Source organism: Rutidosis leptorrhynchoides, chromosome 6 (assembly GCF_046630445.1).
Source record: "Rutidosis leptorrhynchoides isolate AG116_Rl617_1_P2 chromosome 6, CSIRO_AGI_Rlap_v1, whole genome shotgun sequence".
Classification (NCBI taxonomy): domain Eukaryota; kingdom Viridiplantae; phylum Streptophyta; class Magnoliopsida; order Asterales; family Asteraceae; genus Rutidosis; species Rutidosis leptorrhynchoides.
Genome location: NC_092338.1, coordinates 16085883 through 16157971, shown reverse-complemented (window position 1 = coordinate 16157971; position 72089 = coordinate 16085883). Strand labels below are relative to the sequence as shown.

The 72089-nt window shown below is 35.0% G+C and overlaps 6 protein-coding genes across 7 annotated transcripts; 4 read left to right on the top strand and 2 right to left on the bottom strand.

The window, feature by feature from the left end:
• The first annotated feature begins 22326 nt into the window (after positions 1 to 22326).
• LOC139851457 (NAC domain-containing protein JA2L-like) lies at positions 22327 to 23740 on the top strand. Its single transcript, XM_071840501.1, has 3 exons — positions 22327 to 22567; positions 22663 to 22931; positions 23029 to 23740. The coding sequence occupies exons 1-3, from the start codon at positions 22387 to 22389 to the stop codon at positions 23593 to 23595; spliced, it is 1017 nt and encodes a 338-aa protein (XP_071696602.1). The 5' UTR covers positions 22327 to 22386; the 3' UTR covers positions 23596 to 23740.
• A 22986-nt stretch (positions 23741 to 46726) lies between these two features.
• Positions 46727 to 46933, top strand: LOC139853430 (uncharacterized). Its single transcript, XM_071842822.1, has one exon. The coding sequence runs from the start codon at positions 46727 to 46729 to the stop codon at positions 46931 to 46933; it is 207 nt and encodes a 68-aa protein (XP_071698923.1).
• Positions 46934 to 48315: 1382 nt separating this feature from the next.
• On the bottom strand, positions 48316 to 49637 carry LOC139853428 (uncharacterized). Its single transcript, XM_071842821.1, has 2 exons — positions 49403 to 49637; positions 48316 to 49025 (listed from the first exon to the last, which is right to left on the bottom strand). The coding sequence occupies exons 1-2, from the start codon at positions 49635 to 49637 to the stop codon at positions 48316 to 48318; spliced, it is 945 nt and encodes a 314-aa protein (XP_071698922.1).
• A 2047-nt stretch (positions 49638 to 51684) lies between these two features.
• LOC139855367 (uncharacterized) lies at positions 51685 to 59784 on the top strand. Of its 2 annotated transcripts, XM_071844587.1 has the most exons (6): positions 51685 to 52186; positions 58127 to 58204; positions 58518 to 58552; positions 58930 to 58985; positions 59248 to 59346; positions 59460 to 59769. In XM_071844587.1, the coding sequence occupies exons 1-6, from the start codon at positions 51806 to 51808 to the stop codon at positions 59516 to 59518; spliced, it is 708 nt and encodes a 235-aa protein (XP_071700688.1). In that variant the 5' UTR covers positions 51685 to 51805; the 3' UTR covers positions 59519 to 59769. The 2 variants fall into 2 exon arrangements, with proteins under 2 accessions (XP_071700688.1, XP_071700689.1); XM_071844588.1 differs by lacking the exon at positions 58127 to 58204 and having other exon boundaries at positions 59460 to 59784.
• Positions 59785 to 60827: 1043 nt separating this feature from the next.
• On the bottom strand, positions 60828 to 62052 carry LOC139855441 (chlorophyll a-b binding protein 13, chloroplastic). Its single transcript, XM_071844663.1, has 3 exons — positions 61830 to 62052; positions 61556 to 61717; positions 60828 to 61437 (listed from the first exon to the last, which is right to left on the bottom strand). The coding sequence occupies exons 1-3, from the start codon at positions 61950 to 61952 to the stop codon at positions 60928 to 60930; spliced, it is 795 nt and encodes a 264-aa protein (XP_071700764.1). The 5' UTR covers positions 61953 to 62052; the 3' UTR covers positions 60828 to 60927.
• Positions 62053 to 65095: 3043 nt separating this feature from the next.
• Positions 65096 to 66676, top strand: LOC139855726 (uncharacterized). Its single transcript, XM_071844978.1, has 2 exons — positions 65096 to 65737; positions 66158 to 66676. The coding sequence occupies exons 1-2, from the start codon at positions 65276 to 65278 to the stop codon at positions 66521 to 66523; spliced, it is 828 nt and encodes a 275-aa protein (XP_071701079.1). The 5' UTR covers positions 65096 to 65275; the 3' UTR covers positions 66524 to 66676.
• The last annotated feature ends 5413 nt before the right edge of the window (positions 66677 to 72089 follow it).

Below are 72089 nucleotides of genomic sequence, written 5' to 3'. Positions count from 1 at the left end.
GTGAATATTAAAAAAGATGAAGTTTTAAAATGTTTTTCTCGTTTTCGTCCTTCTTAAAAGAGTCAACCAGACTGATAAATTTGTTTATATGAAAGTTTGGATCATCAGTCGGTAATCCTTGAAATTTACAGATCATACTGACTAGTTTAATCATGTGTGAACTAATTTCAGGAATTCCTTCGGTTCCTAAGGTGATTGGTCCTCCTCTTTCCTCTAAGCATGACTTATGCATAGAAGCAAGGGTGTCTTGTTGTTCCATTTTTTTTAGATTTTCTGTTTAAAAGACTTAAAAGTAACTTTTAGAAAATATTAATTTACTAAAAGGATCGATAATTTAATAAAAATAATTATTCTTGAAATTCGGTCGTTAACCCAGATTGGATATCTTAACTGATAGGACTTCTCACAGATTACTTTTATCGAGGTGGCCAGACCAACTACGGAGAGGCAGGATTCTTTTGGTTCCAATATAATTGGAGACTGTTCAGAAAATCCAACAACCAAGTCGTGTATAATTGTCTTTCTTAGACACCACCAAACAATACTTTGTGTGTTTAAAATCTTTCTCGATCAAAATATTCTATCCCCGGCAGCAGCGCCAAAAAAAATTGCTACTGATATGATACTAACAGACGGTTTTATTTGTGCGGTGTCGTTAGGTCGTAGGATGTCCTATTCGGTAGCACACAGTGTCTTCGTTTATTTATATTTTTGCGGGGCCTAAATTTACTTTTACTTTCTAAGGTGTAGAAGGTGTAAGTTAACTTATTGTAATATTTTTATGCTAATTAACGAATTGAAGATCAAGTGGATAATTGTCTTTTAGTTAAATTACCTAGATAAAAGATAGTAGTTGATTTTAGCTGAAGGTCCTAAATACAGAAAAGTAAATAAAGTGAAAGGATATTCGGAGTATGCAGATCAGGGAAATGTTGATTAAGATATCAGCATTGGGTTAGGGAAAGGTAATTATGCTTATGTTAAGACTATGATTTGAATGATGTAGATCTGGTTGGATGATCCAATTACACGGACCTACTTGTCTCTGAAATCTCGGAGTTCTCTTTGAGCAGCGAGAAGTATGTCACTTGGTCGTATAATTGAAAGGTAACAATACCTTGGAGGTTATCCTCAGTAAAGTACTAGGTTGTTTAGTGAGTTAAGCTCTAATCCTAACCCTCGTTATCAGTTTAGGTAACTGAATAACAACGTGCCGTGTTGATTAAACACTGATCACAAACGGAAGGAATCCGTCGGTTTAAGTTGGCAAAACCTTAAATGAAAACTAACAACCACTCTATCATACTAATGAGATCACAACAATTCAAACATTATACAGCATCACAGTTAATATACTGACAGTAAAGCAGATATAAACCTAATGAATACCTAAACAGTTGATATGACTAAGACCTAGGGCAACAATCAGACAAGAACATGCAATAGGCTTGGGTCATACAGTAAAGGTACTAACTAGATCTTAACAGCTCCTAAGAGGTCTCTTCGGAATAGTCAATAGGCATACTAGGTCATTCATGTCTCAATTCCTAAGTTCCGTGTCCTAAAAGTGCATTAGATGCCTCTCGGGAACTCCGGCCATACCGAATTCATAGAATCTTCAAATACAGTATAACTACGGGTCTTAATCCTATGAAGTAGCTAATTTCATATAGGTGGACAAGTCCTGATCACAACTAAGGTTGGCCAATCCTTAAGATGCTAGCATACAAATCTATCAGACTTCCTAGTTCAGCATTATAACAGTAATCGTACTAAATTAACATAATTACGCTAACACAAACTTTTATCATGGCAACATACAGATTAATTAAGCTATCATGGCAATATCGGAACGCATTATTAAACATAAAAAGTAAGAACACATGTTTAATACAAAAGACAAGCGTTTCGGATAAAAACCTGAAAAGGCCGAAGAAATCTGCCCGAGATCGCAGGGACTCGCCGGGATATCCTCTGAAAAATAAAAGCTAAGCTAACTACTACTAAAAACTAACTAAAAGCTTGAAAATATGAAATGAATTACAAATTTAGTGTGTGTTGGAATGGATGGAGAGAGCCCTTTAAATTGACTAAATTTTTGCCTGCAAACGGCTGGCAAGACAGTTTGGCAAGCCGTTTGGCAGGCCGTATTTGGCAGGCCGTTTGCAAGGCAAGATGTTTATCGAGCCCGTTTGTCTGAACATTTGGCAGGCCGTTTTCCATACTGGAAAGCCGTATGGCAGGCCATTTTTGGGCCTGGTCAGCCTTGATTCACTGGATCGTAACTTGATTTCTTGTCTTTCACCGTTTTCGCTCTAGAATCTTCGTTTTAGCTCCGTTTTACTTGATTCTTTTTGCGTCGCCTTGGTAATTACTTAATCTACAAAATCAATCGAAAAGGTGATAATTTTGCCGAGAAAGTTTAAAACTTTATTGTTCTAGGGCTTAATTTAGGGATAAAAATGTGACTTTTTGCCCGATATCATTGGTCTTCTAAGTGGAAACTCACGCCCTCTCGCTCCAGTTTAGATGCGGAATACCGTGGGGTTGCTAATGTTGTTTCCAAAACCTGCTGGGTTTGTAATCTCCTTCGTAAGTTATAGTGTCCTCTCACATCTGCCACTCTTGTTTACTGTGATAATGTTAACTCGGTATATCTCTCCACCAATCCAGTTCAACACCAACGGATAATTATACGCATAATGATCCGTCTCAAAACAAATAAGCATCCCCGACTAATATCTTACCAGACACTGTATGTCCCGGAAGAAGGGCCCTTTCCCAACAATCTTCCGGCATCATCTCAGCAACTTTACCACACCGGACGAACGGCTAGTCGGGAACGTCATACAAAAAACCCAGCCTGGATGACTGCACGTAACCGGCATCATGTAGCCAGTCATGATGTTTGTAACCGTGAAGAAACACTTGAGTAAATAGAAAGCGGAACCTTCCCAGCTAGACTGAGAGCTCCGTGATACCTTAGCCGGAACCGACATACTGCTGGTACCGTCACTACTTCCCGGCTCAGTATCCCAACCCGACATAAAGACACCTTCCCGGGGCAAGCACGCCATCTCGGAGAAAGTGGGCTGTCCCGGAACAAACACTTTATCCCGGGACGAATACTAGATCCCGGAGCAAGCATGCAAACTGAAATGTCCCGTTCTTATTGATTAAAAACGTTCCATATTAATTGATTTCGTTGCGAGGTTTTGACCTCTATATGAGACGTTTTTTTTTCAAAGACTGCATTCATTTTTAAAACAAACCATAACCTTTATTTCATAAATAAAGGTTTAAAAAGCTTTACGTAGATTATCAAATAATGATAATTTAAAATATCCTGTTTACACACGACCATTACATAATGGTTTACAATACAAATATGTTACATCGAAATCAGTTTCTTGAATGCAGTTTTTACACAATATCATACAAACATGGACTCCAAATCTTGTCCTTATTTTAGTATGCAACAGCGGAAGCTCTTAGTATTCACCTGAGAATAAACATGCTTTAAACGTCAACAAAAATGTTGGTGAGTTATAGTTTAACCTATATATATCAAATCGTAACAATAGACCACAAGATTTCATATTTCAATACACATCCCATACATAGAGATAAAAATCATTCATATGGTGAACACCTGGTAAACAACATTAACAAGATGCATATATAAGAATATCCCCATCATTCCGGGACACCCTTCGGATATGATATAAATTTCGAAGTACTAAAGCATCCGGTACTTTGGATGGGGTTTGTTAGGCCCAATAGATCTATCTTTAGGATTCGAGTCAATTAGGGTGTCTGTTCCCTAATTCTTAGATTACCAGACTTAATAAAAAGGGGCATATTCGATTTCGATAATTCAACCATAGAATGTAGTTTCACGTACTTGTGTCTATTTTGTAAATCATTTATAAAACCTGCATGTATTCTCATCCCAAAAATATTAGATTTTAAAAGTGGGACTATAACTCACTTTCACAGATTTTTACTTCGTCGGGAAGTAAGACTTTTCCACTGGTTGATTCACGAACCTATAACAATATATACATATATATCAAAGTATGTTCAAAATATATTTACAATACTTTTAATACATTTTGATGTTTTAAGTTTATTAAGTCAGCTGTCCTCGTTAGTAACCTACAACTAGTTGTCAACAGTTAGATGTACAGAAATAAATCGATAAATATTATCTTGAATCAATCCACGACCCAGTGTATACGTATCTCAGTATTGATCACAACTCAAACTATATATATATTTTGGAATCAACCTCAACCCTGTATAGCTAACTCCAACATTCACATATAGAGTGTCTATGGTTGTTCCGCAATATATATATATATATATAGATGGGTCGACATGATAGGTCGAAACATTGTATACGTGTCTATGGTATCTCAAGATTACATAATATACAATATAAGTTGATTAGGTTATGGTTGGAATAGATTTATTACTAACTTTCACGTAGGTAAAATGAGTAGTTTTTATCAATCTTGTTTTACTCGCCATTTCTTCGTTTCTAATCCTTTTTGAGTGATTCCAGTGGCCACGGTTTCGTATTGAAATTAACTTTATGAATGTAAATAGAAAAAGTATAAGTTTATAGTCGGAAATACAAGTTACAAGTCGTTTTTGAAAGAGGTAGTCATTTCCGTCGAAAGAACGACATCTTGATGACCATTTTGAAAAACATACTTTCACTTTGAGTTTAACCATGATTTTTGGATATAGTTTTATGTTCATAAGAAAAATCATTTTTCCAGAAGTATAGCTTTTAAATCAAAGTTCTTCTTAGCTTTTAATTATCCCAACCAAAACAGCCCCCGGTTTTACTACGACGGCGTATATCCAGTTTTATGGTGTTTATCGTGTTTTCGGGTTTTAAATCATTAAGTTTGCATATCATATAGATATATAACATGTGTTTAGTTGATTTTAAAAGTCTAGTTAGAAGGATTAACTTTATTTGCGAACAAGTTTAGAATTAACTAAACTATGTTCTAGTGATTACAAGTTTATAACGTTGAATAAGATAGCTTTTTATGTATGAATCGAATGATGTTATGAACATCATTACTACCTCAAGTTTCTTGGATAAACCTACTGGAAATGAGAAAAATGGATCTAGCTTCAAAGGATCCTTGGATGGCTTGAAAGTTCTTGAAGCAGAATCATGACACGAAAATAATTTCAAGTAAGATTTTCACACGAAATAAGATTGTTATGGTTATAGAAATTGAATTAAAGTTTGAATATGATTATTACCTTGTATTAGAAAGATAACCTACTGTAAGTAACAAAGGTTTCTTGATCTTGGATGATTACTTGGAATGGATTTAGAAAACTTGGAAGTAAACTTGCAATCTTGGAAGTATTCTTGATTTTATGAAACTAGAACTTTTGGAATTTATGAAGAACACTTAGAACTTGAAGATAGAACTTGAGAGAGATCAATTAGATGAAGAAAATTGAAGAATGAAAGTGTTTGTAGGTGTTTTTGGTCATTGGTGTATGGATTAGATATAAAGGATATGTAATTTTGTTTTCATGTAATTAAGTCATGAATGATTACTCATATTTTTTGTAATTTTATGAGATATTTCATGCTAGTTGCCAAATGATGGTTCCCACATGTGTTAGGTGACTCACATGGGCTGCTAAGAGCTGATCATTGGAGTGTATATACCAATAGTACATACATCTAAAAGCTGTGTATTGTACGAGTACGAATACGGGTGCATACGAGTAGATTTGTTGATGAAACTGAACGAGGATGTAATTGTAAGCATTTTTGTTAAGTAGAAGTATTTTGATAAGTGTCTTGAAGTCTTTCAAAAGTGTATGAATACATATTAAAACACTACATGTATATACATTTTAACTGAGTCGTTAAGTCATCGTTAGTCGTTACATGTAAATGTTGTTTTAAAACCTTTAGGTTAACGATCTTGTTAAATGTTGTTAACCCAATGTTTATAAAATCAAATGAGATTTTAAATTATTATATTATCATGATATTATGTTGTACGAATATCTCTTAATATGATCTATATACATTAAATGTCGTTACAACGATAATCGTTACATATATGTCTCGTTTCAAAATCATTAAGTTAGTAGTCTTATTTTTACATATGTAGTTCATTGTTAATACACTTAATGATATATTTACTTATCATTTAACATAATTAACCAAGTGTATCAATATCTTAATATGATTCATATGTACCTAGTAAGACGTTATAACGATAATCGTTATATATATCGTTTTCGAGTTTCTTAATTTAATAGTCTCATTTTTATGTATATAACTCATTGTTAAAATACCTAATGAGATACATACTTATAATAAAATCATGTTAACTATATATATAACCATATATATGTCATCGTATAGTTTTTACAAGTTTTAACGTTCGTGAATCACCGGTCAACTTGGGTGGTCATTTGTCTATATGAAACCTATTCCAATTAATCAAGTCTTAATAAGTTTGATTGCTTAACATGTTGGAAACATTTAATCATGTAAATATCAATTTCATTTAATATATATAAACATGGAAAAATTCGGGTCACTACAGTACCTACCCGTTAAATAAATTTCGTCCCGAAATTTTAAGCTGTTGAAAGTGTTGACGAATCTTCTAGAAATAGATGCGGGTATTTCTTCTTCATCTGATCTTCATGCTCCCAGGTAAACTCGGGTCCTCTACGACATCGAACCTTAACAATCGGTATCTTATTTTGTTTAAGTCTGTTAACCTCATGATCCATTATTTCGACGGGTTCTTCAATGAATTGAAGTTTTTCATTGATTTGGATTTCGTCCAACTGAATAGTGAGATCTTCTTTAGCAAAACATTTCTTCAAATTTGAGACGTGGAAAGTTTTATGTACAGCCGCGAGTTGTTGAGGTAGCTCCAGTTGGTAAGCTACTGGTCCGACACGATCTATAATCTTGAATGGTCCAATGTACCTTGGATTTAGTTTCCCCCGTTTACCAAATCGAACAACGCCTTTCCAAGGTGAAACCTTAAGCATGACCATTTCTCCAATTTCAAACTCTATATCTTTTCTTTTACTGTCCGCGTAGCTCTTTTGTCGACTCTGGGCGGTTTTCAATCTTTGTTGAATTTGGATGATTTTCTCGGTAGTTTCTTGTATTATCTCCGGACCCGTAATCTGTCTATCCCCCACTTCATTCCAACAAATCGGAGACCTGCACTTTCTACCATAAAGTGCCTCAAACGGCGCCATCTCAATACTAGAATGATAACTGTTGTTGTAGAAAAATTCTGCTAACGGTAGGTGTCGATCCCAACTGTTTCCGAAATCAATAACACATGCTCGTAGCATGTCTTCAAGCGTTTGTATCGTCCTTTTGCTCTGCCCATCAGTTTGTGGATGATAGGCAGTACTCATGTCTAGACGAGTTCCTAATGCTTGCTGTAATGTCTGCCAGAATCTTGAAATAAATCTGCCATCCCTATCAGAGATAATAGAGATTGGTATTCCATGTCTGGAGACGACTTCCTTCAAATACAGTCGTGCTAACTTATCCATATTGTCATCTTCTCTTATTGGCAGGAAGTGTGCTGATTTGGTGAGACGATCAACTATTACCCAAATAGTATCAAAACCACTTACAGTCCTTGGCAATTTAGTGATGAAATCCATGGTAATGTTTTCCTATTTCCATTCCGGGATTTCGGGTTGTTGAAGTAGACCTGATGGTTTCTGATGCTCAGCTTTGACCTTAGAACACGTCAAACATTCTCTTACGTATTTAGCAACATCGGCTTTTATACCCGGCCACCAAAAATGTTTCTTGAGATCCTTGTACATCTTCCCCGTTCCAGGATGTATTGAGTATCTGGTTTTATGAGCTTCTCTAAGTACCATTTCTCTCATATCTCCAAATTTTGGTACCAAAATCCTTTCAGCCCTATACCGGGTTTCGTCTTCCCGAATATTAAGATGCTTCTCCGATCCTTTGGGTATTTCATCCTTTAAATTTCCCTCTTTTAAAACTCCTTGTTGAGCCTCCTTTATTTGAGTAGTAAGGTTATTGTGAATCATTATATTCATATATTTTACTCGAATGGGTTCTCTGTCCTTCCTGCTCAAGGCATCGGCTACCACATTTGCCTTCCCCGGGTGGTAACGAATCTCAAAGTCGTAATCATTCAACAATTTAATCCACCTACGCTGCCTCATATTTAGTTGTTTCTGATTAAATATGTGTTGAAGACTTTTGTGGTCGGTATATATAATACTTTTGACCCCATATAAGTAGTGCCTCCAAGTCTTTAATGCAAAAATAGCCGCGCCTAATTCCAAATCATGCGTCGTATAATTTTGTTCGTGAATCTTCAATTGTCTAGACGCATAAGCAATCATCTTCATTCGTTGCATTAATACGCAACCGAGACCTTGCTTTGATGCGTCACAATAAATCACAAAATCATCATTCCCTTCAGGCAATGACAATATAGGTGTTGTAGTTAGCTTTTTCTTCAATAACTGAAACGCTTTCTCTTATTCATCCTTCCATTCAAATTTCTTCCCTTTATGCGTTAATGCAGTCAAGGGTTTTGCTATTCTGGAAAAGTCTTGGATGAACCTTCTGTAGTAACCAGCTAGTCCTAAAAACTGGCGTATGTGTTTCGGAGTTTTCGGGGTTTCCCACTTTTCAACAGTTTCTATCTTTGCCGGATCCACCTTAATACCTTCTTTGTTCACTATGTGACCGAGGAATTGAACTTCTTCCAACCAAAATGCACACTTTGAAAATTTAGCGTACAATTCTTCCTTCCCCAATACTTCTAACATCTTTCTCAAATGTTCACCGTGTTCTTGGTCATTCTTTGAGTAAATAAGTATGTCATCAATGAAAACAATGACAAACTTGTCAAGGTATTGTCCACACACTCGGTTCATAAGGTCCATGAACACAGCTGGTGCATTAGTTAAACCAAACGGCATGACCATAAACTCGTAATGACCGTAACGTGTTCTGAAAGCAGTCTTTGGAATATCATCTTCTTTCATCCGCATTTGAGGATACTCGGAATGTAAGTCAATCTTTGAATAAACAGACGAGCCTTGTAGTTGATCAAATAAGTCGTAGATTCTTGGTAGTGGGTAGCAGTTCTTGATGGTAAGTTTGTTCAACTCTCGGTAGTCGATACACAACCTGAATGTACCATCTTTCTTCTTGACAAACAAAACAAGAGCTCCCCACGGTGATGTGCTTGGTCGAATGAAACCACGCTCTAAAAGTTCTTGTAATTGGCTTTGTAGTTCTTTCATCTCGCTGGGTGCGAGTCTGTAAGGAGTACGAGCTATTGGTGCAGCTCCTGGTACAAGATCTATTTGAAATTCAATGAATCGATGTGGGGGTAATCCCGGTAATTCTTTCGGAAATACATCGGGAAATTCTTTTGCGACGGGAACATCATTGATGCTCTTTTCTTCAGTTTGTACTTTCTCGACGTGTGCTAGAACAGCATAGCAACCTTTTCTTTTTAGTTTTTGTGCCTTCAAATTACTAATAAGATGTAGCTTCGTGTTGCCCTTTTCTCCGTACACCATTAAGGGTTTTCCTTTTTCTCGTATAATGCGAATTGCATTTTTGTAACAAACGATCTCTGCTTTCACTTCTTTCAACCAATCCATACCGATTATCACATCAAAACTCCCTAACTCTACTGGTATCAAGTCAATCTTAAATGTTTCGCTAACCAGTTTAATTTCTCGATTCCGACATATATTATCTGCTGAAATTAATTTACCATTTGCTAATTCGAGTAAAAATTTACTATCCAAAGGCGTCAATGGACAACTTAATTTAGCACAAAAATCTCTACTCATATAGCTTCTATCCGCACCCGAATCAAATAAAACGTAAGCAGATTTATTATCAATAAGAAATGTACCCGTAACAAGCTCCGGGTCTTCCTGTGCCTCTGCCGCATTAATATTGAAAACTCTTCCGCGGCCTTGTCCATTTGTGTTCTCCTGGTTCGGGCAATTTCTAATAATGTGGCCCGGTTTTCCACATTTATAACAAACTACATTGGCATAACTTGCTCCGACACTACTTGCTCCGCCATTACTCATTCCGACACCATTTGTTCCTTTCGTTCTGTTAACCCCTGGTCCGTAGACCTCACACTTTGCCGCGCTATGACCATTTCTTTTACACTTGTTGCAAAATTTGGTGCAGAACCCCGAGTGATACTTTTCACACCTTTGGCATAGCTGCTTCTGATTGTTGTTGTTGTTGCGGTTATTATTGTTGTTAAGATGATTGTTGTAGTTGCTGTTGTTGTTATTGTTGTTGTTGTTGTTGTTGTTGTTGTTGTTGTTGTTGTTGTTGTTGTTGTTGTTGTTGTTGTTGTTGGGCCGTTTGTTGTAGTTGCGATTGATGTTGCGATTGTTAGGATAGTTTTTGCGATTATTGTTGTAATTGCTGTTGTTGTTGTATTGGTGATTCTTATCACCGTTTTCCTCCCACTTTCTTTTGACTTGCTTCACATTGGCCTCTTCAGCAGTCTATTCTTTAATTCTTTCTTCAATCTGGTTCACTAGTTTGTGAGCCATTCTACATGCCTGTTGTATGGAGGCGGGCTCGTGTGAACTTATATCTTCTTGGATTCTTTCCGGTAATCCTTTCATAAATTCGTCGATCTTCTTTTCCTCATCTTCGAACGCTCCCGGACACACTAGGCATAATTCTGTGAATCGTCTTTCGTACGTGGTAATATCAAATCCTTGGGTTCGTAACCCTCTAAGTTCTGTCTTGAGCTTATTGACCTCGGTTCTGGGATGGTACTTCTCGTTCATCAAGTGCTTGAATGCTGACCACGGTAGTGCGTAAGCATCATCTTGTCCCACTTGCTCTAGATAGGTATTCCACCATGTTAACGCAGAACCTGTGAAGGTATGCGTAGCGTACTTCACTTTGTCCTCTTCAGTACACTTACTTATGGCAAACACCGATTCGACCTTCTCGGTCCACCGTTTCAATCCGATCGGTCCTTCGGTTCCATCAAATTCCAAAGGTTTGCAGGCAGTGAATTCTTTGTAGGTGCATCCTACACGATTTCATGTACTGCTAGATCCAAGGTTATTGTTGGTATGTAGCGCGGCCTGTACTGCGGCTATGTTTGAAGCAAGAAATGCACGAAATTCCTCTTCACTCATATTCAAGGTGTGTCGAGTAGTCGGTGCCATTTCCTTCAAAATAGTCAAATGAAACGAGTTAATCATATAGAATATCAAGAGTAGTCAATAGTATTTCGTAGCGTAATATGAACTTATTTATAAAAGCTCTTTCTTCATATTAGCGTTTTATACTCTTTAATTCGGGTAGTACCTACCCGTTAAGTTCATACTTAGTAGCTAACATACCATTTCAACTACTACAATTCTATATGAAAAACTAATCACAAAAAAATATGTATATCATATTCAAACTTTTATACAATAACTTGCAAACTTACAATACCGCTATTTTACATATAGCATGAAATATAGCACATAAAACTTTGATATAAAGTATTTGCGAAGATAATTCTAGTTAATAAATAAGGCGTTCAGCAAAGGCAACAAAGACACGTAATTCATACGTCCAGAAACAAGTCATGCATTCTGGTTTTACTAATACCACTTCCCATCCTTGGTCTTGTGGAACGTAACCGTTGTGACTGATAGTATGACAACGTGATATAACGTCGTCAAAAGGACGAAGGTTACGTAATGACCAACAATCTCGTAATAACCTAAAAACCTCATTTCTTACCCCAATTACCGACTCCGTCACTTGTGAGAACATTTTGTTTAATAGTTGTAGCCCGATGTTCTTTTTCTCACTTTGGTGAGAAGCGAACATTACTAACCCGTAAGCATAACATGCTTCTTTATGTTGCATGTTAGCCGCTTTTTCTAAATCATGAAGTCCTATATTCGGATTCATTGAGTCAAAATAATTTCTTAACCCGTTGCGTAAAATAGCATTTGGGTTCCCCGCAATATATGCGTCAAAGTAAACACATCGTAACTTATGGGTTTCCCAATGTGATATCCCCCATCTTTCAAACGAAAGCCTTTTATAAACCAAGGCATTCTTGGAACGTTCTTCGAATGTCTTACAAACTAATTTTGCCATAAATAGTTGTGCCGAGGAATTCTGACCGACTCTAGACAAGATTTCATCAATCATGTCTCCGGGTAAGTCTTCTAAAATATTGGGTTGTCTATCCATTTTGTGTTTTTATACTGTAAAATAGACAAGAGTTAGATTCATAAAAGATACTTATTAATACAAGCAATTTTTACATATATCGTAAAGCATAAGCACACTATATTACATATATTACACCGCACAAATACAACTATCTTATTTCGACTCACTCATTTCTTCTTTTTCGAACTTGGTTCTTTTTGCTAAGTTTTTAGGGATATATGATGTTCCCCTAATACGAGCCGTCGTTTTCCACATTGGTCTAGAAAAACCTGGTGGTTTAGAGGTTCCCGGGTTATTGTTACAACTTAAGAAATACGGGTGTTGACGATACATATAAAGTTCATCGGGGTTGGAATCAGATTTCTCTATTTTTATGCCCTTTCCCTTATTGTTCTCTTTTGCCTTTTTAAATTCAGTTGGGGTAATTTCTATAACATCATCGGAATCCTCGTCGGGATCCGATTCATCGGAGAATTGGTAGTCCTCCCAATATTTTACTTCCTTGGCGGAAACACCGTTGACCATAATTAACCTTGGTCGGTTGGTTGAGGATTTTCTTTTACTTAACCGTTTTATTATTTCCCCTACCGGTTCTATTTCTTCTTCCGGTTCCTCCTCCTCCGGTTCCGATTCTTCTTCCGGTTCCTCTTCGGGAACTTGTGAATCAGTCCACGAATCATTCCAAATTACATTTGACTCTTCATTATTATTAGGTGAGTCAATGGGACTTGTATTAAAGGTAGACATCTATCACATAATATCAAACACGTTAAGAGATTAATATATCACATAATATTCACATGTTAAAAATATATAGTTTCCAACAAAATTTGTTAAGCAATCATTTTTCAAGTAAACACGGTCGAAGTCCAGACTCACTAATGCATCCTAACAAACTCGATAAGACACACTAATGCAAAATTCTGGTTCTCTAAGACCAACGCTCGGATACCAACTTAAATGTCCCATTCTTATTGATTAAAAACGTTCCATATTAATTGATTTCGTTGCGAGGTTTTGACCTCTATATGAGACGTTTTTTTTCAAAGACTGCATTCATTTTTAAAACAAACCATAACCTTTATTTCATAAATAAAGATTTAAAAAGCTTTACGTAGATTATCAAATAATGATAATCTAAAATATCCTGTTTACACACGACCATTACATAATGGTTTACAATACAAATATGTTACATCGAAATCAGTTTCTTGAATGCAGTTTTTACACAATATCATACAAACATGGACTCCAAATCTTGTCCTTATTTTAGTATGCAATAGCGGAAGCTCTTAGTATTCACCAGAGAATAAACATGCTTTAAACATCAACAAAAATGTTGGTGAGTTATAAGTTTAACCTATATATATCAAATCGTAACAATAGACCACAAGATTTCATATTTCAATACACATCACATACATAGAGATAAAAATCATTCATATGGTGAACACCTGGTAACCGACATTAACAAGATGCATATATAAGAATATCCCCATCATTCCGGGACACCCTTCGGATATGATATAAATTTCGAAGTACTAAAGCATCCGGTACTTTGGATGGAGTTTGTTAGGCCCAATAGATCTATCTTTAGGATTCGAGTCAATTAGGGTGTCTGTTCCCTAATTCTTAGATTACCAGACTTAATAAAAAGGGGCATATTCAATTTCGATAATTCAACCATAGAATGTAGTTTCACGTACTTGTGTCTATTTTGTAAATCATTTATAAAACCTGCATGTATTCTCATCCTAAAAATATTAGATTTTAAAAGTGGGACTATAATTCACTTTCACAGATTTTTACTTCGTCGGGAAGTAAGACTTGTCCACTGGTTGATTCACGAACCTATAACAATATATACATATATATCAAAGTATGTTCAAAATATATTTACAATACTTTTAATACATTTTGATGTTTTAAGTTTATTAAGTCAGCTGTCCTCGTTAGTAACCTACAACTAGTTGTCCACAGTTAGATGTACAGAAATAAATCGATAAATATTATCTTGAATCAATCTACGACACAGTGTATACGTATCTTAGTATTGATCACAACTCAAACTATATATATATTTTGGAATCAACCTCAACCCTGTATAGCTAACTCCAACATTCACATATAGAGTGTGTATGGTTGTTCCGCAATATATATATAGATGGGTCAACATGATAGGTCAAAACATTGTATACGTGTCTATGGTATCTCAAGATTACATAATATATAATATAAGTTGATTAGGTTATGGTTGGAATAGATTTATTACTAACTTTCACGTAGGTAAAATGAGTAGTTTTTATCAATCTTGTTTTACTCGCCATTTCTTCGTTTCTAATCCGTTTTGAGTGATTCCAGTGGCCACGGTTTCGTATTGAAATTAACTTTATGAATTTAAATAGAAAAAGTATAAGTTTATAGTCAGAAATACAAGTTACAAGTCGTTTTTGAAAGAGGTAGTCATTTCCCTCGAAAGAACGACATCTTGATGACCATTTTGAAAAACATACTTTCACTTTGAGTTTAACCATGATTTTTGGATATAGTTTCATGTTCATAAGAAAAATCATTTTTCCAGAAGTATAGCTTTTAAATCAAAGTTCTTCTTAGCTTTTAATTATCCCAACCAAAACAGCCCCCGATTTTACTACGACGGCGTATATCCAGTTTTATGGTGTTTATCGTGTTTCCGGGTTTTAAATCATTAAGTTAGCATATCATATAGATATAGAAGATGTGTTTAGTTGATTTTATAAGTCTAGTTAGAAGGATTAACTTTATTTGCGAACAAGTTTAGAATTAACTAAACTATGCTCTAGTGATTACAAGTTTATAACGTTGAATAAGACAGCTTTTTATGTATGAATCGAATGATGTTATGAACATCATTACAACCTCAAGTTTCTTGGATAAACCTATTGGAAATGAAAAAAATGGATCTAGCTTCAAAGGATCCTTGGATGGCTTGAAAGTTCTTGAAGCAGAATCATGACACGAAAACAATTTCAAGTAAGATTTTCACTCGAAATAAGATTGTTATAGTTATAGAAATTTAATTAAAGTTTGAATATGATTATTACCTTGTATTAGAAAGATAACCTACTGTAAGTAATAAAGATTTCTTAATCTTGGATGATTACTTGGAATGGATTTAGAAAACTTGGAAGTAAACTTGCAATCTTGGAAGTATTCTTGATTTTATGAAACTAGAACTTTTGGAATTTATGAAGAACACTTAGAACTTAAAGATAGAACTTGAGAGAGATCAATTAGATGAAGAAAATTGAAGAATGAAAGTGTTTGTAGGTGTTTTTGGTCGTTGGTGTATGGATTAGATATAAAGGATATGTAATTTTGTTTTCATGTAAATAAGTCATGAATGATTACTCATATTTTTTGTAATTTTATGAGATATTTCATGCTAGTTGCCAAATGATGGTTCCCACATGTGTTAGGTGACTCACATGGGCTGCTAAGAGCTGATCATTGGAGTGTATATACCAATAGTACATACATCTAAAAGCTGTGTATTGTACGAGTACGAATACGGGTGCATACGAGTAGATTTGTTGATGAAACTGAACGAGGATGTAATTGTAAGCATTTTTGTTAAGTAGAAGTATTTTGATAAGTGTCTTGAAGTCTTTCAAAAGTGTATGAATACATATTAAAACACTACATGTATATACATTTTAACTGAGTCGTTAAGTCATCGTTAGTCGTTACATGTAAATGTTGTTTTGAAACCTTTAGGTTAACGATCTTGTTAAATGTTGTTAACCCAATGTTTATAATATCAAATGAGATTTTAAATTATTATATTATCATGATATTATGTTGTACGAATATCTCTTAATATGATCTATATACATTAAATGTCGTTACAACGATAATCGTTACATATATGTCTCGTTTCAAAATCATTAAGTTAGTAGTCTTATTTTTACATATGTAGTTCATTGTTAATACACTTAATGATATATTTACTTATCATTTAACATAATTAACCAAGTGTATCAATATCTTAATATGATTCATATGTACCTAGTAAGACTTTATAACGATAATCGTTATATATATCGTTTTCGAGTTTCTTAATTTAATAGTCTCATTTTTATGTATATAACTCATTGTTAAAATACCTAATGAGATACATACTTATAATAAAATCATGTTAACTATATATATAACCATATATATGTCATCGTATAGTTTTTACAAGTTTTAACGTTCGTGAATCACCGGTCAACTTGGGTGGTCATTTGTCTATATGAAACCTATTCCAATTAATCAAGTCTTAATAAGTTTGATTGCTTAACATGTTGAAAACACTTAATCATATAAATATCAATTTTATTTAATATATATAAATATGAAAAAATTCGGGTCACTACACAAACAAGTTGCATGCCACGTCAACCCACGAATCAAGGAAATTTGTTAGGATCTGCTCGATTATTCTCATGAAAAGGACAGGTGCCACGTCACCCCTCGGGATTGGCAAAGTTTGTTACAACCATGAAAGGGACACGTGTCACGTTATCATTCCCTCACAACATCTATAAATACGCTAACAAGATCATTTATTCAAAAAAAAAAAAAACACACTGGATGCATTAATGTTACTATGCCCAAATTAACTACGGTAGCATTACTCCAGTCATTAACTCTATTCCGATCGATGCTCCGACCATCACAGGAATTAATCCTCACTTTTAGATATTAACTTGTTCTATTCTGATCGAATAAGGTTAATCTAATCGATTGTTTTACGCCCTTGGAATCCAGATTCTAAATCGGGGTTTGCACAGTTATTGGAGTTAAAACAATCGACTCACTCTTTTTCCCAAATCGAGCACTAAAATCCAAAATCTATTCATACCAATCGATTTTGGTTTGATCAAATGGCACTATCCGTGGGACTCGAACCCACGGAGAAAGTGCGCTGTCCTGGAACAAATCACATGCAACTTAACGCAATATAAACTAGTTTATACATAATACGCAACAAAATATAAACACATCACATTAATAAAACAAAACACAACCGAGTGCACATCTCTACAGTTGGTAGTTTACAATATCCTCTACGGATGAGTTCTCGTCCCTACAGATTTTGTCTAACTCTTCAAAACTAATCTGGACGAGAGCCTCATGCGCTCGCTGGCAGTCTTGGACACAGGTAGCGCTTAAATCCACCCTCACTCTTTGAGCCGCGCTACCAGGTGGCAAGAAGCACTGCACTGCCTTCAAGACCTCAAATGTGGTCAGCTTCTTGATAGCCTCAATAAAGGCATTAAACGGTTAGTGCACAATAGGTGACTTCAAAAGACGGGAAAAAAGCACATGTATACCATGTTGAAGGTGGGTAAGTTTACCCAACGTTGCCGAAACCTTCTCTGATAACTTCTTATTGTCATCAGAAAGAAGGGCGACATTCGCCTGTTCCCTGGCAAGTGACGCCTTCAACGCTTCCTGAGCATCCCGGGAAACACGTAACTCGTCCCGGGTGGCCTCCAAGGTCTCCTTTGCCGACGCCAGCTCTCTCTCAAGGCGAGTAATCGTCCCTGACAATTCCGCCACGCGACGGTTGTCATTCTCAAACATAACACAATGCTCGTGAATGCAACGAGTATCAGCCTCGCTCCGGTTTAATTCATCCACCGCAAGATGTTGGGCAAACACAGTAAAATGAGAGCGCAAGCGCTGAGCCTGGGTGGCAGAAAGAGCGGCCAACGCCTCTTTTAGGGCCAGAAAAGTTATGAAGTCCAGATACTCCCTATAAACCGGGTAGTCTGAAGCATCATAGTGTAAAAGATCACAGAATGGTTCGACATTACAATCGGTAGGACATAAACATTCTGCCCAGCATTTGTTGTCAGCCGAGGGCGAGCATCCGAGACCTCCACAGCAGGTTCTTTGCCGGGACGGTGCCCTTGAACCGACTCCTTTTTAGTTACCGGCTCTTCCACAGCCACCCGACTCCCCCCACAACCGGCTCAAGTCTCTCCCGGGGAGCAGCCTCCTCTAATAACGGAACCACTGGGGCAGATGCCTGCATCCCCGCAGAAGTCACACCAGCATTACCTACGCATACACGAAAGAAAACAACGTCGTCAGCACAAGATATCATTAGATAAGCAAAAGTAAGCATGAGTCAAAGGCATACCTTCAGCTGCTGCAGACGGCTCAATCCGACGCCTGGTACGACGGATCAGCCCACCCTCTAAAGAGCCCCCATTAGAAGACTCTAAGTCTTCAGGAGGTGGCGCCCTATGACGGCTGGAAGACGCCGGAGGCATACCCTTCACCACCTTGTCGGTAAAAACTATGCCATCCAGGCTCGTTGCCCTCAGAACCTCCGATACGGTTAACTCTGCATAGATCATAAAACGTCATTCCATAAATGATGACTATGTAAAAAAAAAAGAATAAAGAAAATTGCATGCGTACGTACCTCTTCCACCTCTACGAGCAACGGGGATCCTGTCAGAATGCCTCCAATTGTTGCTAACGTTTTCCATCACCAAAACGTTCTCGTTATATATCCTTTGAGGGATTTTCAGGCCCCTCAATTGATCCACCATATTCTCGCCCAGCTATGATAGCTGTCTCGGTTCTCGTACAGTCATGGACCTTAACAGATAAGACTGTTTACCCCTCATCGAAAAATCAGTGCACTTCACAAAAACAAACGATGGCACCCAATTATCTGCAACCACCGGCGGCTCCCCAAGAAAATCAATCTCGTCGGTAAATGTATACCACCCTCTACGGTATGACGTCAGTCGAAATATACTTCTGAATATATTCAGGCTCAAAACCATCCCCAAACCATTGAAATACATTTCAAACAAAACAATTGAACGAACACCGTTGGGATGCAAACGTGTAATGCTGAGATGGTAAAAGTTAAGAACCTTCATGAAGAAACGCGTAAATGGATACCTAATATTTGACACCTCGAAAGGTCTCAAATAAATAGCACAATGATTTGGTAGGGGCCCACACGCACGATGTTGCGATCTGGGTATCACCAGCCCCAACTCTCGTAATCGAGGGCATATATAATCAATCCTATCAAGATAGGCTTGATCGACGTTGCTAGGCGCATGTAATACGTCATGAAGAATATTAGCAGGTCTGGGAGGCATATTGAACGAAGAAGAAAATAAAGAAAGATTCTAATCGAAGAAGATAAGAATATTATTTCTCTGTGTTATGCAAAATGAAGACTATCGAAGGTTGAAAAACTTGAATGAAGATAAATGGTCGTTTATATAGGCAAAAACCCTATGCGGGTCCCACAAACTCAAAAAGATGCATCGAAGCACGAGAAGCACTTTACTATGATTAAGACAGCATGCAACGCGCATTAATTGCATGTCAAATCACGCGCGTGGGTCATGTTACCTTAAGTTTGGCGACGCAGCTGTCCCAGCCAACATCACCAAACTGGGGGGACTTATGATACGCATAATGATTCGTCTCAAAACAAATAAGCATCCCGACTAATATCTTACCCGGCACTGTCCGTCCCGGAAGAAGGGCCTTTTCCCAACAATCTTCTGGCATCATCTTAGCAACTTTACCATGCCGGACGAACGGCTAGTCGGGAACATCATACAAAAACCCAGCCCGGATGACATACACATAACCGGCATCATGTAGCCAGTCATGATGTTTGTAACCGTGAAGAAACACTTGAGTAAATAGAAAGCGGAACCTTCCCAACTAGACTGAGAGCTCTGTGATACCTTAGCCAGAACCGACATACTGCTGGTACCGTCACCACTTCCCGGCTCAGTATCCCAACCCGACATAAAGACACCTTCCCGGGACAAGCACGCCGTCCCGGAGAAAGTGCGTTGTCCCGGAACAAACACTTTATCCCGGGAGTAGGAAAGTTTGTTAGGATCTGCTCGATTATTCCCATGAAAAGGACAGGTGCCACGTCACCCCTCGGGATTGGCAAAGTTTGTTACAACCATGAAAGGGACATGTGTCACGTCATCATTCCCTCACAACATCTATAAATACACTAACAAGATCATTTATTCAAAAAAAAAAAAAAAAAACACAGGATGCATTAATGTTGCTCTGCCCAAATTAACTACGGTAGCATTACTCCAGTCATTAACTCTATTCCGATCGATGCTCCGACCATCACCGGAATTAATCCTCACTTTTAGATATTAACTTGTTCTATTCCGATCGAATAAGGTTAATCTAATCGATTGTTTTACGACATTGGAATCCAGATTCTAAATCGGGGTTTGCACAGTTATTGGAGTTAAAACAATTGACTCACTCTTTTTCCCAAATCGAGCACTCAAATCCGAAATCCATTCATACCAATCGATTTTGGTTTGATCAACGGACAAAACACTTTGAGATTGATATTCACTTTGTTCACGACCTTGTTGCTCAGGGTCAGGTTCACATTTTACATGTCCCTTCCAAATATCAGTTTGCACACATCTTCAGCAAAGGTCTTTCGTTTGCACTATTTGACGAGTTCAGATCGAGTTTGAGGGTCCAGAGTACTGTCGTTCCAACTGCGAGGGATGTTAGCCTATAGATTTATGATAGTCCATATGTTTTGGTTATTAGGCTCAGACCACTTGTACTTGTTAGGGTAATCAGCTATTTATGCCATCCATATGTATGCATTGCAGATCAACAAACAATACCTACTTTGTAATATAACATTTACAACTTAATTCCTACACCATATTATTTTTCTTTTCTTCACAAACATATTATAGAGAATAAATATTGCAGAAAAACATACACACATTAACATCTATTCTCTTAGAACGATCCCAACGATACCATCGTCCTCACCGCCCAGCTCACCCTCCTCAAATACGCCTATGGCATTCACGCCGTTCTCTCGAAGTACGCCCTACATTTTGTCTTGTTTCAACACATTTCAGGATGATGGTGTAAAACAAAAATAGCCATTTCAGACGTTGCAAAATGGAAAAAATGAATACAATAAAGAAAAAGGTTAACGACTAGTCACATTTTTTCCATTTATTTACTCTATATATACATACATACATATATATATATATATATATATATATATATATATATATATATATATATATATATATATATATATATATATATATATATAACCACATTTCATACAATTTTAACACACAAGCTCAATACATTTCTACTCTCTCATTTTACACATTCAACAACAAAATATCACTCAAAAAACAAATACAAATCAAAATTCAAAACTAAAATTGAAAGAATCAATAAAGTAGCGAATAAACAAGTAAACATGGGTATTTGTTCTTTAGACATTGTGTCGTATTTTCATATATTATTGTAAATTGTATGTTTTATTTATGTTTATTTAAAATGTAATGTTATTTTTATTATTGGAAGTATTTTAGTTTAAATAATTTTGTAGTTATTTATTTTATAGAATTTAATAAATATAATAAAAAAAGGTAACGAAATATATATGTTGATTGAAAATGATTAATAATGAATTATTCCTGATAAGCAAGTCTCAATGAGGAAGTTTTGATGAAGAAGTCTTAATGAGAAAATCATGATATGACGTTAACATGACGGTTAATAGTAGAAAAAGTATGTCGTGACTGAGGGTGATCTTATAATTTCGACTTCTTGTCACGCGACTACGAGAGTTAAAGTAGGGGTTTTGTCGTCTTATGGTATCATCACTAGCGGTCTACTTAGTATTCTAGAATTCATATACGTGTACGGTCTTGATCTTTACTCACCAAATGACTCACTACTTTCTATTTTGTCTTATTACATCTCCGAAAAAATACATTCATGCACTTGCACCTTTATTTTTTATCTTCAGATAAGGTTGGACTATTGATGCTTAAAAGCACGTGTCAACTTCTAAACCATATTTTACCCCACCAATAATCACTGTAAGAAAAGGAGACCGTACTTATATATTAATAAATAATCATATTTTCTGACCCTATAAATACCCATCTTATTTCTCATTTCTTGAAAGAAAAAAGAAATTCATTAGATTTTCAGAAATTTCGTTCTTTAAATACATAAAAAAAAAAAAAATCGTTTTTCTCTAAACAAACGTGACAAATATGGGTTTACCGGTGACTGACCCGATGACTCAACTTAGTTTACCACCGGGTTTCCGGTTCTACCCGACCGACGAGGAACTATTGGTGCAATACCTTTGCCGGAAAGTTGCTGGACATGATTTTTCCTTACAAATAATTGCTGATATTGATTTGTACAAGTTTGATCCGTGGGAGCTACCAAGTAAGTATTTTTTTGTTTCTTTTATTAAAATATCTTTTTGGGTTTTTATGGGTTTTTTGTAAGCTGACTAATGGTGTAATCTTTTTTTTTTATAGGTAAGGCCATGTTTGGTGATAAAGAATGGTACTTTTTTAGTCCTAGAGATCGGAAGTATCCAAATGGGTCTCGACCCAATAGAGTGGCCGGGTCGGGTTATTGGAAAGCTACTGGAACTGATAAGGTGATCACCACCGGTGGAAGAAGGGTGGGGATTAAGAAAGCTTTGGTTTTTTATGTTGGTAAAGCTCCAAAAGGAAATAAAACTAATTGGATCATGCATGAATACAGGTTATCGGAGCCCCAAAGGAAAAATGGTAGCTCAAGGGTATGTCACTCTTCCAATAATAAACTCATTATTACTCCGTATAAGATATTAATATTTTAATGGCTAAAATCTAATATGGGTTTTTGATTTGGTGCAGTTGGATGAATGGGTGCTATGTAGGATTTATAAGAAAAATTCAAGTGCACAAAAAGCAATTTCTGGAACTCAAACAACTGAACAAAGCCACGGTTCATCATCATCATGTTCGTCTCAATTCGATGAAGTTCTTGAATCACTACCTGAAATCGAAGACAAATTCTTTAACTTACCAAGGGTTAATTCCATCAAGGCCTTCCAACAAGAAGATCAAAAGCTAAATTTACAAAAATATGATTCGGGCAATTATGATTGGGCCAGCATAGCTGCATTCGGGCAGCCCGAACCCGTTAATGATATTCAAGCTTCATCACAACTCAACACAACCACCATCAACATGAATGTTGCACCATCAATTGCCCCAATGTATAATATGGACCAAAAATTTGGAAGATCAATAATAGAAGATGAAGTACAAAGTGTAATTAGAAGCCAACGGGACAATCACACGGGTTATTCACACTCAAATTTGAACCCGTTTGAATTGAGCCAGAGGGTCTCGAACACAGTTGACCCGTTTGGTATCCGGTACCCGACTCAACAAGGGAGTTTGGGTTTCACACAATGATATAGAAGTAGAGGGGGCGGTGTGTAAATATATGATTTTATAGGGTTTAGTTGAAGTGGAACTCAATTTTATTTTATTGGAAATTAAAATTGAAAAAAGACAGAATAGAAAGTTGGGGAAATTAAGGAATGGGCATATTCAAACTAGGTAGTATAATGTAGATCTTGTCACCATGCAATTCCAAATTGAAGAATAGGATAGCTTCTCAATTTGTGTTTGATCTTTGACCAACTTTTGCCAAACTTTGACCATATTGATGTTAATCTGGTTATGTAAAATATACATAACATTTAGTATGATTTGGGTATATATTTTGAACTTAGTATTATTATAAAGACTACGTATAAAAGTGAATCGTGTGTTTCATGGTTTTTGCCAACTAGTTTTACGGCCTATTTGAGATATACGGAGTATAAATCACCTAACATGTAATTAAAGGAATAATAATATAGGGATGGAGATTGAACACACATTCACATGTATATCGAGTTCTGATTGTATGTAAAGTTGCGCATGCATTAGGCTCCGTCACTATTAAACAATTAGGACGATTGTGTATTATTATATTTAAGGAAATGTATGTTGACCAAATTTCAAATTTTCTACATGTTCAAATATCTTGAATGTAGGTAGAAAAAGGTGGGCAGCTAGTTGACCAAAGATCAATAAATGGGGGATGATTCTCACACACACTTTTTTGATCCTCACACACCAATTGATTATTATTAGAAGAGTAAAAGGTTAAAATAGGTGTGTGAGGATCAAAAAAGTGTGTGTGAGAATCATCCCCCTCAATAAATATGTCAAATTATTTATTATCTTTAGGTGTACGAAACTTAAGGAACTTGTTAGAAATATAAAGACTAAACGAAATTTAGGCAGAAATATAATATAAATTTCTTAACATAAACTCTTAACAGATTCAATATTTGACATGTGTCATGTATCAATTTTTCTCTTCCATGATTAGTACCAAAGTCATGTGCTATTTATCTTATTTATTAGGATGATAATTTTGAGGATAAAATTAAGAGATAACATTAATCTTTATTAAAATTATTACTCTCAATATTATTAATAACTATCAATATTATTAATAACTAGTCCGGGTCAAGCCCGCGAAATGCGGCGGGGCTTTCGGCATGCGTATTCATATTTAACGTAGTTTTATGTATTTACATAAGGGAAAACTGGTCATGTGTTAAGCGCCGTTGTAGGTGTCGTCTTTAGTGTTTTTTAAAATCTGTCTGGTTCGAACGTAGTTAGTTTCGTTTTGTTTATAAAATTATTTCGAGTCTAGCTGTGATGTCAAAAAAAAAAAAATTCTCGCGGCGAGGAGGAAGATACGGGATGTGTTTAGCATTTTTTAAAAAGTGTCCGTTTCGAACGGACTTTTTTTCGTTTTGTTCATAAAATTATTTCGAGTATGACGCTGATGTCGAAAAAATTTAACTCGCGGCGAGCGGGAAGATACGGGTTGTCGTTGTATTTAGCGTTTTTTAAAAAGTGTTCGTTTCGAATGTAGTTAGTTTCGTTTTGTTCATAAAAATATTTCGAGTTTAACGGTGTGGTCGGTGAAATTTAACTCGGAGCGAGTAGGAAGATACGGGCTGTCGAAGTGTTTGAGTGGAGTTTTTATTTTAATTGAGAGAATTTACGTTTTACCCCCTGAAGTTTGGTGTTATTTTTGTAAGTTGGTTATAGTTGAGGGGGGAAATGAAAAATGCAAGTGTAAAAAAGGAGTTGAGAACTGTTGTCGTTTTTCCTTTGAGGGAACGACCAAAAACCCCACGGGGGTTAGTATATACTAGTCCGGATCCGGCCCGCACGAAGCGGCGGGGGTTTGCGAACTGCATATTCATATTTAACATAGCTTTATGTATTTACAGAAGGAAAAACGGCCCATTTAGTAAGCGCCGTTGTAGGTGTTGTCGTCTTTAGTATTTTTAAAAAAAATTCTGGTTCGAACGTAGTTAGTTTCGTTTTGTTGATAAAATTATTTCGAGTTTAATGGTGCTGTCGAAAAATTTAACTCGCGGCGAGCAGGAAGATACTGGTTGTCGTTTTGTTTAGCGTTTTTTAAAAAATGTCCATTTCGAACGTGCTTATTTTCGTTTTGTTCATAAAATTATTTCAAGTCTGGCGCTGATGTCGAAAAAATTTAACTCGCGGCGAGCGGAAAGATACGTGTAGTGACCCGAACTTTTCCATGTTTATATATATTAAATGAAATTGTTATTTACATGATTAAGTGTTTTCAACATGATAAGCAATCAAACTTGTTAAGACTTGATTAATTTAAATAGGTTTCATATAGACAATTAACCACCCAAGTTGACCGGTGATTCACAAACGTTAAAACTTGTAAAAACTATTTGATGACATATATATGATTATATATATAGTTAACATGATATTATGATAAGTAAGTATCTCATTAGGTATTTTAACAATGAGTTATATACATAAAATTGAGTTTATTGAATTAAAAAACTCGAAACGATATATATAACGATTATCGTTATAACGTCTTACTAAATACATATGAATCATATTAAGATATTGATACACTATGTTTAATCATGATAAATGATAAGTAAATATATCATTAAGTGTATTAACAATGAACTACATATGTAAAAACAAGACTACTAACTTAATGATTTCGAAACGAGACATATATGTAACGATTATCGTTGTAACAACATTTAACTGTATATATATCATACTAAGATATATTAATATATCATAATATCATGATAATGTAATAATTTAACATCTCTTTAGATATAATAAACAATGGGTTAACAACATTTAACAAGATCGTTAACCTAAAGGTTTCAAAACAACATTTACATGTAACGACTAACGATGACTTAACGACTCAGTTAAAATGTATATACATGTAGTGTTTTAATATGTATTCATACACTTTTGAAAGACTTCAATACACTTATCAAAATACTTCTACTTAACAAAAATGCTTACAATTACATCATCGTTCAGTTTCATCAACAATTCTACTCGTATGCACCCGTATTCGTACTCGTACAATACACAGCTTTTAGATGTATGTACTATTGGTATATACACTCCAATGATCAGCTCTTAGCAGCCCATGTGAGTCACCTAACACATGTGAAAACTATCATTTGACAACTAGCATGAAATATCTCATAAAATTATAAAAATATTAGTAATCATTCATGACTTATTTACATGTAAACAAAATTACACATCCTTTATATCTAATCCATATACCAACGACCAAAAACACCTACAAACACTTTCATTCTTTAATTTTCTTCATCTAATTGATCTCTCTCAAGTTCTATCTTCAAGTTCTAAGTGTTCTTCATAAATTCTATAAGTTCCAGTTTCATAAAATCAAGAATACTTCCAAGTTTGCTAGCTTACTTCCAATCTTGTAAAGTGATCATCCAACCTCAAGAAATCTTTCTTATTTACAGTAAGATATCTTTCTAATACAAGGTAATACTCATATTCAAACTTTGATTCAATTTCTATAACAATCTTATTTCGAGTGGAAATCTTACTTGAACTTGTTTTCGTGTCATGATTATACTTCAAGAACTTTCAAGCCATCCAAGAATTCTTTGAAGCTAGATCAATTTTTGTCACTTCCAGTAGGTTTACCTACTAAACTTAAGGTAGTAATGATGTTCATAACATCATTCGATTCATATATATATAACTATCTTATTCGAAGATTAAACTTGAAATCACTAGAACATAGTTTAGTTAATTCTAAACTTGTTCGCAAACAAAAGTTAATCCTTCTAACTTGACTTTTAAAATCAACTAAACACATGTTCTATATCTATATGATATGCTAACTTAATGATTTAAAACTTGGAAACACGAAAAACACCGTAAAACCGGACATACGCCGTCGTAGTAACACCGCGGGCTGTTTTGGGTTTGATAATTAAAAACTATGATAAACTTTGATTTAAAAGTTGTTCTTCTAGAAAAATGATTTTTCTTATGAACATGAAACTATATCCAAAAAATCATGGTTAAACTCAAAGTGGAAGTATGTTTTTCAAAATAGACGTCGTTCTTTCGACTGAAATGACTACCTCTTACAAAAACAACTTGTAACTTATATTTTCGACTATAAACCTATACTTTTTCTGTTTAGATTCATAAAATAGAGTTCAATATGAAACCATAGCAATTTGATTCACTCAAAACGGATTTAAAACGAAGAAGTTATGGGTAAAACAAGATTGGATATTTTTTGATTGTTGTAGCTACGAGAAATATTGTAACAATTCTATACAAATCATATCCTAGCTAACTTATATTGTATTATACATGTATTCTAATATATTATGTAATCTTGGGATACCATAGACACGTATGCAAATGTTTTGACATATCATATCGACCCATGTATATACATTATTTGGAACAACCATAGACACTCTATATGCAGTAATGTTTGAGTTAGCTATACAGGGTTGAGGTTGATTCCAAAAATATATATACTTTGAGTTGTGATCTAGCCTGAGACGTGTATACACTGGGTCGTGGATTGATTCAAGATAATATATATCAATTTATTTCTGTACATCTAACTATGGACAACTAGTTGTAGGTTACTAACAAGGACAGCTGACTTAATAAACTTAAAACATCAAAATGTATTAAAAATGTTGTAAATATATTTTGAACATACTTTGATATATATATGTATATATTTGTTATAGGTTCTTGAATCGACCAGTGGCCAAGTCTTACTCCCGACGAAGTAAAAATCTGTGAAAGTGAGTTATAGTCCCACTTTTAAAATCTAATATTTTGAGATGAGAATACATGCAGTTTTATAAATGTTTTACGAAATAGACACAAGTAAATGAAACTACATTATATGGGTGAATGATCGAAGCCGAATATGCCCCTTTTGCTTGGTAGCCTAAGAATTAGTAAACCGATCTACTAATTGACGCGAATCCTAAAGATAGATCTATTGGGCCTAACGAACCCCATCCAAAGTACCGGATGCTTTAGTACTTCGAATTCATTTTTTATCATGTCTGAAGGATTTCCCGGAATGATAGGGGATATTCTTATATGCATCTTGTTAATGTCGGTTACCAGGTGTTCACCATATGAATGATTTTTATCTCTATGTATGGGATGTATATTGAAATATGAAATCTTGTGGTCTATTATTATGATTTGATAATATATAGGTTAAACCTATAACTCACCAACATTTTTGTTGACGTTTTAAGCATGTTTATTCTCATGTGATTATTAAGAGCTTCCGCTGTTGCATACTAAAATAAGGACAAGATTTGGAGTCCATGCTTGTATGATATTATGTAAAACCTGCATTCAAGAAACTTATTTTTGATGTAATATATTCTTATTGTAAACCATTATGTAATCGTCGTGTGTAAACGATATATTTTAGATTATCATTATTTGATAATCTACGTAATGTTTTTTAAACCTTTATATATAAAATAAAGGTTATGGTTGTTTTAAAAATGAATGCAGTCTTTTAAAAACGTCTCATATAGAGGTCAAAACCTCGCAACGAAATTAATTAATATGGAACGTTTATAATCAATATGAACGGGACATTTCAATACGGGCTCTTGTTGTGTTTAGCTTTTTTTTTTTTTTAAGTGTTCGTTTTGAATGTAGTTAGTTTCGTTTTGTTCATAAAAATATTTCGAGTTTAACGGTATGGTCGGTGAAATTTAACTCGGGGCGAGGAGGAAGATACGGGCTGTCAAAATGTTTGGGTTAAGAGTTTATTTTAATTCAGAGAATTTATGTATTACCCCCTGTAGTTCAGGATAGTTTTTGTAAACTGGTTATAGTGGAGGAGTTTTTTTTGGAGTTTTTGCGTCCAATTTGGTTAAATGTCATTTTGTTCAATTTTTTTATTTGGGTTGGGGTGAAACGAGTTTGTTTTAAAAATGGATGCAGTCTTTGAAAAACGTCTCATATAGAGGTCAAAACCTCGCAACGAAATCAATTAATATGGAACATTTATAATCAATATGAACGGGACATTTCAATACGGGCTCTTGTTGTGTTTAGCTTTTTTTATTTTAAAAAGTGTCCATTTTGAATGTAGTTAGTTTCGTTTTGTTCATAAAAATATTTGAGTTTAACGGTATGGTCGGTGAAATTTAACTCGGGGCGAGGAGGAAGATACGGGCTGTCAAAATGTTTGGGTTAAGTGTTTATTTTAATTCAGAGAATTTATGTATTACCCCCTGTAGTTCAGGATAGTTTTTGTAAACTGATTATAGCGGAAGAGTTTTTTTGAAGTTTTTGCGCCCAATTTGGTTAAATGTCATTTTGTTCAATTTTTTTATTTGGGTTGGGGTGAAACGACGTGGTTTCCCACGTCTTTTAGGATGTAAAGGTATTAATATATAGGGTTAATGTGTGAGTTAGAAAATCAAAGGTTTTGAAATAATTGGAGTTTGGTTATGGATTTGAATTGAGTAAGAATAAAAAAAAATAAGGAATAGGAATATTAAAAGCACACGTGATGTTAAGATAGACGTTTCATACGACAGCCGTCATATCCTAATTGTCCACGTTTCCTTCCCTTTGCGGCGCCAGCTATACAAACTACATTCAATTAATCCCGCCATAAACTTTATGATGATAAGAGTACCGGGTTGAGTGGTGATACTAACATATCAATTTTTACTTTATGCTTATTTTTTATTATAACACTTATAATTATATTCATAAGTTTTTCTTTATTTTTTTTTTTTTTTTTTGGTAAACGAGGAAACCCTTCTATGAACGAGCACATTGGCTCCCCCATAGAAGGTAAAACCTCGGGTAATCAAGCCTCCGAGCGCGAGACCTGGTACCGGGTAAATTGCGCATTATGTGCATCCTCGGGTCACACTCCCTTTTTGAACAATTTGGCATAGCCAGAAATTGAACCCGGGTGGTGTGCTTCCTTGGGCAAAGTTTATTTACGGAGTTAAATAATAAAGCATAGAATAGATTCAGTGAATTTGATTCACGCTTGACAACAAATCACAAATTGGAGGGATTTAAAGGTCTTTTGAGTTTAACTCTCCGGTCCGGTGTACAGTGAATAACTCTTGCGAGATGAGGATCTCAACAGGGGTGGTTAAATGTGAACCCAACATTATCGGGATAGCCGGTATTGATGGCTCGGACGAGGTTTTGTAGGGTTAGTGTTCACATAACGTTACTTGTAACCGTAAGATTGTAGCTTGAGATGTTGTGAATCCGGTAGCACGAGAGAAAACTGCGCTAGCTGACTAGCGCGGGGGGTAGAGTGATCTCATTACTAACAACGATGAATATGCAAATATAGTGTGCTTCTTTGATCGTCGAAATCCCCTTGTGTTGTGATTCGAGCCTCTTATTTATAGTGCAACTGTAACACCCTGATTTTATTTATTTATTTATTTTTTTAAATCACAGCGGAAGTCTTAATTCAAATAAATAACCTTAGTTAATTACGAACATGATTATCACAAATCATTAGCTAGTTACTTATTACAAACCACTGGTGTTACGTTAAACAACTAGTTACATATTTATAAAAGTTAAGACATCAGAGTTCGTCTTGTCAAACATATCGTCAACCCAACTCCCGTCCCTACCAGCACTAAGATCGAAAACCTGCAAGGGATAAGGTGAGGGGGGTTAGCACGAGGCTAAGTGAATGGAATCATCTAACAGATCTAGCATACAGTACCAACTTGTACAACTACATCAACTACAACAATCCATAACAGGCAACTAACAACTAATAACTAGCAACTATCAACTAGCAACTATGCTCCAACTAGAGACTCGGTGGCTTGTACGAGCACACGACCACTAGCTGATCAGTCTAGCGTCTACCGAAAGTCCTTACTACTGAATCTCCAGTATAGTAAATCCACACGCAGGTGATGCGTCATTCAGTACTATACTCAACAAACAGTAGCCAACTGGACCCAACCACAACAAGGTTGACCTCTCTGAGCTGAACCTAACAACAATAGGTTCCAACAGGCAACTACAACTTGTGCACACAACTGTTAAGCAACTACCACTACGAACAACTGTCCCTACGACTAGCATGGCAACTCTACGATGATCATTATTACAACATATCTACTAAGCATAGCAACTATAACAGTATAACATAGTAGCACAACTTGCTACTCTATACTACACCCGGAGATAATCCCACTCACCGATTACCAGCTACAGCTCAGTTATCTTACTTCTGAGCTTCTTCCTTGTTCTTATCACCTGAGAACAACACAACGAAGTCAATATACATATCTCAATCAATAGTATAATCAAATCATACTATAAACTAGGTCATAACACCATATATTCATAATTTTATGAGTCTACATCATGACTTCATTCAATAATGGCATACAGGTGCGTGCAAAACACGACATACACACTAAAACTCCTTTTCCAACCCAAAAACAATTTGATCTAGTTTCTTAAAAGTTCACTATTGAAAAGTATTCTTTATTACGATTCTAACGATAGTTTAATCATCAAAAACGGAGTTACGGTTTGAAAGTTACGCCCGTTTCAATTTCATAAAAGGTACTGTAGCAAATAGTGATTTCCGAACACTGTAGCAACTCGGTACTGTAGCAACACGGTACTGTAGCAACTCTGGTACTGTAGCAAATAGTGGCACTGTAGCAATACCGAACACTGTAGCAAATAGTGACACTGTAGCAGTTCGGGTACTGTAGCAAAATACTGTAGTAAACACTGTAGCAAACACTGTAGCAACTGGTTCGAACACTTACGCTGATTTCGAACATTTTTCGCCCAAAACACGATTTTTGAGCGATTTTGATCAAATTTTAAGCACATGGAAGCTACTAAACATATATACAACCTATTTCTAACATCAATTGAGCATAACAAACATCAAACAACTAAATTTGAGCTAATTTCTATCAAAAACTCATTTAACACAAAAACCCAATTAGAGCAAGAATCAAAGCATGAATCTATGATATGCATACCTTATATTGATCACGAAATCACAAGGAATATATCTCTAGCTTCAATTAATCCAAAGACTCACAAAATCAAATTAGGGTTTATGTGTGTGTTTGTGTATACGTTCGTGTGTGGGTTTGATGAAATGAGAAATGGATAGAACTATCCAGATACATACACTTAAATGAGTTACAAACTCATACCCCATATCACACAGGTATTTACCAGTTATCTTATCTGATAATCTTTCGTATCTCCTTAGGCGGTCCTAACGGAGTCCAAATTAAATAAACCAACCTGTTCTGTGACCCTTGTCACAAACTGGTCTCAACTAAACAACTAAATAATTATAAACATATAATTATAAAAATCACTAATTACGCCCTACCCCAGGGTACAATGGTCATTTCATCTAGGCCCAAAATGCGGGTGTTACAAATCTACCCTCCTTAAAAGAGATTCCGTCCTCGCAATCGGGTCAACTATGGTCAACAATCCCAAAAATTGTTACTCGCACCGCCAAAACACACGGTTAACTTTATCGATCTTATCCCCGATACCGAAAATATCCACCACAATTGCATAGGGAAATGAGATTCCTGGCGTCAATACACTCCCGATACCAAATAACTTCTCACAATCTCCGTCGATCAACGTCCATTAATCCACTTAAGCCCACAAATTACACGATCAAGTCAAATAATCAGAGTCAAATTCGTGTTTCTTCGCCATTCCGTATCATAAATTTCACGATCTGTCATCCAATTCAACTCTTTATACAGTCCACTTTTCCCAATTATCCAAAGCTTAGGCAATAGAATTAGTCATCATGCTAAAATCTATACCTAGGTCAACGAAATTGTCTCGTAAGTCATCAGAACTTCACAGGTTATTCGTCTCATATCCAGTCACATCACAATCCAATATAGCACAGGCCGCCTATTTTTCCTTCAGCTTCCCAGAAATTCCGTATGATTTATCACAATATACTTATGTTGGCCAGACACAAGCATATTATCCTAAATCATACCTTCATTCTGAGTTGCTCGTAACGAAAAAATTCTACTTGTCTCATTCACTAACTTATGTCCAATCAATTTTCTCAATAAGCATCGGTAATTAATTTAACTACTTTATAACTAATCAATCACAACATCTGTCCAATCATAGTTACTCAAACCTTGTCTATCAATCATCCAAATATAATCTATCAACCAGATCATACATCCAATAAGCTTAGGAAATACCGTCATAACAATCATACTCATGCCACTATCCAACAACTTCATCTCGTCCAAAAGTCCACTACACAAACATACTCAACGCATCTCTATCCAAGTCACGGTTCTCAATCCCAAAAAGTCAACCTAAGGGTCACCCTTACCCCACATGGCACAGAAGGGTCGCAACTAAAACATAAACAACAAAATGCAACAAAATAAATCTTACACTACTATCAAGATCTACTAATCTACCACACATATATATACACCCAATCATATACATGTATATAACTAAACAATACGAGGATTTTGAAGCATACCTGTATTCACATCATATTCAACATCTGCATCTGCAACCATCTGATAAGCTCTTGCTGTTTCTGTAGGTGGATTCTTTCTTTTCTGCCCAACTGGAGAACCAGAAGATCCACCTACTGATCCCGACTGCGCTCCTGGCCCCGCCCCAGAACTCGATCCTCTTACATACGGACACTGAGCTGACCTATGCCCCACTTGATGACATCTCCAACATACATCCTCTTGGAACGAACACATTCGAATCTCGTGTCCCACAATACCACATCTCAAACATCTTTTGGTTGAATCCGAACAAGGACCACTATGAGATGATCTGCAACTATAACACCAAGAATTCTGACTTGATGCTGACCCACTCTGTTCTGACCCACTCTTATGTTTCAACTTAACAGACTTCTTTGACCTAGAGTCCGAATGACTCATCACATGATCTTGTTGTGACATCTCATAACCTACTATTCTATTCCTTACTGCTCTGACATCATCCTCTACCATCTTGGCCATAACAAACGCTTGCGATAACATCGTCGCCATCCTAACCATTGTTCTGTACTCTGGTAAAATTATGTTAACAAAGTGCTGAATTCTGGACTGCTCATCTGGAACCCACTGTTGTACAAACCTTAATTTATCCATATACTGCTCAATCACCTCATCTATCGTCATCTGAGGTGTCATTTTCATCGCCAGAAATTCCGTCTTAATTCGATTGAGGTCATAAGACGAACAATACTGCTCATAAACTTTACTATAAAATTGTTCCCAAGTAATCATGTTCACTTGCTCTTTTGGTATACTAGAAATAGCCGTATCCCACCAAACCATTGCCCTATTCTTCAGCATACGACTAGCATAAATAACCTGCAATTCTGGTTCACACTGACATGCCTCAAAAACCTTTTCTATCTCTCTTAACCAGTTAAGTGTTACCGTTGGGTTAGAACTTCCTGAGTACTCTGGTGGATTACAATTCAGAAACTGTTTGAAGGTACATTTCTTTGGTTGTTGAAACATCAGCGTCTGATACGGACCCCACATCTGATTTGGGAACTGTTGATTAAACTGAGGTGACATCTGATACTGTTGAGGAAACTGATATTGAGGTGGCAACCATTGCTGTTGTTGGAAAGCACTTCCAATTTGCTGATAATTATTTGACTGCACCGGATAACCACTAATCGTCTGATTCGGTACACTACCACTTGGATTCACGGTTACCTGACGTTGTTCTAATTCCCTTATTCGATCACGTGCTTCCTTTAACTTACTTTGCAAATCTAAAATTTGTTCCTGCGGATCCTCTTCTGACACATATCCGTCTTCATCTGGGGCTCTGAATGTTCCGGGGGCTGACGGACCAGTTGCGTTTCCTGTATTATCTGCCATATCTGCACTACCACAACATCTCACACAAACTCTTAGTGGAAAACAGGTCAGTACCTATCAACTAACACATGTAATCCCTACATTCACTTAACCCGTTCCCTCATATATGTTTGACACAACACAAGGTTTGGGAACATGACATTCAACACAATGTACATGTGGCCAAACCTATGCTCTGATACCAAGTTGTAACACCCTGATTTTATTTATTTTTTTTTTTTTTTAAATCACAGCGGAAGTCTTAATTCAAATAAATACCCTTAGTTAATTACGAACATGATTATCACAAATCATTAGCTAGTTACTTATTACAAACCACTGGTGTTACGTTAAACAACTAGTTACATATTTATAAAAGTTAAGACATCAGAGTTCGTCTTGTCAAACATATCGTCAACCCAACTCCCGTCCCTACCAGCACTAAGATCGAAAACCTGCAAGGGATGAGGTGAGGGGGGTTAGCACGAGGCTAAGTGAATGGAATCATCTAACAGATCTAGCATACAGTACCAACTTGTACAACTACATCAACTACAACAATCCATAACAGGCAACTGACAACTAATAACTAGCAACTATCAACTTGCAACTATGCTCCAACTAGAGACTCGGTGGCTTGTACGAGCACACGACCACTAGCTGATCAGTCTAGCGTCTACCGAAAGTCCTTACTACTGAATCTCCAGTATAGTAAATCCACACGCAGGTGATGCGTCATTCAGTACTATACTCAACAAACAGTAGCCAACTGGACCCAACCACAACAAGGTTGACCTCTCTGAGCTGAACCTAACAACAATAGGTTCCAACAGGCAACTACAACTTGTGCACACAACTGTTAAGCAACTACCACTACGAACAACTGTCCCTACGACTAGCATGGCAACTCTACGATGATCATTATTACAACATATCTACTAAGCATAGCAACTATAACAGTATAACATAGTAGCACAACTTGCTACTCTATACTACACCCGGAGATAATCCCACTCACCGATTACCAGCTACAGCTCAGTTATCTTACTTCTGAGCTTCTTCCTTGTTCTTATCACCTGAGAACAACACAACGAAGTCAATATACATATCTCAATCAATAGTATAATCAAATCATACTATAAACTAGGTCATAGCACCATATATTCATAATTTTATGAGTCTACATCATGACTCCATTCAATAATGGCATACAGGTGCGTGCAAAACACGACATACACACTAAAACTCCTTTTCCAACCCAAAAACAATTTGATCTAGTTTCTTAAAAGTTCACCATTGAAAAGTATTCTTTATTACGATTCTAACGATAGTTTATTCATCAAAAATGGAGTTACGGTTTGAAAGTTACGCCCGTTTCAATTTCATAAAAGGTACTGTAGCAAATAGTGATTTCCGAACACTGTAGCAACTCGGTACTGTAGCAACACGGTACTGTAGCAACTCTGGTACTGTATCAAATAGTGGCACTGTAGCAATATCGAACACTGTAGCAAATAGTGACACTGTAGCAAATAGTGATACTGCAGCAGTTCAGGTGCTGTAGCAAAATACTGTAGCAAACACTGTAGCAAACACTGTAGCAACTGGTTCGAACACTTACGCTGATTTCGAACATTTTTCGCCCAAAACTCGATTTTTGAGCGATTTTGATCAAATTTTAAGCACATGGAAGCTACTAAACATATATACAACCTATTTCTAACATCAATTGAGCATAACAAACATCAAACAACTAAATTTGAGCTAATTTCTATCAAAAACTCATTTAACACAAAAACCCAATTAGAGCAAGAATCAAAGCATGAATCTATGATATGCATACCTTATATTGATCACGAAATCACAAGGAATATATCTCTAGCTTCAATTAATCCAAAGACTCACAAAATCAAATTAGGGTTTATGTGTGTGTTTGTGTATACGTTCGTGTGTGGGTTTGATGAAATGAGAAATGGATAGAACTATCCAGATATATACACTTAAATGAGTTACAAACTCATACCCCATATCACACAGGTATTTACCAGTTATCTTATCTGATAATCTTTCGTATCTCCTTAGGCGGTCCTAACGGAGTCCAAATTAAATAAACCAACCTGTTCTGTGACCCTTGTCACAAACTAGTCTCAACTAAACAACTAAATAATTATAAACATATAATTATAAAAATCACTAATTACGCCCTACCCCAGGGTACAATGGTCATTTCATCTAGGCTCAAAATGCGAGTGTTACAGCAACTTTGCACTGTCTGTTGGTGCCACGCAATAAGACAACAAGATCGTGGCTAGTCCTCTTTGTAATATTTGGTCGATGACTAGACAAGGGGTATTCTAATATTACTAAGTCGTACCTTTGTACCTGGTATGATGTGTCAGTCTTCTGCATGAGCGTTTGTTACAGGGATCGTGTCAACTGTCAACCAAGCCTTTAGTTTTCTCGCCAACGCGGCGATATTATGTGCGAGCTGGATCGTAACGCATAAGTGCAATGCGCTTGTTTTCTTTGGACATGTACAGGGCACGTGTTGATGCACATATATAAAGTCACTTATTGTGCTTATCATTATTAAATTTTTATTATTGTAATTTAGGGTATAGTAGTAAATTAGATACAAACAAAACAACAACAAAACTCAATCTCACATAACTAGGGTATGAGGGAAGTAAGATGTAGACGATCATTCCTCTATCCAAGTAGTAAATTAGTTGTGTATGAAATAAAAATTGGTGTGTGAGTATCATGTTCTTAGCATGATAAGTTTAATGATAACATAAATATCTTAATTCTTTAATTATACCCAAGGTTGGAGAATTCGGATCTCGTGGAGATCTCGTTTGGACTTTTTTAGGGAGATCTCGGCATCTCGAAATAATCTCGGGGAGATCCCGGACGTTGACTTACGTTGACTTTATAGTTTTTTTTTAATAAAAAATATACATAAAAACATAAATATATGTATATTTATATACGTTTTTACGAGATTTTACCAAAATATCCGAGAAATGAGCTAGAAAATCTTAGAAATTACGAATTTTACAAGAAAATCTTACAAATTAGCAAGAAAATCCGATAAATCGTGGCTTTGACTAAGTTTGACCCCATTAACCGAGAAATCTCGGGAGATGAGCATCTCGTCTTGGTTGTCTTCTAAAAACGAGATCTCGGGAAAAATCTCGGGGAGATCTCGGGAAATTTACAACACTGATTATACCTCACAGTAGCCATAAATAAATACTTATATCAAATTTATATAAGTAAAGCTAATATTAAAAAGGAATATTTATGCTTTACATTAATTCGATTGCACTTATAAATTTTAATTTAATAATCTTTAGACATAGCCCTAATGGCTACATTTATTATTGTCTTAAATTCAAATACTTCACTTCAGTACAACACGAATATTATATCAAGGACTTGTTCCATGTAACTATACCTAATTATTGAGTCGGGTCGGAGTTAATTCAGATTTAAATGAGCATATTTAAAAATTGAAATTGAAACACAAATCTGAAAGCTAAAAACTAAAAAATTGAAAATCAAAGAATAACTAGAATGGAAAACTATAAATTGAAACATAAAACTGAAAGTTGAAACTGAAACACGAAATAGAAAACTCAAATGCGAATCAAAAAACTGACACACGAAAAATGAAACTGAAACTGTAACGCGAAACTAAAAACTCAAACGCGAAACTAAAAACTGACAGGCGAAACTGAAAACTGTCATTGAATCACAAAAATCAGACGTTGAACCAAAAACTGAAAGGGTTTTTCCAACCTTCAACCGTACTGTCAGGGTTGTTACGATTTGAGTTTCCTCCTAACGCGTGTGTGGGTGGCATATGATCGTGAAGGTGATTTCCCCTCTTGGTGATGCCGATATTGCCGTTAAAAAAATACATAAATTAAAACGTGAAACTGAAAACTGGAACGCGATATTTAAAACTGGAAACTAAGATGTGAAATTGAAATATGAATCGCGAAATGAAAACTGAAACGCGAAACTGAAATTGGAATCTAAAATCACAAAACATGAACATAAAAACATGAAACCCGAAAGTGAGAACTGAAACATGAATCTTAATCTTAAAATTAAAAAATTAAAAATTACACAGCTCGACCAGTGTTATCAATATGCAATACCCGTTGGACCCATATACAAGACCTGTTGGACACCTCTCAATTATTAGACTTTATGTATTTAGATTCGATTCCTTTTTATTTGCCTAAGACCCATTTAGGTTTTAGAGAAACCCATTGAACCTCTTTTAAAAAGTTTAGGTTTACTCTGTCAGACAACATGTAGCTTGTGTATATTCCTAAGTAGTTAGTTTGAAGCCGAGGTTCCCATAGATTACTAAATGATTATAATCTATTTGCAGAATGCAATATTTTAATTAACAAATTGAATAAAGTGATAGTAATAATTTTTAATAGATCTTTAACAAAATGCAAGATTATTGGTTAGCTATTACAGTATATAATTCTTTTCTTTGGACATCAGTTTGGGATCACCCATGGGGACTAAACCACCCACACGTTCATCTCATGTAGTTGCATCCCAACTACTGTTCTGGAGGAAACTCGGACCAATCCGAGGGCATGGTCACCAAAACCACCTCCCCGTTGCCCCTGCACTAAGCGAAAGGCGACCTGGGTGAATACTTCTGGTCAGGGATACATTGAGTGCATTGTTGCAGCCCAGCGGAGTCGAAACTCATGACCTCTCGCTAAGAGATGCAAACCACTATCAGTTGAGCTACAACTCAATGATTTACGGTATATAACTCTAATGGTATATTCTTTATGTTTTTATTGATATAACTTTGATTTTTGTTTTTTGAAATAACCTATATTCCCCCGTCTGATAATAAATGTCTTGTTTAACTTTTCAAGTTCTTTCTTTTGAAAATTTGACTTTAAATATTTTTATGAAATTATAAGCTAGTAAGATTTGCTTGAAAACATTTACTTTAATACATAATCTACAAAAGTTTTTATCACCTTTAACAAAATGGTTTTGTAACATTTCAACAAGAACTATAAGACCGTCTCTAACGCATCAATGTTGCACGGTTTTTGGAACCAACACGCAACGTAACACGGGGTAGCGCGACGTGTTGGTGGTGTTTGTAGCACATGTGCCGGAAGTTAGCACACAACAAATGAACGCGTGTTTGAACCAAATTGCCGACGTGTACTCACTCCACCCACACATGTATGCAACGGAGACTTTTTTGTTTTGATTTCTAGCCGTATATATACATATATACATAAAATAAATATACACTATATTAAATTAAACACACATATTCACTTTAATCAAACACAACTCAAAAACACTTCATCAAAATCAAACACAAACAATGTCTCATCCGAATGAGTGGTCGATTTATAACAATATTATGACCGTCACCAGTGAACCGACTACTCCGGGCTCATCATCTTCATCTCGACCTTCTTCTCTTGATTTTGCCAACTATATTACTTGCTCGTTTAATATGAGCCAACAAGAACTTGAGAAACAAATCCAAAGATTACAACAAATCCAAAAATAAAAAGAGATTCAAAGAGAGCTCGGTCTTAGCCCGAAACAACTCTCACAACTTAACTCTCAAACTCAACCAGAAACTCAACCACAAACTCAACCCAAAGTTGAGCCCGAACAACCCGGTGGAGTGAGGAGAAGAAAACACCAACGAAAAGCCATAGATAAGGTACGGGAAACAATCCAAAAAAGAGTTTGGACATCGGCCGAAGAGGTTTGGTTGGCGAGATGTTGGCTTGATGAGTTCGAAAATCCGATTGTCGAAAACTCTCAAAAATCGCAATCTTTGTGGCACACTGTAATGAACAAATTCAACAATAACGAGCACGAATGGTATCAAAATGAAGATGCATTATCGGGGAAATGGCGTTATGTGGACAAGGGGTGTAAAGCTTTTCAAGGTTATTATGAGGCGGAAAACGCAATCCAAGGCGTAGTGGGAAAACCAAACAATGCTTTTACGAGGATGCGGTAAAGGCGTATTGTACTAATGAGATGAAGTCGTGGGCGTTTAAAGATGCTTGAGAATTTTTAAAAGACAAACCAAAGTGGATTGCGCCTGCTCCGGTTGGTGGAGCAGTTTATGGAGGTTTGCGTGATGAGGATGACGAGGAGGTCGCGGTGCACACGATTGATATCGCAGATGATCGTCCTAATAACGTGCTTTTAGGTGATGATCTGATTGAAAGGCACATGGGAAGGAATCGAGCAAAGAAGGCGGCTAGGACTTCTGCATCTTCCAACGCGACGCAAAGCTCTCGGTTAACAAACTCTTCAAAGTTTGAAGAGTTATGTGAACAACTTAACGAATACAAGTCCGAAGTTGCACAGAAAAGGCTTCAACAAATGGGCGCAATAAAGCGGAACGTATGAAAGTCGCACTCGAAGCCACAAAATTTCTGTCGAACTTGGACATTAATAACATCGCGAACCTGAAAGAGAGAAACCGTTGCATGAAGATGAAGAAGAAGTTGCTCCAAGAGTACGGAGACTTAATTCAGTTGTCGGATGAAGACGACGAGTAGTTGTTTAAATTTTAGGACTTTTTTAAAAAATAAAGTAAGTTTAGGTCGTCTTTTTATTTATTGTAATTTTCTATTTTTAGGGCTTTTTTAAGTAATCGTATTTTTATTATTAATTTTAGTGTGTTTTATTAAATTAATTTGTAATTATAATTTCAAAATAATAATATAATTAATTAAACAAAATAAATTAAATACATGAAAAATGAAAAAGAAATAAAAAATACCCCACTCCTACCCAGCAACACCCTACCCATTACATAACAGTCTGGAAGCACGCTCATCAAGCACTCCACCTCCATCCAGCAACACGCCAACACGCTCTGCAGGGTTAAAAATGGTCTAAATGTTGCCATTTGAATAGTCCTATAAATAATTGGATGTTCAAATAATTACAAGTTGATAATTAACGTCGGCATAAAAATTTCATTGCTATTAAATAAACGGCTATCGTCCACCATATTCTTTTAACGGTCCAAAACCGACAACATAACGTTTCTAGTACGTCAAAACTCAAAAATAAACGGCTAATTTCTCCAAAGCCAAAAAATAGAGCAATTTACTGAAATAAGCATTTTTGTCTCTCTCTCTCAAAAATAAGCATAGTCAAAACTCAAATATATTTGAACAAGTCAAAATGTCCACTCATATGCAATTGCCAAATATATAACTCACTTTTGAGTTAAAAGGCAAGATCACTTATAAAAAAAAAAAACTTTTCAATTCATTTTATCATCATTGAAAAAAATAATACAAATGAATATGGCCATCTTTGAAAACGTATCTCGGATCAAACGGTCAATGATTTCTGGCGGTTTGGTCAACGATTCACCTTCACCATCGCCAACGCCTCGCCGGCTGAATTCATCGTTGGTTAGAAGAAACAGTAATCGTAAAACGCTCCCTAGAAAGCGGTGTGCTAGTAAAGAGATAATCAGGAGAGCGTTGACGCCACCTGGCCGTAAGTTTAGCCGACGGTGGTTTGATTTCCTACCAACTCCTAGCCGCCTATCGGTTATGTCCATATCTGCTGCTTAAGATATGTGTTTAACTTGTAATTATCATCTAGTATTAAGCCATTGTTTTGGTTGATAACTATTACATGTTCGTAACTCATTCATTAATTCATTTATTATTTTGTACGATATAGCTCGAGATGTTGTGTTCAAATTTTTTTAGTTGATAAATATTAATAATTAGGTCTTGCAATATGGATCAACCGCTTACAGTCAAATTGTCTAGGTTACTCTGTGGCTACGCCATATGGATCGTCTTGTTAAATTTGTTTCTGCCATGGTTTTAACACTATAGGTACTAACCTTATGATGGGTTCGTCACAGGACTCATCGTTATGGGTGTAACGTAGTTCCCAAATGTCCGTTGTTTTGATGACTATACATTTTGTTTGTTTGGTTGTATCTTTTACTTGAACAAATTAAGTATGATAGTTATGACATGTACTCCCTCTACCCCCAAACTAAATGTTCACCTTAGTATTTATATGTTTTTTTTAATAAATAATTTAACATTCTCACTTGGACTGGTATTGAGAACTCGATCTCCATAAGTTAATTGACAAGGTTCGAATTGCGAAGAGCTTTGCTTGAAGAAATCGAAAGAACACTGAATTTTGTGACATTTCTAATTGGGTGTCTTGTATTTTTAATAAGTTGTTTAATCGTTGTTAGTGGATATTTAAAATGACACGAATGGAGTAGTATTTACTCATGAGTTAATTATAACATTGTGTTGATTTAGTAGCTGAAAAATTTAATTAAGTTAATTATGATAAATGGTGAACTTAATTAACACATTAGTTATATATTGTTTAAAACTAGTTCTTGATGAGAGAGCTAGAAATACGTAACTATATTTAGTTATATTTCTTTGTTTGTTTTTCTATTAACTTAATAGAAGGTGTTATTATCACATAGATTAGACGATTTTTTGAAGCCAACATTTCCCAAGACTAAGAAATTAACATTGTAAATAACGGTTTTTTAATAAGAAGAAGAAGCGTGAATATAATCTTCAGGGGTGAAACTGTAAATATCTATAAGTACAGGGGTATAGTTTGAAGTTATCACTGTTCGTTCTGTAACAGAAAACCGGCTTACTTCAAATTTATTAACAGATTTACCCGCTAAAATAAGAAGCACCTCTTTCTGTATTCATCTTTTCAAATGAATTCACAGATAAACATTCCTTCATCCCTAAAATAAAACCCTTCTTCCTTTAATTCTTTTTTTTTTTCTTAAATACATACAAACCAAACAGCTCTTTCTCTATTCTTTTTTAAAGAAGGCAATTTCAACAAGTCTTTCTATATTCATCTTTTCGATTTGGAATTCATCAATAATAACCCTTTTCAACTGCATTGTAACATTCAAAACCAATTCAACTTTCAAGAACTAAACAATGGAGGTACCAGAAGGCGGAGAGGTACGTCATTCCATTTTCAATTTTCATATTAAATCTCTTAGTTGGTATATCACTGATTTTTGTTAATTTCTTTAATAATCTCTCTGTTTGTATCATTATCTAGTGATTTATTGGTTTCATTTAACATTTAATTTCAACAATTTCTTGAAATCGATCGATTACCAGAAACCCTCTTTTCATCAATTGATCAACTAGTCTATTTACATTGAATATATAATCTTCTTTTTTTTAGTTTATTTACTCTTCAGAATCCAAAAAATCCATTCTTTTTGAGTAATAACATTCAGATTTATCAATTTCTTGTAATCTATTGTTGTAATGCTGAAAAAACCAAGATTCTTGTGCAGGTGCATTTTGAAAATGGAGCAGGAAATGAACAACCACATGTTGTCAATGGTGATCCTGATGCAACTGAATCTGACTCAGAAGATGACCAACAGACAGAATCAGAAGATGAACTATCAACTGAGTCAGAAAATGAACATGTTGAGCCACAAGTAATGATAGAAATATCGGAGGACGATTGGAACAGATTTCTTAAAAAGATAGTATTCACATGTGAAGACATGAATATGTTAGTTATGGATTTTTTTATAGGCAAAGAACTTTCAACGGTTGCTCAAGCATTTCACGCAGAATCAGGCTGCCCACGTACCATTCTTGATCCATTTTTTTCTCTAAAGTTTTTTCATATTCGAAGTCTCATTACTGTTAATAACATCAATCTTTGAAAACATGTAGTTGGAACTGATCTTTCCATTGTCGAGACACAGAAGACAGTGAGAAATCTTATCATGAAAGATCAATTTGATGAAGCCATTAGTTTCATCAACAAAACACAAACCACAGTAACAGCACATTATTTGATTCTTTTTTTTTTTAAATATAAATTTCACTTAATGTTTGTTTTTTTTATTGATTAGCTTATTGTTCATGATTCGGGTGCAGGTTTACTTTTTTTACTGGCCACGACTAAAATTCTATTTGGAGCAGCAAAAGATGATTGAGTTGTGTCGCAAACGTGAATATGCAGCTGCTCTGAACTATTCACGCAAATTTATCGTGTGGTACGATTTTGATGGTCTACCATTCGCTCTGGATGATTTCAAGAAAGAATGTAGTCAAACTTTGCTTCTAATGTTGTATGGAGATGATGCTGAATCCCCTGTAGCCTACCTTTTGGATCCGATGAGGAAATCGTATATTACAACATACGTTGTTGATGGAATTAAAGCGTACAATGGTCGCAAATCAGGTTCGAAAAACATATTTTTTCTTTAGAATTAAGTGTTGACTTAAAGTCAAAAAATTGAACATGCTTTATGTATAAATAATTTATCTACACTTTTTTAGAAAATTATGAGTGAAAATAAAACAAAATGGTGAAACTCTGCTAGAAGTTAGTACCAATTATGAGTTTGAACATGTAATTGTTTGACTAGAAAAGTCAACGTGTATGGACCTGTGCAGGTAATGCAGTAGAAAGAGCAATGAAGATGTTGAGAATGGATGAGTGTTATCTGAATCAAGTATACAAATTACCGAATTTCAATTTCGAAAGTGGCTTCCCTGAACCAGTTTCTAATCCAATCAAGGATTACGAAAGCCTTTTTGAAGGAAATCAAGAATGAAGTTAGAAAGTTAACAAATTTGCTTTAGAAATTTTGTGATGTGAAAACAATAAGTGAATACACTTGTTGATGGAATGTAAGCAACTGTGCATAGATGGTCTATTGGGTCATTTTTAGGCCTCATGAATATTTTTTGAAGAGTGTTGCGTTTGAGCACTTGTTTAAGAAGTTACAGATTACGTTTCATAAAGTGAGCAAATACATTGGGCCTTGGGCAATCCTAAGTTGGCTAAAATGTGAATACTAACTAAATGGGCTAATTAGATGGTTCGTTGACATAGATAACATTGAAAGCCTAGTAATCACACACTTGGTTTATAATTAAAAATTAAAATTATATAAAGACGTGACTGTGTCCTATATGGTTCACAAAACTTTCTAGGCAACGTCATAACGCATCTTCTTTTCTTAACTTGATTCATCTCCAACCACTTTTTCTCACCTTATATATCTCTCTCTATATAATATATATACGGAGGAGTATTTATATTTTATTTTATAATTTCAAATATACGGAACTAGAAATACATATACTCCGTTTATGGTGCTTTTTTGCTTTCTATTAGATCAAAAACGAATTGTGAAGAAGACGAAGCCGGTAGCAGGATCGTGTTCACGATGCAGACGAGGAGCCAGTGTCGCTGATATCGTAACTAAAACAAGATTTTGCTACATCCCATTTTATTGGAGATCTAACAAGGCCATTCTTTGCACTTTTTGTGGTGCCACTCTTAAAACTTATCCATGATCATCATATACGTCCGTACATGATACATTCATACATCATCATCATCATCGACAGCCATTCATGTTGTTGTAGCTAATGTTGTGTTGTGTTTTTGTTTGGTAAATTAAAACAGCATGCATTTATAAGTCTTGAATGCTTGTTATCAAATTCTAACCTACCCTCATGATGTGAAATAAATATTTGTGTAGCAAATTGGAAGTATTTAAGCAAGTTGTATTAAATGTTACATCTTCCTCACTGTTTATTCCATTGTAATGTTAAGGGTTTATATTTTATTTATCCTCTGCTAGTGTATTTTAATATTAAAAAATGCATTTACTTCCAAACTTCCTATATATTGTATTCAAGATTTAACTATATTTTATGTTATTTACTTATTTATATGTTTTTAGCTATATAAATTAACGTAGCTTTTGTAAGCTCTACCGTTACGTTAATAAAAAAAAAAAGTTTTGCTAATTTTTGACCCTTTAGCACATGTTAAAATTTAATTGAATGAACTTGTAATTCTTACACATAAGATTTGTTTGAAATATATATAAAAAGTAGTACAAGTAGTAAATATTGGTTGAATTAATAAGTACTAAACGTAGATGTTAATATTCAAAAATATTTCAATATTATCATATACTACGTATCATATATACTCTATAAATGAGCATACATAAAAAAGGTAATAAAAATTGTAAAGTCGAATACATTCGTAAACTATGACACCTTTTAAAAACAGTTACGTTTTTATGATGCGCAGAATCCCAACCATGTCACTAAATTTGTTGTGAAAACTTTTAACTATGTTTAATAAATTAAAATGTATAAATATTATTTTTTAAATTGATTTACCCAAATTTAATATAAGTATTAACTCATAGTAACTTTTGAGTTATTAAATTTTTTATTCTAGCTTAAATACTTAAATGCGGTAAAATTAACCATGGGGTAAAATTAACCATATATAGCTAATATGCAAAACCGTTGATTTCTCATATGAATGAAGTTGTTTTGTAGCTAGAATATCATTCTAAAAATGTTAATTCGAAGATTTCTACATTACATCTGGAAACAAATTGTTTAGCGAGTCAAACCTTTTCCCAAATACATTTGGATTCAAATTGAAGTACCCAGATAATTAAAGAAACCAGCAGTTGCAATTTTTTTGATGTATATAACTTGCAAATGTAACTCTACTACAATGTCTTGTTTTCAAGAACCATTTGCTATGAAGTTACATCATTTCAAGTATAGATAAATCAAATATCACTAAGTAACATCATTTAAGCATATGTTTAAGACATCTTTTTATTCATTACAACAGGAATTACACACTAATTGATACTTTTAGTTATGTTTACTTCATGGTTCGATCCACAATTAGGTAGTCATTACATCACATAGCTTTCAGATTTAGCGAAAATACAAGAGTTGCATTCGGAAGATAGTAAAGACTCAGTTCGATACTTATCTTCACCACCCACAACCGGCATTGCAACACCTTGTTTAGCCGGATTCTTGAAATCAGGCTGATAAGTTCTTCCAAGCAACCCTTCTACGTGTGACGACAACCCATAGAAGTTAAATTGCACCTCCAAATGGGCAAAACAATCGTCTTTAGGTATACGATAGTTATGGATTCGATCATCTTCTTTAGTAACAGGCACCACATTAATCGAAATTTCTGCAACTTCACGAAGAGTGATTAAAACACTATTTTTTTCAGAAATTCTTTCAATTTTTATGTCACCGTTTACGGACTCCCAATTGGCCCGATACCCTTCGTTTATTACTAGATCTTCTCCTTTGTAAGAGAATTTAAGGTGGTCGATTTCGCTGTCCCATTTAGCGGATTTGATTGTTTCTACTGTGAATGAATGGGAATTGAAAAGGATTCCTAGTGCTTGGATCCATGTGTAGTCTCTGGTTCGGCCCATGGGCCTTAGCCCGATAAATCTTGCATTGATTTGCAGGTTTTCATCCGACACCAAAGTGAAGTGCTCGTTACGTTTTCCATGAAAGTAGAAGACAACGTTGTCTCCACCAACGAAACGTGGGTCCAAGCATGCTGCTCCTCGTCCATTGCAGTTTGGTTTCCTGTCTGTCATCAACAGAAGAAGTTAATTATATTATGGACCATAATAAAGATGTGACAGAAGTAGACAAGTTTTGAGCTATTTAACTAATTCGACCCGTTTGACTCGTTTTCAAACTTGTCTACTTCTTTCATATTCTACCAGTTTGAAAACGAGTGAAACGAGTCGAATTAGTTAAAAAGCTCAAAACTTGTCTTACTCATGTTCAGATGCTTACAATGCCCTAGTGATATTTATATTTCATTTATAATGTGAGTTCTTAGAACAGAACAATGGGTACTGAAATAGAATTACATGTTTTGACCCATGAGCTGTATGTGGCTTGTGACCTGCCCGTTTTGTTACCTTTACAGAAAAAACGAATGAGTAAAAAAATGCTTACTTTTGCATTGAGCTTTGCAGATGGGGGAAGCACAGTCAAGATAACAAGCTTTATATTTCGGGTCAGTAGGAGTCGTTTTTGGGCATTCTTTCGGGCATTGTATCCGTTTTAAAAAGCATTTGCTTTTACGATCGTAACAAGTAACAGTATCTCCGAAAATCTGGGCTATACCAAATGCTAAAACAAGCATAAGAACCAACAAACATTTGTTGCTGTTGATCTGCATAACTTGCATTCTTGAGAATGAATTATGGTGTAATGAATTTGGTTGTCTAAAGTCTAAACTTTGGTTTCTATTTAAAGACAGTGACTAGTGGGGATTATAGTTGATATAATTTTATCTTTTGAAGAGATTGTACGTAAAAGAAAGATACGAAATCACATGCATAAGTGATAGTTTACAAAGTCTAATATCATACAAGTTGATATTACTAAATAAGGTTTTATAAAGTTGCAAGAAAGCTAACTAGAAAACGTAATTATGATAAATGTAAAGCTGTTGATCAATGGAATCTGGATACTTTATACTACGAATCGCATCAAATGAATATTATTTATCAGAATTTTCTTAACGATAACCTTAAGACAATAAGACTATTAGAATATGCATATTAGGAGTAGCCCGGCTCGATTGTATAGATGAGTCCGGTCCATTAGAGTAGATTAGAGTTTGGTTTTTATGTGTATGTATACTCTATAATTAGTTATAAATGTAATACATAATCTATAAAGTTATCGTTAAAGAGCATTAATATGTTGATCCTTGTGTTGTTGGTCAAGTGGTAATGGTCATACTTCTTTGTTACGGTTTGGAGTTCGATTCCCTGGGGTAGTAAACGGGGTGGGGGGTTTTACCGGTCACGTCCTTGGATTGGTCCAGGTTTTCTCCATGGTAGCAGCTGAGGGCGCGTTATGCAACTAACAGAGATGATCACGTGAGTGATTTAGTCCTCTTAGGTGATCTCAAACTGCTGTTAAAAAAAAAAAATTGTGGTACACTTGTACAAAGCAGTTAACGTTAATTTTTATATGAAATTATTAAAAGGTGCAAGTGTTTTTTGAAATTTATCGACAAACCTAAGAGTTATAGTAGAAAAATCTTATTTATTACTGCGTATTATTTGTTTTACTAGTGGTAACTTTAGGTTTATCAAAACTATGAAATGAAACATACGGAGTAACTGTAACAGTCAGCTTAGTATCTTTAATTGTTTTGTGATGAGTTGTTTGTTACCTTCTAAAGAGTACGAAAATAATTAAATTTTTCATGGGACCTCTTAAACTTATTAACAGTGTCGTCTGGTTATCTAATGGGCCATGTTAAGACCATCGCTAACGGGACCGTGCTCCCTCCCAACATGCCTAAAATTACCCAACACGCCTCATAACAATGGCGTGCTCACCCATGTGCTTCTGGCGTGCGTGCTTGGAACAGCGTGAGCACGTGCTTCTGGCGTGCGTGCTTGGAACAGCGTGCTTGTATTTTTTGTTTTTTGAATGGTTCATTTTCCTTTTTTAATATCATCTTTTTCACTTAACTTCCGGTCAAATTTTAACACATCACCTAACAAATCACTCAACACTCCACCCCCATTATTTATCAGTTTACTAGCACGCTCATCAAACACCACACCCTATCCATCAACACGCCAACATGCTCATCATTGTTAAAGATGGTCTAAGCTTATTAACAGGCCGCCAGTTAGCTAATAATCATATTTTATAATTATTAATATTATTATAGTATTAATTAATAATTAATATAATAATAATAATAATAATAATAATAATAATAATAATAATAATAATAATAATAATAATAATAATAATTAATAAGTTTTTTTTTAACAACAGATTAATAAATATACTTTTACATTTTTTGTGTGTTTTGTCATATTGGGTTGCCCATTTTTACTTTGATTTTTATATTTGTTATATTATCTTCCGACGGTAATTTTTTCCTATTTTCTTAAGTCCTTTTTTCTTTAAATATTTGTTTTTTCTATTTTAGATTATTAAACTTAATCGAATTATCAAGTACAAAAACTTCGAACTTATAATGGAAAAAGTAACGATACTTCCTTATTTATTAAATTGTTCAGACGGATTAGTAACTCAATCTTTGGTCTCCATTCAATTCAAACCACATGAAAAAATGATTCATCTCTAATAATTATTTTTATAGCAAAATTATGTATCGCTAATTTCTCGTTTGGAAGCATATCTAAGTCGTTATATATTAAAATTAAAATTAATATAAGTTTTACGAGGGCAAACAAAAAACTGAAATAAAAAGAAATAAGGAACACAAACAAGATAATCAGTTTTTTAAGTTATCCCTTATAATCCCTTTTCTCAAACAAACCATGATTTTCCCCCAACAAATCCTATAAATCCATTTTCATGCTCACTATGATGATGATGATGTCAACTATAATTCCACAAGCTTTCACAAATCTCACACGTCACAAAACCCCAAAAATAAACTCATACAATTGCAACACTATTTCAACAAAACCCACGAAATTTTATTTCTGCAGTTACAATCAACATAGTTTTAGATTTGGTTTTGGATCTAGTGATATATTATCATCTAAAAAGAAGAAAAGGGTGGTTCTTGTGAGATTAAATAATCTTAAATTTAACGGCAGCGGTGGCGGCGGCGGGAATGATGACGACGGTACAGCAAAGGTTTTGGGAAATATTGCCTTGGCTATTGGGTTGACTTATCTAACTTTGACTGGTCAACTTGGTTGGATTCTTGATACCATTGTTTCAGTTTGGGTATGTACGTGACTAATAATTATGCATTTTACTACACTCGCTTCATAATCATAATTTGATAATAATTCTTTTTGTTTATGGAATAATGTTGATATCTATATTTTTTTTAAAAAAAAAACATAATTTATTTATGTAAAATTTGAACTTGATGTGTGGACTACATTTGTAAGTTCCTGCTTAATTGGTGCTTAAAGTGCTTGCAAATTAACAAACTTGTGTAGTGCTTGTGTCTATTTTTTTATTTTTATTTTTTTATTTTTTTTATTTTTAAAAGCAAGAATTTGTATTAAACCAACAATTACACAGAGTATAAACCTCCAATAGATCATTGGAGACAAACAGACCGGATTACAAACTAACTAGACCACGAAAAGCACTAGAAGGAAAATGAACATGAAAATGACTAAAAACTAACACCCGAGGGATATAAAAACATCAACTCGAAAGGTAAGATGAGGGATTTGAGATCCACACGAGCCAGTTGAGTTTCCTGTCCTTCGATCTTGTTGATATCCACTCGAACGACCTTATTTGTATTTCATTAAAGGCTACCGGAACAGTCCAATTACTTCCCCGAAAGACTTTGTTGTTTCTATTTTTCCATATCAGGTAAGCACTAATCCATCTAACAGCTAGCCAAACCTTCATTCCAAACTTAGAGGTATACGAAGCAGAATCGTCACCAAGAACTTCTTGAATACTAAAGCTAGAGAAGGAACCCATATTCCACCATTTGTAAACCCTATCCCAAATATCAAGAGCGTGTTTACAAAAGATAATTGAGTGTTCAACGGATTCCAAATCATCGTCGCAAAGTGGGCAACGAACACTATCAAGGTCAACCCCCCTCTTGTCTAATTCTAAACGAACCGGAAGTCTTTTTTTAAGGGTCCGCCACGCGAAGATCTCGATCTTTTTTGGAATAATGTTGTTATGTATGGTACATAAGGATGATCCATTTGAGCCAAGTAACCGGGTATCAACTGAAGATGCAAGAGACTTGACACGAAACAAACCATCACTATCTAAGGTCCATACCCATCGATCCGGACCATCACCCTGTTCGTACCTGAAGGATTTGATCAGACCTGTAAGCACGTTGAGTTCATCCGTTACTCGACCAGTAGGAGGCCGCACCCAGCTGGTGTTTAATGCGGAATCATCGCTGCCACTTAAAACTCGATCCTTTACTGTTACATCCGCGTTACTTTCTAGCCTATATAATCTGGGAAAAAGGTTAGAGAGTTTGTCAATACTAATCCAATGATCATGCCAGAAGGACGTGCTGCCACCATCGTGAATTGATCTGCGAAAACAGTTTGAAAACTCCACTTGGGACAGCTCAATAGCCTTTCCTGCCATTATAATGTTAGTCCACGTCCCGGGTACTAGAGAGGTAGAACTCCCCGTAACCAGTCCGCCATAAACACCGTATATACTACGTATGATTTTAACCCAAAAAGCGTTGGTTTCAGTTTTAAACCTCCACCACCACTTCCCCAAAAGAGCCAAGTTTTTACTTTTTAAAGACCCGATGTTAAGCCCCCCGTTTTCATAAGAATTTAAAATACCCTCCCATTTAATCCAAGCTATATATTGTTGTGAGCCCGACCCACCCAAAAAAAAATTCCGTCTTACACTCTCAAGTAGTTTGATCACACATTGCGGGGCACGGAATAGCGAGAAGTAGTACAATGCGAGACTCGAGACCACCGATTTGATGAGTATCAATCTTCCACCAACTGACATCGATCTCATTTTCCAACTTGATAATCTTTTTTCAAATTTATCAATGACCGGTTGCCAATCACTAACCTTTTTCATCCTGGAGCCAATTGGGATACCTAGGTAGATAAAGGGAAAATGACCGACTTGGCAGCCTAAGTGTTGAGCCACGGGGTTGATATCCGCCTGATTTACATTTACTCCATACACATAACTTTTACTAAAATTCACTTTTAATCCGGAAGCTAGCTCGAAGCATTTAAGTATGTTGCGGAGGTTAAAAGCATTTCTATGGCTCCATTCACCGAAAAAAATCGTGTCATCCGCGTATTGTAGGTGTGACACTAGAATTTTGTCTTTCCCGACCTCAATACCTTTAAACAAGTTTCTTTCTAAACCCGTTTTTGTAAGGATGTTCAACCCTTCAGCCGCAAGAATATAGAGGAAAGGAGATAGCGGGTCTCCTTGCCTCACACCTCTACCAAGTAAGAATTCGTGAGTCGGTGACCCGTTAACTAAAATAGAAACGGAGGCCGATTTTAGACACGAGCTAATCCAACTACGCCACTTTACGCCGAAACCCATACACTTCATTACATCTAGCAGAAACTTCCAGTTGAGGCTATCGAACGCCTTCTCGAAATCAACCTTAAAAATGAGACCTTTCGTTTTTTTAGCTTTTAGGAAGTCAACCGTTTCGTTAGCGATTAAAGCGCCATCAAGGATGAAGCGCCCTTTTAAGAAAGCGCTTTGTTCACAACCTACGAGGTTTGGGAGCACCTTTCGCAGCCGAGATGATAGCATTTTAGCCACTATCTTGTAGTAGCATCCGATAAGGCTAATGGGTCTAAAGTCACCGAGGCATAAAGGATCTGATTTTTTTGGCACGAGAGTGATAAAGGATGCATTGCATCCTTTGGAAAACTCACCTTTTTCCCAAAACCATGTGATAGCTTCAAGGAGATTCCTTTTGATGGTGTTCCAATATTTTTTGAAGAATCTAAAATTGTACCCGTCCGGTCCCGGGGCCTTGATGCTACCACAGTCATTTATTGCTTCAAAGATTTCTGATTCTGAAAAGCTATTTTCTAATTCGGCTGCCTCAATCTGAGTAATCGAGGGAAAGTGAAGATCTTCCAGTGACGGTCTGGAGATGTTTGGCTAATCAAAAGTTTTTGAAAAGTGGTTTAGAGTCGCCTGCTTAATGTCAAGAGGGTTATCATTCCATACACCATCAATATTGAGCCCTCTAATATTATTCCGATTGTAATTATTGCGGATGACCGAGTGAAAGTACTTTGAATTCTCATCTCCTTCTAAGATCCAACGAACACGAGCCTTTTGTTTCATCATACTACTTTTAATTTTTTCTTTATCGAACCAACACTTACGAGCCTCTTTCCAATCGGCTAAATCCTGTTCTGATAAGGAGGAAGATTCAGCTTTAATCTCTAAGGATTGAGCAATGTTTTTGAAGTTATCGATATCGTTATCAAGTTGACCGAATTTTTTATCACTCCATAACTTAAGGGCTGCTTTTGTTTTTTTAAGTTTGGCCATGAAATTACAGTCTTTACGTGGGCCAGCGGTGACAGTTTCGGCCCAAGTGGATAGGATTATTTGCTCAGCTTCTTTATCATCAAGCCATGCATCGAACACTTTGATGGGTTTTGGGCCAAAATTTTTCATCTCGTCATAAAGAGAGATGGGGCAATGGTCTTTATGACGATCTTTAGTAGTTGCCCGCCCGATTTGCCGATCTTTTCTTGTTGAATAAACGAACAGTCTGAGGAACCCCATAGCGAAGTAACCCAAAGATCATTAACTGTTTGGAGCTTTGTTTCCTGCAGTGCAAGGAATGAAGGCTTCTCACGCGAAATAAAACTCTTTAAAGACCCGAATTTGCTATCTTTACCTACCCCGAAAGTTCTTATGTTGTATGATGATAACTTCATAATGAAACTATAGTATTCGAAGGGAATAAGAGAAGTTACTGAGTGGATGGCTTTTTCTGCCATTTTAACCCCAATTTACAGCCAAATTCGTAGATACCTTCAGTGTTTATCGAGTTTAAAGAATCTTGGCTAGCCGATTTGGAACTTTCTCTCCTAACAGTATGATCAGATGCGTTACTGGGTGTATTATGACGATTCTGGAGATGAGGTGGGTTCTTGTTGGTGTTGGAACGGGTTGGTTGGTTGTTTGGACGGATAGTGGGTGCGTGTTTAAGGTTTAACATTCGGGAGGATGTTTTCCATGGCCTCATATTTGTCCAGCAATTATTTCTTTTGGGATCATAAGGGTTATTCGAATTTTTATCTTCGGTATATGGAGGAATGGTTTTAGGGGTTGTAACGATGGGAGGAGTGGATTTGGAACGTGTTTTGGTTTTGCGAGGTGGACTTGGGCTGGTGTTGCTCGACGGAATGGGCCTGGTAGGTTTTATTGGGCTGATTTGTGAGTTTAGAGAGTGGACTGTTCGTGATGGAGTAATGTGAGGGGAATGATTGGGGTTAAGGGTTGGTGTATTATTGTTTTGGGCAGTAAGTGAGTGGGCTGGGGATAAGGTAGGTTCGTAATTAGGTAGTGGAGAACAATGTTTGGATTTATTGGAGTGAGAGTTGTTAATTGGGCTTGGTGAATTAGGTAATGGGCTGGGGGTTGGGTTGAGAGGGGTATTATGTTTTGGGCTGATGTGGGTATTTGGTTTTAGGCAGGGGTCGGGTTGAATAATAGGGGGAATAGGGTTGTCAAGACACTTACCTGAGGGAAGATGCGTATCACATGTTTCAAGGTCATGCGTTTCCTGGATACCACTATCTCCCTCGTGTACTGTGTTATTCACGCTGCAGTCATCATTACTTTCTAGGAATATGTTGCCTAGGTTCCAGCAACCCGACCCTACGTCTTTGACCTCTTGACCATTCTCTTTTTCGTCACCGGAGAAATGAAAATTCCGGCCATCTTCTTCTGGGTTTGAGTCATCGTCGGCCGTATTATTGTTAACACCTTCATGATCATAATTCCTTTCGAAATCATGATTGATCTCAAAATCGTCCTCATCTGAGCCCCCAAAGGTATCGTCAATGTATTGATCTTCATCATCATTATCCGAGTTTGAGATAATAGGATCAATTTGTGCCTGTTCACTTTGTTTAAATTCAAACCTTACTATTCTAGAGTAATCTTCCCTGACGCTGACGTATACTATTTCTTCTTTATCAATCAATTGAACTTCTCCTTCAAAGCAAACAGTGCTGCTGCGAGTATGGATGAGAACTTTGCCTATATCAAGGTTTTGGTTCCCACCATCGACATTGCAGTTTTCCATATCTAAGATCTTACCCCACCAACCTGCAATATTTTTAAAGGTATCTTCTGACCATCTAGTGACAGGGACGCCTCTAATGTTGAGCCAAACCAACCTACCGGACGACCAATGTTTTTCATCAAGAATATTCACCCTATTACTCCATTTGAAGATTGCATGATTGTTGTTAGAAACAATACATTTTGCTGCCTCTATCGACTCACAAACTATGAGCACATCTAATCCACCCAGATACTTTAGTGAGAAGTTGCATATACCCTCGGCTTTGCATAAATCTTCCGGTTGAAAGAACAAATCTACTCCTTTAAGTTCACATCTAATTGATTTATTCATGAGGTGTGGGTTTGGAAGTTGGGTGTTTGTAAGTTTTATTTTCCTCTCGTCAGTGTATTTGTGGGGGCCCACTTTATTGACATTAGGGTTAGCTTTTTTGTTTAAGGTCTCCCTAAGATCATCGTTGTTGCCCCAAGCAGTGCTGGATCTGTTGTTAAGCCTATCGCGAAGATCACCGTTGTGCCCGATCGTGTGGTTTTTGTTACTTTCATACGCCTTTTTATTATTGAGTTTATCTCTTAGATCTACCCTTGGACTTCCAGCAACTTCACTAAAACATCTATCATCTCTGAAGGCGTTAGTGTAGTTTAAATTGTTGTTCTTGATACATGTAGGTCTTTCCTGGTATCTGTTGTATTGACCATTTGGTGATAGTTCCCTGTCTCTAGCCTTGAATATTCTTATTGGAGTATCATTGAACTTTATCTTCTCAAGCTTAGATAGCAGCCGATCTGCATTATCAACGTTACCGAACTTTATCTTATTTTATTTTATTTACCAATTAATATTTCTTAATTCTTTTGTTTTGTTTTTGTACTTTTAATTGGCAGCTTTTTGTAGTGATTGTTCCAATTGTGGGTTTGGGAGCTCTTGTTTGGTGGGCGATGAGAGATATGGTCGAAATTCAAGTAAGATTAGTTCACAAACTATCTTTGTAGCTATAAATGTTTCTTTGTAGCAAGATGCTTTGTATTGGCTAATGCTTATTAAGCCTTGTATAATTGGGCATTAGTTAAACAGGATAAGATATGTACTGCCTGGCATTAGATCGTATACACTTTTTATCCCAAATTTACATGTTTAAAACTGTACGTTATCTAAAGACTAGCAGCACAGATTATTTCCCCTAGTTAAACTACTTCAGATATATTGTTAGTAGTTGTTTTTTTATGGAAGTATTATCACGTTTGAGATAACCATCTTTTGTTATTTTTTTTCCAGTGTCGGAATTGTCAAAGCCAATTTGAGGTTTTCAAGTAAGAAACTTGATCCATTTCTGATTTTGTTATATATTAAAAAAACCATTGCACGCTTGCCTTAGTGGTATCCCCACACCTTGTGTGTGGGGCTTGGGTTTAGGTCATGGGTTCGAGCCTCGCTTTGCCCATCCTATTAATCAATCTGCTTGAAATATGGAGCTTCAGATTGACCCCAGGGGGTTTTCTCCCAGATCCATTCAGGATTCAAACTCGGTCCGCCCAATCCCTAAGGATGGTTTAAGAATTGGGTTCCTGCAATGTGATTCAGGTTTCCTCCCGAAAGTGCATGCGTGCGTGGCATATGATCGCGAAGGTGTTAAGTCCCCTCCGGGTAACTTTTGTATTTAAGTTGGTCCTTCTATTGTATGTTGCAGGTCTATGTTAAATGATGAGCCACAACTGTGTCCCTATTGTAATCAACCTTTTTCAGGTAAAAGACTTGTGACATTATACTTGTTTGTTCAATATGATCATGGATACCATTTTCGTATGCGCGTGAACATTTGTGTTTGGGTGGCTTTGATTACACAATTAGTGTAATGTTTGACTTGTCTTGTACGGTTGTACTAGTATTTTAGGACAAGTGTTTGACTAATTATGAAACACTTGACTTTCCCCAAAATCTCTTGTTTATAATCTTTTCATGTAGTATGTTGTGTCTTCATTCCATAAATATATATATTCGATTTCAGTGGTGGGTGACGAGTTTGTAAGGGACCCTGCGAGATCCTCAAAGGAATCAACAACATTTGATGGAGCATTCAACGAGCTGTTTTCTCAAACGAAGAAAGGTACATACACCATTTTGCATGAGTAAACGCTTATTTAAATAAAAAAATTAGTTTTTGATGATACAAGCTTTATCATTTATGTGTTAATGAATATGGTTGCATACTTTCTGCAGGGAAGGCTTCATCTAGAGCTGTTATTGATGTTGAAGCTGAGGTTAAGGATGTTGACTGAGCTATATATTTAAATATATAAATACATATAGACATCATAACTCTTTTTATGTTGAAGTTATCGATGTACATAATTGTATAATTTGTTTCAGAACAATATGATTAGTTGCTAAAATCCAAGCAAATGTATCGGTTTACATGTAACATATTGTGAGGTTATAGTTCTTCATGCCAAAAGGGGATCATTATTATACCTATACATAATAGGCGTTCAAGAATAGGTTGTTTTGAGCTGTTTGTATTGTCGTTTTATATATACGAGGTATATTATATATTCACCAATCCTAACATGTATGTGCATTTGGTCTGGAACTCTGGATGGTGCTTGAGGATGCTAACTAACAAACTTACCCAGGTTCGATTCCTTTGCAGCTTTTTTTTTTTTTTTTTTTTTTTGAGACTTCTGAAAGTTGTTAAAGGTGTCTTCTTTTTCCCTGATGAAACCCTCCAGTGACGTCACTTATTTCCTCCTTATTTGCTTACCATCTTCGTTATCCCGATCATCTCCTTCTTAAACAATCCCTACTTTTTTCATCCTTATCAATTACTCTACTCATTTCCAATCTTGTTCTTCTAGTTTCCATTTCATCTTTTCATTTCCTGTATTTTTTCTAGATGTATTCATACGAATTAAAAAGACAGACTTGCATCCAGGGACGGACAATCAGGTTAGTGTTCATCTTTTCATATACTAGCTTTTTCCGTAATTCAATCTCTAATCTTCATCACTTTGCTTGATTTATCTTATTAGCTATTAGCTGAAGATGATCGACCCCATCAAAATGTGGGTTGGATGATGCGTGAATATTAATTTGCTTTGCTAGAGTTCATGTTATGTTATAGCTTACTTTAACTCCAACTTTTTATATATATGAGTCATATGATGTAACTTAGTGGTTAAAGGATTGAAAAACGTATATTAGTGGCTGTCGTTTTTCATAGATGACGGATATCCGCCATCGTTAAGCTTATATTGGTGCATCTGTAAGTGTCAAGTGTGCGTTTCCTGCTTGGTTTTGTTTTTGTAGCTTCATTCGTTGTCGTTCGGTGTGCCACATTTGGCTTTCTTTTAGGTTTTTTACTTGGTGTCTGCATTTTCTTGCTGGATCTCAAAGGTATCTGCTTTTGATTTTCCTTTATTTTTTTTTTAATTTTTTTTTTTTTTTTGTCTGCTAAGATGAAAAATGTGGATTAGATGTTTTCTTTTTCTAATCTTCTTTGTACTGCCGTAACCATTTATCTAATTTAGTTACAAACGTTCTAGGTGTGATGATGAGTTTGTAAAGTAAATACGAGCATCAAAAAATAAGTTACGAATACTTTAATATATGTAGAATTAATCGATCATTATAATCTACAGATTTTCTCACTACACTTGCAATTACATGAATAATGGAAAGGTTACATAATCTATGACCCGGGCACAAACTTGGTTGCGTAGACCCATGCATTGTTAGCCACAGGGTTGTCCAAATGGTCCAAAAGGTTCTCCAATGGGCCTTTTCCTGTTACAATTGCTTGCACAAAAAACCCAAACATTGAGAACATTGCAAGCCTTCCGTTCTTGATCTCTTTCACCTTCAACTCAGCGAAAGTCACCGGGTCATCTGCAAGGCCCAATGGGTCAAAATATTGCCCACCTGGGTATAGGTTGTTACCATCTCCAACCCCATCAAGCCCGTTAATACGGAACCCCTCAACAAGGCCCATTAGAATCACTTGGAACCCGAGCACAGCCAGTATGCTCTGAGCATGGACAAGGTTTGGGTTTCCTAGGTAGTCTAGACCGCCTTCTGAGAAGATTTGGGCTCCGGCCTTGAACCAAACGGGCTCCTTGAAATCCACTTTTACCCACTTTTCGAGAACCTCGGGTGTGATACACCCGAGCGCTCCAAGCATGGCCCATCGCCCGTGGATAACCTAATCATGATCAAGTAAATTAACATTATAGCCTTTCGTAACTTATATCGAAACTTAAGCTATATGAAATCAATCACTTCTACACATTGTAATAGTCGGTTAAGTATGTTATGGTTACCTCAAGTGCCCTGTTCTTAGCAAAAGCCTCGGGATCAGCGGACAAACCAGCGGTGTCCCAACCGTAATCACCGGGGAATTCACCGTTCAAGTAAGACGGGGTTTGAGCCGAAAATGGTCCCAAGTACTTAACACGGTCAGGTCCATACCACAACTCATTTCCCTGATAAAAAAAAAATAAAAATAATATAAACCAACAGTTTACTTATTAGAATAGAAGTCTCTAAGCAAAAATAAACACTTAAAATGTTAAATTTTTAACAAGTTAAAATTACCATGGTGAATTTGGCACTTGGCATGGAGACAACCTCTCTTAATGTGTTGATGTTAGATGATCTAGTTTGACCCAAGAATGGGGTGGCTTTGATCACAGTGGTGGAGCTAGTAGCTGCAGCCATTGATAGTGGTTGTTTGTGGTGGTTGATTAGATGAAAATGCAAATATTGTTAAATTGTTTGTGATGATGAAGAATGTTAAAAGAAGGGGGATATGTGTAGGAGTTGAGAAGTGACATCTTTGTGGTTGATATTGGGAATTTTGGAACAGCCAATGAGAAAGCTTCAAAAGATTTCCAATATATCTTCAACAAATATTACCCTATCCGTTATTTGTCTTGTAGTCTCGTTGTTTGTCACCCCATATGCTTTCCAACCGCAAAATAATTTATAATACGCATATATATACGAGTATTTAATTTATGTTGATTTAAGTTAATGTTCAACTTTGGTTATGGGATCGATTCTTTGAAGGCTCTCAAAGGATCAATTTTACCTTTTTGGTGCTATATTCAAAGCGAGTTTTATTTGAAATGTTTATACAATGAGTCATTTGGGTAAACGAGATTGTCCCCAAAAAACATATATAAATGATTTCTTTGAAAAAAAATAAACAATTGTACGTACGAGAATTTAAATTTTGCTCTTGCTATTGATATATATATATATATATATATATATATATATATATATATATATATATATATATATATATATATATATATATATATATATATATATATATATATATATATAAGTTTTTTTTAAGAGCACGAGGTATCCATCGTCAGTTTCCGTCTTCCATTTCGGCTTCAATTTTGGAAGCTGAAACTGACCGACAGTGACATGGGTGAAGGTGTCCACAGTATCAATTTCAGCATCCATTTATGTTTTTTTATTATTTTTTTGTTTTTATTATTAATTATTAGTTTTTAATAAATTTAACTTCATAAATAAAATAAAATGCTTAATTAAATTTCATAAAATTAAAAATGAAAGGAAGTTGTGTAGAAATGAGATTGAAATGGTGTAAAAGATATGAAATGGTGTAAAAGATATGGTAGAGTATGAGTTTATATAGAGAGTAAATAAGGAAAAATAAATAAATAACAAAACTGGCCGTTAATCGGCTAGTTGTTTAAATATTTTAAAATCATAACGTCTAGTTTCCACCGTTTGTATCCCGAATTCGGTTGACCGACGCTGTCAACGACGTCGGTCGGGTGTCAGCCGACCATCGGTTACTGCATCAGTTGAGGCTGACACTGAATTTTTTTTCTTCCGGACATCATATGCTCTAATAGTGGGTTTTAATGGTTATTCCTGATCCTCGAAAATTTCACATCATTTATATCTATATTCATATTCAATTCTGTTATTCATTCATTTTATTCGTCCATATACATTACGTTATGCTGACAACATATTTTTTTTTAAAGAAAACCTCAGGTTTTTATAACTTTACTTTGATTCTTTTACTTCAATTTTTTCTCCTTTTGTCAATCGAATTTAACAAACGTTCTATCGGCGCAATAGGGGCAATAGGAGGTCACTCGCCCATTTTTGTTATTATATTAAACTCACTTATTCTTAATCTATCCCGATCCTAATGTTTAGTTATTTTAGAATGATCTCATGCATTATATGTTTTTTCTTTATGTACGGAGTATTAAATTAGAATTAAATATAGTTTAGCTTATAGTACAAGAGCATAACAGTTTAATTTAAGGTATAATTATCTATAGTTAATATTAAAATCCTATAAATATGATGTCATTATTAGGCTAATTCATTTGTTAAAAAATAATCAAAAAGAAAAAGAAAAAAATCTAAGAATGGTGGGTGATATCATTAATTTAAATAATTTTGAATTAAAATTAAATCTTATTAATTAATTATTATTATTAAATCTTATTAATAATTATTTTAATTATTAAAGTTAAATGATTTTGAACTATTTTAACTAATTAATTTGAATTGAGTACGAGAAGGTATAAAAGGTAGGCAGAAGTAAACCAATTCTAAATTTATATTTTAATTTACACTTTTAAAATAAAATGACAACCAATATTATCTCTTATGATTGGATGTGGATGGTTGAATATGCATTTTAAGTGTTTGATGAAATGTTCAGCTGACGAGTTTCTTAGTCGAACTATGTGGTTCCATGGGTCATTAAACTAAATGACTTTAGCATTTACGTTCACTTAATACCTAAAACGTATCATTAAACTGTTTCATTTAAACAAACACGTGATTCCACGGGTCATTTCACTAGTAATATAATATACTTATATCATATTATATTATATTGTAGAAAAATTTAAAATCATGTCAAAACAATTACTATACTAACTACCAGACAAAAATGATGAATAGTACCAGAGGCGTTTTCGTTCTTTCACTTTTTTCACCTTTTTTTATTTTCCAAAAAAACCCCACTTTTTTAAAAAATTAAAATCGACCCCCAAACAGGGGGCAAAGTGTCAAATACCTATTTTCATAAAAAAAAATCTTAAATAAACTCCACCCAAATATTCAACGGGTCATATCTTCTCGCTCGCAACGAGTTAAATTTTTCCGGGACCATCGTTAAACTCGAAATAATTTTAGGAACACAATATCACTAACTATACGCAAAACAGACGCTTTTTAAAAAACGCTAAATATTTGAGGTACTTTTCATACACGTTGATTTTGCGTTAAATTTTTAAAAGTCGACAATTCCATAGCGAAATGCGGAAATGCACATATATTGTTAATTTAAAATAACATTTAAATCTTTCACGGATTATACCTTTTAGTTCGACTCGAGTTGCGCTTCAACGACATCATCGTTAATCACGAAATAATTTTACAAACTAAATACAATAAAATACATTGAAAAATAAACCCCCGACGCGAAGCGAGGGTTCGTAAGCTAGTTACCATTATTTTAACCAATAAATTTTTCATCATTCATATCGATATTGAATATTGAATATATTGATATTGAATATATTAAAAAAGAAAAAAGTATTCATTCATTGACATATCATGTAACCAAATAAAATACTTCGTATTTCTTTTGCAATCCAATTTTTATTTTATTTTTTAAAAAGAACCATACACCCACCCAACGAGTGGGGCCCACGAAACAGACCTCTCGCCGAATTATAGATGGCCAGCTCCCACCTACGTGTCACCGACTTCTGCTTTCTCTTTTTGCCTAAACTAATTCATTCTTCTACATCAAAACATCCACCTTTCCTTTAATCGCTTGTTCAACTTGAAGCACAATTAGTACACGATTCTGGATCCACCAATTAGTACACAATTTTGTTCCCCCTTTATTTCTTTTCTTTTCTCTTTCAAGAACCCATAAAATTACTCATACTGTATTAATTTTAAGATCTTTGATCTCTCCGGCAACATTCCGATCACAGCAATAAAAACAACAAATTCAAATGGCGCGTGGTCTATTCTCCTGTTTTCCAAAACGCACATCATCCACGTCATCATTACCTAGCAACAAACCAAACCCCAGCGCCACGTCAGACACCACACCGGACGATTCAAAAGGACCGGGACCAGTAGTGGTGGAACTATTTTTATCACAAGGATGTTCTACGTCAACAGAAGCAGAACTATTGTTTTCAAGATTAGGTAGGGGTGATTTTAATCTTGAAGTAGGGGTGATATTAATGGGGTATCATGTTGATTACTGGGATTATAATGGTTGGAAAGATGTGTTTGGTTCAAGTCAATGGACTGTTAGACAAAAAGATTACGTGGAATCGTTGTGTTTGGATACAATGTTTACGCCACAAGTTGTTGTTCAAGGCCGATCGCAGTGTATTGGGAACGATGAAGATGCGCTGATTTCGGAAATTGTGAATGCACCTAAATACCCTGCTCCCGCGTTTCAGGTGATTATACTTCTATTATATATATATATATATATATATATATATATATATATATATATATATATATATATATATATATATATATAGTAAATTTATATGAATGTGTTATAGATTTTGAGAAATTGTGGTTAGAATTATTTTTTGTGGTGTTTATTGTAGGTTTAAGAGATTAGTTTATTAGATATATGAATATGAATGTTGAGACTATGAACCTAACATTTTAAATTAATTTGCTATTTTCTTTGTCACTATATCCTTGATAAATTAATAAAGATTATCAATGGTGTTATGATCATTCTATAATTTTATTTGTGAGATTTTGACTTAATTTCACATGTATATAGTGAAATCTTTCCGATAATTGTTGAGTGTTTGTTTACTGATTTAATTGTGTCACGTTATTGCATACGGCGCTTGAAGGCAACATTCGAGAGAACAATCCCGGAAATTCTACAAGTCTCCCTGAAAGGAGCTCTAAGGGCCAAGGTAGACGGCCAGGGTGCTGACATCATGGTGGCATTGTGCGAGAGTGGGCTTGTGACTAACTGCCAGAACGGTGTAAACAAAGACCGAATCCTAGCCAATGATTTTGTGGTCAGAAAACTAATGAAACTTTGTTCTATTAACAAGGACCACCCTCCCAAAAAGACACTTACAGGAACACTAGATTTTGGACTTTGGCAAGGTTTCAACGGCTCCAAATGTTGTATCGTTATATTCGTGCAGCAATATGGGACGCATCATATTTTTGGTTCCCAACGCATTCAGCTACCTGCAAATCTCTGAGGGGAATTTTTTAACGGATTAACTTGTTTGTTTGACCATTGGTTATATGTGTGTTTATATGATTGAGATTGTAGTTACAGTTTTTTTTGTACAGTAGATGTTGGTTTATTACTTGACTGTTAGTTTGATCATACATATGTTTTGTGGAATTTCTGGTGCTTAAATCTTATGAATTACATCATGATCATGAATACAGTTTATATTAGAATTTAGCTATTTTTTCAACATGTATGGGTATTACATTATGAAGATGGTTAAGTTATTGATATGGACACCAACAACATAGATAGGCTACAGTCCTCAATGGTTCTGTGACATCTTTAACCTTCTGTGCTTTGCTCGAGTCATTCATGGACCGAGTATTTGACAAATGCTGTGTGATTTGGGTCTAAGCGTGTGATGTCTTATTCCCATTAACGCTCCGAAGTGTGACGATAAAGAAAGCCTTGCTAACCATCTTCGTGTCTGCAACTTTTTTTAATACTTTGAAGTGATGAAAGTTTTATTTTTTTAAGAGCTCTTAAGATTGTATGTTTTTAAGGCTTACAACCTGATTGTGAGTTCATATAGAGTTAGAAAAGGTATGAGTTTAATTTAGAAGAAAAATGTGTTAAACTAATAAACATGAACCAATTGCTGAAACCGGCTACGGTTTATTGTGTCATTATTGCAGTCCATGCTAAGATAGTAAGCCACCATGTGTATTGGTGTAGGTCCGATATGTAGCAGTATTGCTGACATGATACTGTGATAGGTATTGTTAATGCTGAAAATCAAAGTTTCACGTTAAAAATTAAAAAGAAATAATATCTACATATAAGTTTATGGGCTAGTCCATCCATCAGACAATTAAGTTTAAAGTATTAAGAAAGTCAGTAACTTCGTATGTTGAACATGTTATTGGACTAAAAAGTCAAGTCTTTGGTTAGTCCCTCGATTTTAATAGTGTACAATTTGAAGATTATTCTAATTGTGCTAGAATCATCACTGGTTACACTCGAATATTACTTTTCAACATTTATAAACCGGTGTAATTTCAACCTTTAAAAACAGGTGTCGAGAAAGTTTGTGAACTTTGTTACAGAATAAGTTAAAGTTTCAAAAAAGGTCAAATTCGATTGTTTCAAACGATCAATCAACAAAGGTAGTCGACAGTAACTAGAGCATTAGGAGTTGTGACCTAATCAACAAAGGTAGTCGATTGTTTTAAGCGGTCGATCAACAAAGGTAGTCGATAGTCAATCAACAACGGTCAATCAACAAAAGTGAAGTTATTAGTCAAAATGCAAAACAAGCCGATTATTAGAGCATTAGTAGTTGTGACCTAAATCACTTGTGTGTCTCCAAAGATTGGCTTAGGCATAATAATTTGCGAAGTGGAAGGTAGGTCAATTCAGATGGTAAAAAGGAAAAATGGTACTATAAAAGGTAGAAGGTTTTCTTTGTTCGGACTATCCGAAAGTGCGAGTAATCCGATCTCATAATATGATGTATGCAGCCCAATGAGAGTGTTTTCAACCCATCACTGGTCACCACTAAATATTATTCGTACATGAGACATTTTGCAAGGAATTCATATGTTAGTCATTTTTTAATTTTTATATTTTTAAAGATTAATATTAATTTAATATAATTCAATAAATTAAAACATTTAATAAAATTATAAATTACTACAGTATAAGTTTTATAAAATTACATTGTGTGGATTCAATTTTATAAATTACATTACTAAAACTTAAAGTATAAACTAATGTACAATTTTGAATGATTTGGCTAATAAAAATACCCAAACTATATTATAATTATAAATTAAAATTATTTAAAAGCCCAAATTAAATGAGAGGTGATCCTCATACACTACTTTTTGATCCATGTACACTAAATTACCTATTTTACCCTTAATTATATATATGATAATAACTTAAGTTCAACTTTTTATGGGCATAACTGTAAGTTGATAAGACAAAAGTGTACAAGGATCAAAAAGTGGTGTGTAAAAATTATCTCCCTAAATTAAATAGGTCATAGGTTCAAGTTCCGGTGGTGAATACTAATATTTAATCATTCATGTAAAATTCAGATGGTGAACACTTATATTTAGTGGCGGTACCGGGATTTCTTTTCACGGGGGGCAAAAAAAGTTTTAAAATCGTAGTAATTTTTTGGGCAAAATATAAAGGTTTTGGGACAAAAATTAAAGGTTTTTAGGAAAAATATGAAGTTTTTGGACAAAATTTAAAGTTTTTGGGCAAAATTTAAAGGTTTTGGAACAAAATTTGGAGAATTTTAGGCAAAAATTGAAGGTTTCGGGGCAAAATATGTAGATTTTGGGGCAATACGCTATCCCATGTTTAGTCAATTACCTATTATGATTCAATTTATTTTTGAATAGCGACCGAGATCACTTGAGGGGGACTAAATCACCCGTTGCGAACATCTCCCGTTTCGACTAGATGCAGCGATAATAATCCCGCTCCCATCGCTGCTCGGGAGGAAACCTTGAAACCGATCCAAGGGCACAGCCAAGTAAAACCCCCCTCCATTTTACCCCCCAAACGATATGGGAAAGGTGCCATGGGTGGATAATTCATGGCAAAGATGAAATTGTGCTTTTTTTATAATATGTAGCCAACATGGGTCGAACTCCTGACCTCCCCTAAAGGAGGCAGATCATCAACCTCTAGACCAGATCACAACTTTGTGACAAATTAATTATATTAACACTATTGTATTTATGTGAAGGAAAAAGAAGATAATGGAGATGACTATGAACTTGCTCTTGGTATAAATTTCAAGACCACACTCTAAGAAAAATATGGTACAAATTATACTTTATTATGAATTCTGGTTTATTTAATATTATGATTTGTTGTTTAGTTATTAAATTTAATTTTTATCATTCATAAACAAATCAAATTATATAATGAAAATAAATAGGGTCTACACAAATTCAAAACTCAAATTTGAAGCTTGCATAACACGCCATTCAAATTGGGAAATGATATTTTCAAACAAGTTTTTGATAGATTCACACACTTTTATTGATACTTTTCGATATTACCCCTTACATAAATTATAGCAAAAAACTTGTATAGTATGTCATTAAGGGCAATTTAGTAAATCTGTATTGATTTATCAAAAACTTATTTGAAAATATCAACTCTCATTCAAATTTAACACTTAAGTTAGAGTCAAATTTTTTCCTCTTTCAACAAATCCAAAATTTTACTCTACGTCACCTCCGAAAATTATTAAGGTAAGAAATGGTATGAATATAAGAAAGATGCCATGTTGTTGTGCCACTACATGCACCTATTATTTCGTCCTATCACTTCCAAATTGCAACTTCAAAAACAGAATTAACAATCATAAACAACATAATATAAGTTTTGTATAGGATTTAGCATATTTTTTTTTTCTTCCGAAAAGCAGAAATAAAATTATGGTGCTAGTTCATATCATAACCCGGTTACAAACTAGTATTTTCATACTTCATTCACCATTCCTTCTTCACTCTTTAACACCTAAGCACATACACGGACAATGACATGTAAACATTTCATGCTTAGTGAATACTAAGGTTTTAGAAACAATAAAATTGTCGGCATTCTAAATAAAACATCATTTAGTAAACGTATTCAAGCTAAGCTATGGATCCAAAATAACAATGAGCTCAAGAGGATGGACTTTCATAATGGGCTCTGCAACCCAGACTTCGTCAACAATCACAACTTTCGTTAATGGGCTCAACACCCTGATTTTTCGTAATGGGCTTAACAACCCCGAGTTTCGTATTTACATGTCACGCCTCAAATAGTCAGAAAATGATGACCTTGACATCGTTGTTTTCATCAATTCCATGCCAAGTATGATTTTTACGGTTTTAACGTAAGAGATCGTCTAATCATTAGGGTTATTTAGCAACTTATATTATTGGGGAACAAAAATAAAGTTTAGACTTATGATTGGGGTCCAATCATTGGACTCTATAAGAGAATAGGTTGTGTAAAAAGAAAAGGAAAAAAAAAAATTTGTTATAAAATATCTAGATTGTGTTATAAAATATCTAGATTGGATGTTAATTTTATTATTATTATATTTCTTGCATAGTAATATTTTATACTATAAATAGACATGTATGGTAACCATTTAAGGTGCACAATTTCTCTTGAAATATCAATATCAATATTTCTTCTCTCCTTCTTCTCTCTTTTTCTCTCTTTGTTCTTATAACCATTAAAGGTAGTTATAAGCCTACTGAATTATAATACGTTATCAGCACGAAAAGCTTAGTGTAATTAAAAGATATCTCAAACGATCACGAATCACTAATCAAGGTATGAAATTATTAATAATTTTCAGACTCGAATATATCAAATTTTGGACTACTAACATTTATATTTATGTTATTTAAGTTATATATGGTCGGTTATACCACCTGAATTATATTTCTGTAATCTAACTTTTACTAACTTCACTAACATTTATATTTATGTTATTTAAGTTATATATGGTCGGTTATACCACCTGAATTATATTTCTGTAATCTAACTTTTACTAACTTCACTAACATTTATATTTATGTTATTTAAGTTATATATGGTCGGTTATACCACCTGAATTATATTTTCTGTAATCTAACTCTTATTAACTTCACTAACATTTATATTTATGTTAATAAGACCTCATGATTGTACGCAACACGTCATTTGACAACACGGTACTTTATGTACGCAACACGTCATTTGACAACACGGTACCATGGGTCGAGATTAATTCCGATCAATACGAATACGACGGGGTCTTTATATGTTATCTAACATTTATGATTACTTATGCAATTAATCATTATTTATTTCATGCATACTAATGTTTATTCTTAAATTTATAATTTTAAAAGTTAAAATAAAAAAATAGTTTGTATTTTTATTAAAAGTAAATCTTAAAAGTTAAAATAAGAAAAAGTAGTTTGTACTTTTATTAAAAGTAAATCTTAAAAGTTAAAATACAAAAAGTAGTTTGTATTTTTATTAAAAGTAAATCTTAAAAGTTAAAATAAGAAAAAGTAGTTTGTATTTTTATTAAAAATATATCTTAAAAGTTAAAGTAAGAAAAAAAAGGGGATGGTAAAATGGAATAGTTTTTTGTCAAAAATGAAGTATTGAAAATGAAGTGGTCTCCTTCTATAACTAAAAAAAAAATATATACTTTTATCAAATGAATTTTTTTGTGGCCGACAATTTCAAACACGAGTCCGTGTTTAGTTTATCAAGAATATCTCTTGCTTTGGTGAAAGGTCACGATCACGATATCAGGTGTTGTGAAAGAATTAAAAAATTGGTCAAGTGGCCTTTTAAAAACTAAAAAAAAAAATTTAAACAAAAAGTTTTTTTTATATATTTATAATTTACGGGTAACGTAAAAAAAAGGGAAGTTTTTTTTTTAAAAAAAAAAACAAAGAAAGTGTTTAAATGAGTTTTACAGAAAGGGGGAAAGCAAAGTAAAAAAAAAAACTTTTTTCCAAACAAAGGTAAATGAAAGTAGGACTTAATACAAGAAAAAAGTA

What these genes read in the sequence shown, in the direction of transcription:
- LOC139855367 (XM_071844587.1), top strand. Translation starts at nt 51,806, where the DNA reads ATGCTCACTATGATGATGATGATGTCAACTATAATTCCACAAGCTTTC. An exon ending in ATACCATTGTTTCAGTTTGG is followed by an intron (nt 52,187 to 58,126) that starts GTATGTACGTGA and finishes TTTAATTGGCAG; the next exon opens with CTTTTTGTAGTGATTGTTCC. An exon ending in TTGTAATCAACCTTTTTCAG is followed by an intron (nt 58,986 to 59,247) that starts GTAAAAGACTTG and finishes ATTCGATTTCAG; the next exon opens with TGGTGGGTGACGAGTTTGTA.
- LOC139851457 (XM_071840501.1), top strand. Translation starts at nt 22,387, where the DNA reads ATGGGTTTACCGGTGACTGACCCGATGACTCAACTTAGTTTACCACCG. An exon ending in TGATCCGTGGGAGCTACCAA is followed by an intron (nt 22,568 to 22,662) that starts GTAAGTATTTTT and finishes TTTTTTTTATAG; the next exon opens with GTAAGGCCATGTTTGGTGAT. An exon ending in GGAAAAATGGTAGCTCAAGG is followed by an intron (nt 22,932 to 23,028) that starts GTATGTCACTCT and finishes GATTTGGTGCAG; the next exon opens with TTGGATGAATGGGTGCTATG.
- LOC139853428 (XM_071842821.1), bottom strand. Translation starts at nt 49,637, where the DNA reads ATGCAAGTTATGCAGATCAACAGCAACAAATGTTTGTTGGTTCTTATG. An exon ending in CTGCAAAGCTCAATGCAAAA is followed by an intron (nt 49,026 to 49,402) that starts GTAAGCATTTTT and finishes TGTTGATGACAG; the next exon opens with ACAGGAAACCAAACTGCAAT.
- LOC139855441 (XM_071844663.1), bottom strand. Translation starts at nt 61,952, where the DNA reads ATGGCTGCAGCTACTAGCTCCACCACTGTGATCAAAGCCACCCCATTC. An exon ending in CAAGTGCCAAATTCACCATG is followed by an intron (nt 61,718 to 61,829) that starts GTAATTTTAACT and finishes TTTTTTTATCAG; the next exon opens with GGAAATGAGTTGTGGTATGG. An exon ending in CTAAGAACAGGGCACTTGAG is followed by an intron (nt 61,438 to 61,555) that starts GTAACCATAACA and finishes GATCATGATTAG; the next exon opens with GTTATCCACGGGCGATGGGC.
- LOC139855726 (XM_071844978.1), top strand. Translation starts at nt 65,276, where the DNA reads ATGGCGCGTGGTCTATTCTCCTGTTTTCCAAAACGCACATCATCCACG. An exon ending in ACCCTGCTCCCGCGTTTCAG is followed by an intron (nt 65,738 to 66,157) that starts GTGATTATACTT and finishes CGGCGCTTGAAG; the next exon opens with GCAACATTCGAGAGAACAAT.
- LOC139853430 (XM_071842822.1), top strand. Translation starts at nt 46,727, where the DNA reads ATGGTGCTTTTTTGCTTTCTATTAGATCAAAAACGAATTGTGAAGAAG.